The sequence below is a fragment of the Cibotium barometz genome, chromosome 15 (assembly GCF_041138505.1).
Source record: "Cibotium barometz isolate CiBa-2024 chromosome 15, ASM4113850v1, whole genome shotgun sequence".
In the NCBI taxonomy this organism is placed as follows: Eukaryota; Viridiplantae; Streptophyta; class Polypodiopsida; order Cyatheales; family Cibotiaceae; genus Cibotium; species Cibotium barometz.
In genome coordinates, this window is record NC_141060.1 from 40596466 (window position 1) to 40661608 (window position 65143).

At 41.7% G+C, this 65143-nt stretch overlaps 1 protein-coding gene and 1 pseudogene across 2 annotated transcripts; both read left to right on the plus strand.

Moving 5' to 3' along the window:
- Nucleotides 1–10570: 10570 nt before the first annotated feature.
- Nucleotides 10571–11585, plus strand: LOC147631302 (accumulation of dyads protein 2 pseudogene; annotated as a pseudogene).
- Nucleotides 11586–27867: 16282 nt separating this feature from the next.
- On the plus strand, nucleotides 27868–60325 carry LOC147631303 (phosphatase IMPL1, chloroplastic-like). 2 transcript variants are annotated; one of them, XM_086809683.1, is made up of 10 exons: nucleotides 27868–28250; nucleotides 28652–28719; nucleotides 28810–28943; nucleotides 36351–36439; nucleotides 36617–36674; nucleotides 36835–36887; nucleotides 36976–37074; nucleotides 37198–37311; nucleotides 37471–37572; nucleotides 59627–60325. In XM_086809683.1, exons 1-10 carry the CDS (start codon nucleotides 27918–27920, stop codon nucleotides 59723–59725), a joined length of 1149 nt encoding a protein of 382 aa, XP_086665809.1. In that variant the 5' UTR covers nucleotides 27868–27917; the 3' UTR covers nucleotides 59726–60325. The 2 variants fall into 2 exon arrangements, with proteins under 2 accessions (XP_086665809.1, XP_086665808.1); XM_086809682.1 differs by lacking the exon at nucleotides 59627–60325 and adding an exon at nucleotides 38204–38350 and having other exon boundaries at nucleotides 27870–28250.
- The last annotated feature ends 4818 nt before the right edge of the window (nucleotides 60326–65143 follow it).

Consider the following 65143-nt stretch of genomic DNA (forward strand, 5'->3'; position numbering starts at 1 on the left):
TTCCTCCACTAAGCATGAGCATACCCTTCCAAGTGCAAGGTAGCATAATAGATCTTGGTCCTTTCACTTGGAGGATTCATCTCAAAGTAGAGGTCCATCTTGTTTCACTCTTTGAAATCTTTGTTAGAGATAGCTTTGCCATTGAACTTGGTAAGCACGATTTTGTTTTTCACTCCTCTAAACTCTTCTCAATCCACATGTTGATCCCCATGAACATTTTCATCTTTGTTAGAGATAGCTTCTCAATCCACATGTTGATCCCCATGAACATTTTCATCTTTGTTAGAGATAGCTTCTCCATTGAACTTGGTAAGCACGAATTTGTCTTTCACTCCTCTAAACTCTTCTCGATCCACATGTTGATCCCCATGAACATTGTCATCTTCACATCTTCCGTAATGATCTTCACACCCATGAAACCTTAAAGTGAAAACTTGATGATGACCATGAACTTTGTTAGGTACACAAGCATCATTTTGAGAAGATTGGAATGCATGTCCTTTGCACTCTGCATCACTTGGTGTGGATGCATACATTGAATTGCGCATGGCTCTAAGGGAATAATAAAAGTTTGGATTGTCTCCTTGTTACCAAATGCGTCTTGACCCATGTCACTAAACATAATGCCTTTGGCTTGCCTTGAGACTTTGAGATTGTTTGATTGACTATGATGTCCATCCAAGTCATGAGATGTTCTTTCCACAAAGGAATTAGGAATTAGAGTAGATCCATGAATGGGTTGCCACACATGATCTTGATTGTTATATTGTTTTGACAACTCACTCTTCAAATCAGACCCTTTGATTTCTTCTACCATTGGCTTCATGATCATTCAACATATTAGCATCATCATTTGCACCATGTTACTATTCATAGCGGTTGTTGCATTTGCATTAGGCTCCCCACCATGATTCGGTGCATTAGCAACACTGGCATAGGTTGTACCACTTTGTATATGAGATGCCCTTTTATCCTCATTTTTGTGCTGACATAAACAAGGTCAACATCTCTTGCCAAAACCTTCTCTCTGACAAAATGGTAGTGGACCTCTATATGCTTCGTGCGAGCATGAAAAACTGGGTTCCTGGCCAACTGAATACTGCTAATGTTGTCACAGAAAATGACAACTTGTCTATCCACCATTGATAGACCCAAATCTGCAAGTAGCTTTCTCAACCAATCTACCTCACATGTTGCCATAGGAGCACCTCTGTACTCGGCCTCTGTACTGGATAGAAGCAACTGTAGGCTACTTCTTGCTGCTCCAAGTCACAGCTGCACTCCCCAAAGAAAACATGAGGCCACTAGTAGACCTTCTATCTGAGATACTACTAGCCCAATCAGCATTTGTGTACCCATGTACACATATCTTTGTCCCAGTTTCATAAAATAGTCCACAATGCAAAGTATACCTCACATACCTCAGTATGCATCTCAATGCATCCAAATGCGACTTCCGAGGAACCTGCATAAACTGACTCACCAACCCAACAACATAGCTCAAATCTAGTATGGTGATCATCATGTAGATCAAGCTTCCTACTATGCGCCTATACATAGTAGGATCCTCCAAAATCTCTCCTGAATTTGCACTCAACTTGCCATTCTGATCCAATGGCACTGAGATAAGCTTACAGCCTGTCATACCATACTTGGACAATATATCCAAGCAATACTATCTCTGCAGTAATCCAACATGTGGTGACCTAATCACCTCAATGCCCAAGAAATATCTGAGCTCCCCCACATCCTTCATCTCAAACTTCTATCTAAGCAAGATCTTTACATCAAAGATCTCTGCATCATGGTCCCCCATAATGATCAGGTCATCTACATAGATGACAACAAGCACAACCCCTCTATCACTATGTCTCACATATAGCAAGATATCTGCATTGGCTGCATCATGGTCCCTTGTAATGATCAGGACATCTACATAGATGACAACAAGCACAACCCCTCTATCACTATGTCTCACATACAGCGAGATATCTGCATTGGCTGCATGAAAGAATAGTGACAAGATATTCAGAAATCTTGTCAGACCATGCTCTTGGTGCTTGTTTTAAGCCGTACAAGGCTTTCTTCAACCTGCAAACATGCTCGGGGTGACTCACATCCTCATAACCAGGTGGCTACAACATATACACCTCTTCCTGCAAATCCCCATGTAAGAATGCATTCTTTACATCCATCTGATGTAAAGACCATTGCTTTGACGCAGCCACTGCAATCACAACTCTCACTGTTGCCATCTTGGCAACTGGGCTGAAAGTTTCCTTATAATCAATGCCATATGTCTGCGCATATCCTTCGGCTACCAATCTAGCCTTATGCTTCCATCACTATTATGTTTTACTTTGTACACCCACTTGCATCCAATGGCTTTCTTGCCTTCATGCAATTGCACTAAATCCCAAGTCTCATTTCCATATAGTGTATCCATCTCCTCATCCATAGCTTTCTCCCAACACACATTTCCAACAGCCTCATCAATGCATGTGGGCTCTACAACCTGTACAACTTTTACCATGTATGCATAGTGATGTGCCACATAACCATCATAGGTAAACCTCTGCACAGTCCCAATAACCCTTTCCCATCAAGAAATTTGTCAACCTGAATTTCCAAGCATGGAAGTTGTTCTTATCAAGCTTCTCAGGAACAATCTAGTTTATGCTATCATTTGACATCTTGCCAGACACACAAATTTACCAGAAATAGCACTCTGGTTTGTCCTGCATAAACTGCTGTATTTTCTACAGCGGTACTACTACACTCAAATGTCACAACCAGTGACCTCAATGTGCATTCATACACCCAATGGCAACTGTTGACCTCCTTGCAGCACACACAATGTCTGCACAACCAATCTGTCTTCCTGTAGTTCTTAAAAACAGAGTTCTGCATAGAATCGATGACTTACCCGCAGTGCTCAAAATCGCCTGCTTTCTGAAAAACGGAGGTCCTAACGCGCTCGAAACGCTTTTGTGGCCCAAAAAAATATTGTCTGATAGGGTGTAGTCGCCAACACAAATAGGGAAGAGTAGATGAAGCTCTTACCCTCATACCACTTCCTGTGCTTCTCTTGATTGTAGCTCAGCCCTTAGCATGAACCAGGCTCTAATACCATGAAAAGATGCAGGGGAGAAGAGAGCTTGAGCTCTTGCAATAAGCACACACACACTCACAAAACCCTAAAAAAGAACACACAAGGTGAGAGGCTGAAAATCTTCTTCTTCTTCACACACCACTCAACACACCCTATACAAAGATAAGAGTACACACCATATGAAAAGGTACTCAACCAAATATATACTAGGATTCTCTATAGTGTGAACCCAACTAAATGAGCTGGCGTTATAACTATGCCAGTCTCTAGAATGGCTGTACACAGCCCGTTATCCCACTGGCTGTATATCACCCATGATCTCACCAACCATGCCAGTGGTGTAAGTGTGGGGCCTATCCCCCAGGCGGGTCATTAGTGTCCACCGCCTCACTAGATGAGCTCGATATCTCAACCATGCCAGTGGTGTAAGTGTGGGGCCTATCCCCCAGGCGGGTCATTAGTGTCCACCGCCTCACTAGATGAGCTCAATATCTCAACAATCCTAAATCTCCATGAGAACTTGTAAGAAATCATTCATTAATGCCCCAATGAGGATAGCAACTCACCAATGGTACTTGGAAAGCTCTAATGCTTGAAGGAGGTGAAGATTCAAGCCTCTTATGAAAACCATGATGTCTCATTTGCAGTTTTGTAGCCCTCCATTCACCACCAAAATACAAGGTAAATCATCAAGAAATGCAAGAAAAACCTTCAAGCACTTGAGAGAAGCCATTGTAATCTTGCTTAAAGTAGTTAGGACATGGATTTGCTTCAAAAATATGCCATGAGGCTGTATTTTTGCTATTTATTTTTTAGGGTTTTATGAAGTGACTATGTTGCTAATCATCCAGTTAATCAAGCATTGGTTGCCCTAATTAGCATATGTGTGAAGATGGAGGCATAAGGTGATGGATTTCTAAGGTTTCTAAGCACAAAGAAGAAGGGCTAAAAATTCCACAAAAATGTGGGAAAAAATTTGGGGAAAAATGGATCAAGAGCAAGCTTTGATACCACTACAAGAGAGGGGCTACTCATGGCTTGGAGAAGGCATGGGTGTAGGTCACTATCCTTGAGAAAAGGCACGCCAAGAAAGCCATGGAAGCTTGAAAATTTGTAAGTGGGGGGGGGGGTTGCCGGGTGTTCTCCTTTTCGTTTCAAGATATTCTCATGTAAGATCTTTTCCCTCTTATGCATATGGGGGTGTAAGACCATTAAATGCTTCCCCCATGTGGTCCAATTTAACTAATCCAAATCAATCAACTTATTCATCATGATTAACATACTAAAATCTCACTTCCCTGGGTGTGGTCCCATCTTAGAATTGAACAATAGCACCACATCTCCTTCCTTAAAGATTTTGATTTTTGCGTTCCTATCCACCTGAATCTTCCTTCTCTTTTAAACCACTTCAACTGTCCATGCATTAAACAATCTCTTTTCATCCAACTTTAGGAGGTGCACTATCTTATGCTTCTCATATTCTTCTTTTAAACCACTGCAACTATCCATGCACTAAGCTTCCTTCTCTTTTAAACCACTTCAACTATCCATGTGCTAAACAATCTCTTTTCATCCAACTTTAGGAGGTGCTCTATCCTATGCTTCTCAGATTCTTCTGTAAATAACCTTTCCACTATAAATATTCTGACACTTGTTGGAACTAGCATGCACACGAAATGCCTCCAACCCATACACCATAGTCAGTGGTGTCAATTTTGTGGTGTCCTTGTAAGCTGTCCTTGTAAGCTGTCCTAAATGCCCACCACTAAAGGGTATCAATCTTGTGGTGTTCTTGTAAGCTATTCTAAATGCCCACAAAAGGGTGTCAGTCTTGTTTAGACTATGTGGCCCAAGTACTCAAATTTATCTTGAAAGAGACTACTCTTCTTAGGGTTGAGATAGAGTTGGTTTGATCTTCAATATTTTTTATGGAAAGACTAGTATATCATCAAAGAATATGACTAGGAAATGTTGATATTTGAGGAATATGCAATTCATCATATAACTAAAAGTTACAGGAACATTGATAAGTCCAAAGGGCAGTACCAAAAACTCATAAAATGACCAGGCTAAGTCCTAAACATAATCTTATACATATCCTCCTCATCCATTCCTACTTGATGGTAGTAAAACTTAAGGTCGATCTTGCTAAATATCCTAGCCCCCCTTAATTCATCCAATAAATCAATAACTTTGGGGATGGGGCACCTATTCTTTACCGTAATCTTGTTTAGGGCTCTACAGTCTATACACATACAGTAAGTACCACTCTTTTTGTTGGACCAAACATATGGGAGCACCATAAGGTGAGCTAATCAAAACTCTCTCTGAAAGTACTTCTATCTAATGCTGGATTTCTTTTTTCTCTAGCATACGGACTCTATAAAGTGCTTTGCAAGGTGGTGTATTACCTGGAAGAAATTTAATCTTGTGGTCTTTGGGTCTAGAATATCATAGTCTAGGAGGAAATTCCTCTAAGAAACAATCCTTAAACTCGGAGAGAGGAATGCTTGTTGTAAGAGATTGGTAGGTGTAGTTTCCATGACTGTAAACGAACAGCATATGAGTTTTCTCTCTCTTACATCAAGCTCTCTTAGAAAAAAATCCTTGAACTTAGAGAGGAATGCTTGTTGTGAGGGACTAGTAGGTGTAGTTTCCATGGTTTTAGCAAATAGCATATGTTTTCTCCCTCTTACGCAAAGTCTCTTAGACTTGGCATAGGGTAAAAGCAAAGGGCTAAGCTCTTATTTCATTTGACTCCCTAGACACAAACCCTTACCATCTTTGGTAATCAACATAGTATACGTATCACAGTAAATCTAAGGGTTATATTGATGTCTCCAAGGTATACCTAAAATGATGTCTACCCCCTACAAAGGTGCTACTAGGAAATCTGTTTTCTCCTTATAAGGTTTAATCCATAGACCTACATCTTTCACTACCTTAGTGTAATTATACTTTGTGCTAATGAAAGTAGTTTTAACCTTATAATGTGAGGGAACAAACTCTAGGTTAAGAAATCTCATAGTTCTTTTGAAAATAGAGTCATGTGTGCTAACATCATTATGCCAAGAGTAGTAACATCTTTTCCATTAATAGTTCCTTTCATTCTCAAGAGACAATGAGATTTTCTCTACCTTCATAGTCAAAATACTCATGATCATTGGTTATCCTATTACTTGAATGAGCGGCCCACCTCGTGGTTATGCTCTTGCTTCTTGAATGAGCGGCCTTCCTCCTTGTTGTTATACTCTGTCTTGAATGAGCCATCCTCCTAGTCATCCTTGATCATGTGCAGTAGTATCATTGCCATGTTTCTCTTCTTCTTATTTGGACAACCGTTGCAATATGACCTTCTTTGCTACACACGTAACATCAAATAATATAAGGCTTAGAGTCCCCTTTGTTAGGCTTGTTGGAAGTGTCAACCCTCTCGTGTTATTGTTACACCTGTAACATCAAATAACACGAGGCTTGGAGTCCCCTTTGTTAGGCTTGCTAGAAGTGCCAACCCTCTCACATTATTGTTGTTATTGCCCTTGGGTTTATCAAATTTCTTTACAAAGAAATTCGGATTTCTTTTGTTGAATTTCTTTAGAACAAATCTTGATTTCTAGGGTTTTTTCACTAGATGCTTGGAATTCTTTGCCTCTTTTAGAATTCCATCTTTCCTCTCATAATTCATGGCTAAGGAAATAAGGGAATATGGGTGAAATATATTTTCGGTTCTAATGTGGGTCTAAGTCCTACTATAAATTTTCTCTTTTGCTATTTATGTTTTCTCTTTTGATAATACAATTATAAATATCTTTATGCATTTTTTTTCCAATATGGACTAAGATTAATTTGGGATATAAATATTACGCTTTAACTTTATAAAATTCTTAGACATTTTCCTTTGGCATGTCCTACATAAGATAAGAAACTAGTCCTTCCACTTAAGCTCTAAGATGATGGCATCAAAAAGCAAATTGCATGAAATTAAAATCTAAAACAAGATTGACAAGCTAAGTAGGATTATGGTCAAGCCTGAACATTAATAAGAATATGTTATAGCCAAACGATAGATTACATAGGCATAGTGCACTTGAAAGAATAGATTTTTGAGATGCTCCTCATGATCATATTATCTACATTGAGGTAAAGAAACTTTAGACATTGCAGGCAAAAGAGTGTTTCCATCCATATTAATAAAAGTAAGAAAGTTAAGGCTTGTAAGGACAGTGACACTTTCTTGCTATTTCTTACACTTGAGTTTCCCTTAGAAGAATGCAACTCTTTCTTCTCCAAGTTGTGATTTCACACCTTTGCATGGATGCCTCATTATTTTCTCTCTTTTTCAAAAGCATTGCCCTAACTTGTAAACCCTTGTGTATCACATGGTCTCAAGAGATGGTTAAAGAATCACTTATTTGTGAATTTGAGCATTCTAAATATAATCTAGAGGGAATAAAGTGAAATAGGAATCTTTATCCAAGTATAAAATTAAACAACATTCTCACAATAACAAATAAATTAAATAGAAGAATATAATTCAAACATAGAGAAGGTGAACATGAACACTTGAAAAATAATTCACCACACAAGACACAAGCATTGGGTATAATCTCCCCCCCGACATGTGTGGCTCCTTCTCCCACATGCAGTATTTATGTCATATTTATATTTTTAGCCCTTAGAGTCAATAATAGCACCTTTTCCTCTTTTGGGCTTTTGCTTTACATATAAAAAAACCTTGTCCAAAAGTTTCTAAGGTTTATACATGATAAAACCTTTGCCCAATGATAAATACTAATGGGCCTTTACACATAACTACTTGTGCACACACACACATAAAATAATGTTATGTACATTCACACATAAAATCTATCCACATGATGGGCTACAAATGATTAATAAAATTCTAATACATAATTAGCACATGATCTTCATCTTCACACCACCACTCAATCCACCATCCATATGACACCTCAATTAGTACCCTCGCACATCTCATTCCATATACGACACCTCAATCGGTACCCTCATATAGTGCGACACCTCAATCAATACCCACGTACATCTTAGTACCTGTACTCGTAGACATAATCCATGTTAGTTAAATAATCAATTAAACACATTAATTAATCCCAACACCGTCATGAGAAATAGGCAATCATAATATCAAGTTATGTGTACCAACATACATGGTACACATGGGTGTCCCCAATATAAAATAAGAAATATAATTCCCAATACTCAAGAGTAGTTCTCATAACATAAAGCTAACCCATTTTAGATAAGAGTCACATTTTTTGTTCACTTTGATAATCACATTGTGCATGTAAATATTTTCATAATTATTGAAAGTTAAAACCCCTTCTTTTGAACTCATGTGATATCATACATATTCCTAAGTGAACCTCCTCAAGCCCCATGGTCATAGATTACCACATACAACTAGCAAATCGATGATTGAAATGGTTAGTTATCCACTCAACATGGAAACACAAATCCATTTTTTTGGTACATAATTTAGTACTTAAATGGTTATAATGGGCGTATTATTAGTCGTGTGGTCTTAATTCTAAGAATATTAGTGCATATGATTAAATAAAATTATGGAGTTATAATGCCTAGCATTTATATATGGAATTGTATCTCACAAGCTAGGGTCTTTAACATCAACTGCCCATGTTCCAATATATAATCTTCCTATATAACTAATCAATCATTGCATATACTCTTATTATATAGCCTACTGTAGGAAAAAATATAAGCTCTACAAATTTTATCTCCTTTATTAATGAGACATGTAAATGTTCTTGCCCACCCAGTGCAATGTAAACCTCAATACCACTACAAGGCAAGTGAGATGACTTACTTCCTCAAGTGAGATCACTCACCTCTTCCATTGGACATAGTGGGTTATTTTTTTCCCAATGCTAGTAGCTAAAGCGATAAAATATTATTCAAGGTATTTTCTATATTTATCATTGAAAATCAAGAACATTTTGGTCTCAAGCCATTGCTAAGCTATCGTAGCAAATCTTAAGTTAGCCTTATTTATAGTTGGTGACAAAGCTTATAAGGAAATATAATCCTTAATAGTTTTTATTTATTAGACCACAATGTTTGGATGATTTACTTTAATAATAATGAATGGCATCCATTCTTGCTATTAAAGCACATATTATAATGCTATTGAAAAATAAGCTTAGCTTCAATAATTAGTGAAGCAAACATTTAAATAACAATTTGAAAAATAAGCCTAGCCTCATTTGTAGCAAGTAATTGGAATAAAACTCAAATTATGGTCACTCAAGTCCTCATGCACCATCTTCCCTACTATAAAAATCATCTTCCTTTAGGAGCCACCTTCCCTACTATAAAAATCATCTTAACCAAGCCAATACTCTGTTTATTAGTGGATGTAGATCACAATAGATCAAGTGGCTATATAGTTACAAAAGAATCACATATTTAAGAATGCCTAAGATGTTTAACATTTTGACCTAAGAGTTGTTTTCATGCTATATGAAATTAGAACATAGCTATAGCTCATTCTTCATGAACACCATGAGAGTGCTTTAATATGTTATGGGAAAGTTTTGAAAAACTTCTCGAAGCTCCTTATTATAATATACAAATTTTGATACATTATCTTATGGAGATTAATTCTTCTCATGTGACATCATGCAAGAGGACTAAAAAAAAGAGCATCAACCAATAGTAGGCCATTAGTGTGCTCCACACTTGTTTTACTAAACTTGCATTGTTAGGTAATGATTATAAAGAGCATTGGTGTAAAATTTGTTATAACATTCAATACTCTATTGGCTAAATGCTATGAAATGAGGTGGATTGGTGCAATCCTTTTGGAGAACATGTGGGGCAAAAATTGTAGTATCACTTTAATACTTTATGAGGAATGCTATGAAATGAGGTGGAGTGGTGCAATTCTTTCGTCTCGGAGACCTTTTTCCCTTGTCTATCATAAGAATCCTTTGCCATTTACCTCCAAGAAAGATTTTAGCTATGGGAGGAAAGAATTTTCAATACTTTCTTACAAGAATCATTATTTAGCATTTGTTGTTGGTTGAAAAAAGACTCTTTTGGCTATAGGGAGAAATAAAGTGGACCTAACGACAAGAAAAGTTGTTGAGGTGCAGTGCATGAGGTTATGATAAGTTAAAAGGCATGTGAGGGGATGATACCTAAGAGTCTTTTATGGGGAGCATAGTAAGGAAGCATAGTAAGGCTATGTGTTGCCACTTTGAGGGCATTTAGGAGCTTTGGAAGCTCATCTAGGAGGGGGGCAAGGACAAAAAGAAAAGACAGAGAAAAAATGACTCTCTTTTGTGAAAACGTTAATACCAAGATATGAGAGGCCATGGGGTTGTATTTTCCAAGATAACAAGGCATATTATGGTACATTAAGTCTATATATCATAGTAGATCGATCCAACTCTTGGGCTCATACAACCTTCTTGACAATCTCCTAATCTCCTAGAGTAAGGCTTAACAATCTCCTAATCTCCTGGGGGAAGGCATGTTAGGTGAGTAAGGCTTGACATTTTGGCTAAGATTAGGGAAGAGGTGGTCATTGTCTTGCATTAATCGTGCTAGTTAGATTGATTAGTGGAGGTTGATTAGGGTTGTAAAGGCTTTGAAAGATGCCAATTGCGAATCCTAGTCCATTAGGGCTTGGGAGCTTTGCACTCACAACATTTGTGCTATCGTGTTACAATGCGGGTATATTTGGAGTGAGCACAACTGATCCGGTGAACGTGATAACGGGCCTGGCGCTATTCTATGGCGGGCTGGCGCAGATCCTCGCCGGAATGTGGGAGTTCGCCGTCGGGAACACGTTCGCGGCCACCGCATTCACGTCGTATGGGGCTTTCTGGCTCTCCTTTGCCACCATATTGATACCCAGCTTCGGCGTCGGCGCCGGCTATGGCCAAACGCCGCCATCCGTGCTCCTCCACGCGGCGGGAATCTATCTGCTCGCCTGGTCCATCTTCACCTTCTTCATGCTTCTGGCCTCCTTCAGAACAACCATCGGGCTTGTTCTGCTCTTCCTCATGCTCACCCTTACCTTCTGTTTGCTTACTGCGGCGGAGTTTGGCAGCCAGCTCGGGTCCTTCACCGGCGTCCATAGAGCCGCGGGCTTCTGCGGCATCGTCACCGCTGCCATCGCCTGGTATAACGCCCTCTCTGGCCTGCTCGATAGCCAACCTGATCCCCTCTTCACTCTCCCCGTTGGTAGAATCCGGCGCCGCTTCGTCACCGCTCCCGCGTCGTCTGCCACCTCTCCGCCACCCAAGAAGGGTGGGCGGTAATACCATAGGTTATCGTGCCACCTTATCCGAACAATAAAAAACGCACATACCTTCCATTTGTATCCTCTTATACATATTTATTATTTTATTTGAAATTATAACACGAACTACATAATAACCAAATGTCATTGCCCAATGGCACTTTGTAATCAGAGGAATAAGCAACCAACTCTCACTTTTAAATAAATTTCATATGCAGGAAAACTTATGATTACTACCCTTAATGTCTTTCTTTGTTGAGATAGCTAGCCGATTCCAACGGCTCTCTCTCTCTCTCTCTCTCTCTCTCTCTCTCTCTCTCTCTCTCTCTCTCTCTCTCTCTGGGCCCTTATAAAGGCCATGATCCACTCGAGTTCAAGTCCCACCGTTGGTCGTATATGCCCCCGTGCTGCATTCTACCGATGTTAATACCCCTCTCTCTCTCTCTCTCTCTCTCTCTCTCTCTCTCTCTCTCTCTCTCATGCCCTACTGAAAGTGCTAGCAGTTGGACAACGATCATCTTTTCTCAGCCCTTGAACCTCCCACAGAAATACTTTGTCAAAGTCCCTATCAGATCTCTCAAAAACATGTGTGATAACCTCTTCAGCTGACCTTTTCTAAAGGAGACTACATATACCTGCATGGAAGACTGCCCAACATCCACAAAAACTAGATCCCATATGCGAGGGTTATGGTCGTGACCTTATGCATCAAGCTAAGTGGGTGAAACACTATGTGACATTAAGCGAATGTAGACATCATTTCAATTTCCTTGATTAGAGAAAAACCTTAATTTCAATTTCTTTTCTTTCTAATGTTTCCTCTCAAAGGTAACCAAAAAAAAGCAATCAATTAATTAATCGAATTTTCTTTTTCACTCGTTGTAGACCCCTAATGTGATTTTTATTTATTACTCGGAGTTCTCATTATGTGATGATAATTTCTATATAAGGCAACACTATATTGGCTTTCACTACTTCATCTAGCAAATTCTTTAATGTTTCAACCAATTTAACAATATTAAAAAATACTAAGGACTTTGAAAATTTTGAACAAGTATTATTAAAAATGTCATTTAAATAATCCATGTACTTTTAGATTTATTAGATTTATTAATGTTGAAGCATTGTTTATCCTCCCAAATTTGTAACACAGAAATCAAAGAATAGAAGGATTTGAGAGGGACAAAGACATACTTATGAAAAAAAGATTTTAGATTTTTGTAAGGAGACTTTAATCCTAAAACTGAGCAAATGGGGAAGTCATAGACTTTGTTCATATATATACTTACTAAATGCTAGAGATAGTGGAATGGACCATTTCTAAGTTACGGTCGACCGAGTGTGAACACTATCCATTTGTAGTTAATTTTGATATTAAGCAATAAACAATCATTCCCCTGGTAATAGAATAAGTTGGCCACACCCAAACTCAAGTGTGAATAAGGGCTAGTTTTATATCTATATATATAAAGACATTATTTCATAATGACTAAACACAATCCCCCTTTCCACTAAACGAGTTCTCAAGTCTTCTACTTGCTTTTTTCTCTTTGTTGTGTGTAATAGAGAGAAAGAGTTAATCCCTCTTTCCACTAAATGAGTTCTCAAGTATTCTACTTGCTTTTTGCTCTTTGTCGTGTGTGATAGAGAGAAAGAGTTGAGAGTGGAGATTAGACTCCTTAGTTCATGTTCATGTCTACGATTGGTGTGAGAGAGAATAGATAGTGAGAGGTGTGTGAGTCTTTATAGGAAGGTGAAGCAACTTCCTTTTGTGAGACAGAGAGGAAAGGTTGAAGAAGAGGAGCTAGCAACCATCGGTTGCTAGCTTAGATGGATTTAAGAGACTCGATCTTAGAAGCAAGGTAGCAACCATCGGTTAAGCTTAGATGGATTTAAGAGACCCAATCTTAGAAGCAAGGTGAGTTCCCCATGATCATTGTTGCTTATTTGTGCTCTTGTATGTGAATGTGCGGGAGTTCTAGAGAGAGCTAAAAGGGGCCATAACATTTTTGGTACCAATCTTGCTTCCTCCACTGATTTTAGAGCCTCTGTTTCCTCGTGCAAGTATCTTTTCCCTTGGCTACTTTTTTCTGAGCGGTGTTATATAGGTTAACTTTGGATATGAAAAATACATATCTAACCCTCCAAATGTGTAAATTATCGTTTACTAGTTTTTCATGCCCACTAGTTTTTCACACATGAAAATCATTTTTTATGTTTGTGAAAAACGAATTGAAATTGCACCATGATTAAAGGGGTTGTTTTGCCAAATATATAAGTCCTTATCTAAAAGAATCTTTTCCTTATCTTTAAAAATCTAAGTTTTTCACGCCCATGAAAAAAAGGCTGGTTTTCATGTCCGTAAAAAATGATTTCTTCTTATTAAGGAAAGATTTATGACCTAAATCATCATTAAACATCAAAGGGCATCAACATAGACCTCTAAAATAAAATTTAAGAGTACATAGTTTTTCATCCCATGAAAGTCCTTTCCATGCCCGTGGAAAACCAAGTAGTTTTTTGTGTCGAACTCAAGACCAGGTCCATATTTGGATCATTGGAGTATAGTGCATACTCTCTACACTGAAAAAACACAAGTGAAAGACTAGATTTTCAAGCCCATGAAAAACCATGTATTTTTTCTTCACACCCATGAAAAGCTATCTATATGGAAACCAAAAAATTGATCAAAAATTAAACTATTATGGTGTAATTTAGCCTATCTAGATAAATTAGCATGCACTTAAAATTTGGGAGAGATTGGTGATAAACTCACTCCACCTAACGTCAGTTAGTTCTACTCATTTGGAAAGCACCCAATTAAGTGCTTTGGAGAGGACTAAAAGCTATAAAAACTAGTAGCAGAAATCCATGGAGAATTCTCCAAGAATTGAGGAGAAAATGGATGAGAGGATTGCATCTTCTCCCACAAAATACAATAGTCTTTTGGACTATAAATGACTATATGGGTAACAATCGGAAGTTGAACAAGAAGCTCAATCATCTAACTATAGTCAAGTAATGAGTAGGGGATGAATGAGTGTTGAGGGTAGGATAACATTTTACTGAAACAAAACTACCCCTGATAATATTTGTGTATAAGGACATAATCTTGCTAGTACCTCTGAATAACCACATTTCACTCCTCGCATTAGGAGAGATGATGTCAATGCTCTTAGATAAGCATTCTTTCCTACTACAAAGGAAAAGAAATCAAAGAAGCTCAACTATGAATACAGATGCTTACTCGAGAAAGCAAGGCTTGGATATGTGCAATGAGCTAATGCTAAGTAGAGAAATAATGAGAGAATACAAACTCTAGAACTAAGTTTTAGCTTAAGCTTCAATAAGATGCTACCCAAGCCCAAGATCTTTCCCAAGCCTTAGAGTGGGTATGCCACCTTTAGAGATAATTTTTGGGGAAGGCTCTAGAGAGGGTTGGGAGACTCAACTACGTAACTTAACATTATAGAGCCTAATCCTAACATGATGAAAGAATTGACTGACCAACTTTACACAAAGCAAGACATTAATAACCTATTGTCTGACCCATAGTTCCTGGCACATATGCAGACAGTGTTGTGACCTAATCATGCATGAGAACTCTAGTCAAGGAAGTCTAAGAACCAATAGAACACACCCCTATTATGCCCAATTAGGGCCTACACCTCCATATGTGCCTAACCCAGAAAGGGGTAGAGGACAAAGAAGGGGGGTGCTTATTCTGATAAAACTTGGTCAAAGACACAACACAATTGGTCTTCCTATACCAACCCAATCACAGCCACCCCAACTGATCTATTAAGAATGGCCACTGAAAAATAGGAATGAGGGTGGCTAGGGAATTGGGAAAATCTCATGCACTAAGGCCAACAAAGATAAAGCCACATCATATAACAAAGTTACTGGTGATGGAGACTCAAATTAATATATAGAAACCTTTGAGGCAACTTGTGAAATATGACCCACTTATGATCTAATAAAGATTCGTTCTTTTTCCCTACCATTAGATGAGAAGGCTCATCAATGGTATAGAACCTTGAACCTTGAGAATAATGCAAATTTCACTCGGCTTAAAAACATATTCGTGCATAAAGTGGTGAGTGGCATGGACCCATAATATTAAGCAACAAGAGCATGGGTTGATGTGAGAAATTATGCCCCTTGATTGAAACTTCTAAAATCTCAGTGTAAACTTTGGAAGAGGTTGATCAATGATGACCAATTATTGTCGTGTTTTCATGAGGGAGTACAAGGCCCAAAGATGTGTGATTATTTGCTCTTAGCCAGACCAATTTCTCTAGATGTATGTTGCAAAATGGCTATAGAATTATAAGATATAACATGTTGCAAAATGGCTATAGAATTATAAGATATAACATGTTGGATATACCACAACCAGATGATACAAAGTCTCCATTAATGGTTGCACCTTCTTGGAATTCGAGTCACGATGGCTTTAGGATACGAGAAAAATAAGTAAATAACATAATTGCATATGGACAACTAAGCATGACCATACTAGAAAAACTAAAGCTAAAAGAGGTAAGAGATTTGCCTCTACCCAAGAAGAGAGCGAATCTAATATTCAATATGTATACATGATCACACAAGTACTGAGTGCCTGCATGTAGACACAATCACACGAGCATTAAGTGGCCACATGTGCGACCTAGACAAATGATTTATTGCGCTCATTGTAGTGTTTAGGGAATCATGATACCACCATGGGTAGGCTCCCTTGACTATACAACCAATAGCTTAATTGCCTCCACACAAGGCAACCTTTGGTTTTACCATCACCATATGCTCATGCTTATTGGGCCTATACGGTTTACTGGCCCTATATAACAAAAAGTATAAAACTATCCAAGGCGTATGTGTAGAGTACCCAACATATCTATATCACCACTGGTCTTACCATCACAACCACCTCCACCTAAGCTAACATATCTATATCACCACTGGTCTTATCATCACAACCACCTCCACCTAAGCTAACATATCTATATCACCACTGGTCTTACCATTACAACCATCTCCACCTAAGCTAACACCGATCAATCAAGTTTTGATCAATAGGGTCCAATTCATTACCCCAGAAGAGAGTCTTACACTCTTGCATTGGGAATTAGCTATGCTTAGGCTACCCAAGAGGGGCTAGGAAGGCCCCAAGCCTTGCCCACCAGCCCTAGAAGGGCTCAACAAACTATCGACTAGCCCAAGAGGGCTTGGCCAGGCAACCGGCTAAGACCCATGGGCCAGCCCAGCCATGCATCCTTTCCCTAGAAGGATGGTTGGTTTTTAGCCTTCGGAATTCTCCCACATGCATAGTGGATGGTCAGATTGCGCTCCAAAAAGGAAGTGCATTTTCTCGCTCTATGGCGAGCTTCGACGAAGAGAGAGAATGATTAATCAACCCTAATTCAGAGATTAATCAACCCTAATTTTTACTAATCAGAGATTAATCAACCCTAATTCCAACCATTGGGCTCAATTGATGGTTGAATCTTGCCATTAGGGACCTAGCACCATAGCTCCCTCTATCACTTTATATTGTAAAAGCCCCTTGTTTATTTATCATTATGCTTAATCCACCATGTTAATCCTCTTTTGGGATCCACCTTAAATCCTTCAATGTGGGATCCCTACCCCCTCTGCGCATCGAACTTTGGGGTGCTAGCAACAACGGAAGTAGCAACCTTATGCACAGGGTAGAGCTTCCCACTCGGGGCCTCGCCCACGAATGTCTGGACAAGAGACTAATCCCTTGGTTTTTCCAAAACCGAACCCAAAAAAAACTTCCCTCGCCTAGAAAGCATAGGCGATTCCTCCAGGAAAAATCTTCTAGCGTAGTCAAGGGCCTTAACTGACTTTTGTATTCCGACCGAACCCATGGGTCACATGGCCAAATCAAAGGAGGAACTTGCACTTGGTTCATAGAAACCAATGCTTTTTCCCCCATCAAAGATGCATATCCGTTGATTCTTTTTCCATAGAACAAGGATTATCCTATGACTTACTTCAACTGTCGTAACTTGAACAGAATTGAATTTTAATTATAGGGATCCATCAGTCCAGCCTAAACCCATCCAATCCCATGGGTTAGCCAACCGCCCAACCACTGTATTGATAGGATCCATTGGAACATAGGTAAGAGAGAAGGGGATAGGGGATAGGGAAGAAGAGAAGGGGATGGGGATGGGGAAGGAGAGATGGAAGGAGTTAATATTGAAGGGGATGATGAAGCTCATGAAGGAGGGAGTGAAGAAGGTAATGAACAAGTAAGAAATTTCTCTCTCGAGATTGAGCTTATTTATTCTATCATATGATTGACCAATGTGCATTTAGGGTCATTGATTAAAATGTTAGCTTGTGTGGTAGGATCAATGAGTTTGAGTATGTTCCCAACACGTTTGGAGATAAGCTTTTTTAGATTAGGAAACTTGGGGAATTAGACCTTACTACTCTTGTTGTGGAATTTGATGAAGAAGATAAGAAATGGATCGAAGTTGAGTTAAGCAAGATAGTTGATGCAAGAGGAAAAAAGGGTTGGCACAAGATTCTAATTCAAATACTCACACAACTTGTTTTCAAGGTAATTTTCTACTCGTAACTTACATTTCTAAAAATGTTAGATTAAATATTTGTCTTCCATTTACAAAGTGAAAACATAAACTTACGTTAATTGTTCTTGTTTTATTATATTATGTTTTCTTTGAAAGGATGAAATGGAACAAAAAGTGGATGAAAAGACAAAGGGCATGGATGATGAGGCTAGACAAAAGGTCATAAGAGAGGTGGAGGTGTTGTATAGAGGAAAAGCATGGAAGTATGCGAGGCTTGTAGATCCTCGCAAATGGTGAGTGTTACTGGCATGCCGTCTTTTCTTTGCCTTGGTATGAGCCAAGCAAACACATTGCCACAGAGGAGAAATTGAACTTTATTGTTGCTTCCTGCATTAAAGATGAAGACAAATCCTTTCTTGTGGGGATGCTTGGCAATTCCCAATCTCTTATACGCACCTTGGAGTACTTACCTAATGACAAGAGGAAGATACGAGATTGGTTACACATGTTTGTTTATTGGCTTCAAATTTTCGAATTGGGGGTATCTTTGCTGCATGACATACGTAATGCAGATAGAGCGAGGCTTCCTAATAACAACAATGTGTACACAGAGTATGTCATGACCAATCGAAAGAAAGTACTTTAAAAGGGCTTTCAAGAATCATCAAGGAAGCATTGGATTCAACAATGACATCGAGCACCAGCCCAGTCTTCGCAAGCCCACACAACATGTTATTTACATGTGAATTGCTTCCTATATACTTCTTGACCTCTTCAGTTAATGACACCTATTGAAATCAGCTTATGTAATAAGCAGGTGGCTTCTTAAGCTTGTGAGTGTGGGTTCACTTGAGAGCATACCTTCTCCAGCAACTATATGGGCTTGCAATGATACACCATTATATATGTATGAAGACTTGCAATTGGGAAGAGTAAGTGTGTATTCTTTGAGTTCTTGTAATACCATAGTCAACAACTATAACTTATTCTTATTCCTGTTACACCTATACACAGGCTATTTCTAGTATTGAGAGAGATCATTGTCCATGGTGATTGGACATGGAAAAAATATAGCACCAGATGAAGAGATGGATCTATATCAACAACATAAGTCTGTATTACTTCTACGAGCACAGCCTAAGATTATAGATGAGGTAAGTGAGAATCGTTTGCCTTTCATGTGTTATAATATAATTACATGATGTAACATGTGTTTTGCATGTGTGTTATATGTTTTAAATACTCCCATTACATTCCATGCCCAATCTACTACATCGGCAGCCACATTACTCACGCCACCTGTGAACCTAGGAAGACAACTTGTAGAACAGGCCTTGCAGGCAAGCAAGAGGCAAGTAACACAAGCAGGGAGTAGTAGCATTAGTGGAGAGGAAACTAAGAACATTGGAGATCCACCAATAGACATTTTGAAACCAAAAGGTGAGTTGACTCTCCATACATATCACAATGAAGATCCCTACTTGACCTAGCCATGCTAATATTTAAAATTGTGATAGGAATTATAGTGCTCATAACAAATATATATTTTGAATACCATGCATTCAAGAAGACACTCAAAATGTATAAACAAAGACATGTAGAAAACAAGAAAAAATTACTCAATTCGCATTGCTAATTGAACACTAGCTATCATGTAAGTTCCTCTCCCATTATCCATGTGAAGCTCCTGTCTCCAGCTAACATGTAAGTTCCTCAGTAATATGTTTTTGAATTAATTCTTCCTCTATCTATGTGAAGTCTGTCTCTAATTTATTTCAAAAAACCTATGTAAATCGATCAATCTTTGTTTTTTTGAAGTCCTTGTGTGTGATTTAAATTTCGTGTGATTAGGTCTCTAGTTTGATTATAATTTAGTAGTGATCTATTGAAGCTGATCAATCTCTCTAGATTGAATCACATCAAAAAAGATAGGCTTGTAAGCTCACAAAATATTTATAATGAAAAACAAGTCAGAGAGTAAGCAACTTTAAGAAGCCCCCTCCTCAACGTCCATGGGGTGATCAAAAGCATAATAATTCCCATCCACCATGAATGGGATATTTTCTTGCATGCATCACAGTCTCGTGTTTGTAAACATGGAGTTTTATTTATGTGTCAAGAATATCATAATTGTTTGGTCACAATGTAAGCATGCAAATAGTATCATGGTCTTATGTGAAGCACCATGTGTACTTTGATATGGAATGGAAGGATTCTCATGTTCTTGACGAAGGGGTTTAATCTTGTGCATACTCATTAAAATACTCCTCAACTTGATTGCTACAACAACAACATCTTATCAATATCAAAATCATCATGATCTTACAAGAAATTATACCAAGGTTGGATATGAATGGTTACTATGGTTGTGTGTTACCCCCCAGACCCATTTTCCATCCAAAAACTCCAAGCTGTTCCACAAACTCTCTCCCTGTGAGAACCTCAGTTGTTTTATAGATGATATTCTTCAATAGATTCAACTTCTATAACAACACGGGTAGCTTCTAATGCTAGTAAATACACAATTACAGTTCGAAGTTTGTCCTCCTTGGTCCCCTTTCCCTTGAGAACAGTCACAAGTGCATTTCGATCAACACTCCCTCGCCCAAGCATATCATCCTCTAGGTTATAGTACCCATCTAAAGACCTTACCTTGATTTCCCCTAAGAGGGCAGTTGGAAATGTTTGTGTGCTTGTCTATCATCTTGTTCCTCTTAGCCAACTCTGGGAGAGAATTTACATCACTTCATGGTCGACACCTATCGTGCCTACCATTTATCCACAAGCTTGGTTCCATGGCTTACATGGCCATGGCGTTCAATTGCGTTGAGCGCAATTGAATGCCATAGCCATATAAGCCATGGAACTAAGCTTGGACATTGGGTTTGGACATGATAGCCAGCATGAGAAGGAGCTTTGTTTACCATATTGTGAGTCGACAAGCTTCGTAGCTATGAACATAGTAGAGTCGAGGAGCTTTGTTTACCATATTGTGAGTCGACGAGTTTTGTCCACCACAAGCTTGGTTCCATGACTTATCTAGCCATGGCGTTCAATTGCACGCACATGATTGAATGCCATGGAACAAAAATGTAAACTTGGGTGCACATATTAAACTCGGGCTGTATGTATATCGATAAATATACATAAATATATATATACACATATATTTATTCATGTAAATATATATATGTACTTATTTCTTGTTAAATAAAAAATATTTGAATAAGTCATAATCAAATATTTTTTAAATTTAAAGATTAGATTACTATTCTCATAGAATAGAATTTTTCATCATTATTGATAAATATTAGTTTTGAATTAAAATAGCAAAACTTATTTTGATATTTTTTTTAAAAGTGAATGTAAAATAGTAAACAAATCATTAATCTATTAATTTTGCAGGTCTACAAAGGTTTTCTTGGGAAATTTTGGAGAAACTTCTATTGAAGTTCCTTTCATGGATGGAAGGGCTGTGGCTTCACATAAAATGCTGCAATAAAAGCTTAATTGCAATCACGATGTGGTGTTAGAGGCATTGATTGAAATGGATGGAGTTTATCAAGTTCTTTGTCCAACCCCTATCTATAAAGGGATTGATAGTAAGAAACATTTCATACTTGAATGTAGTTTATCTTCCTACTTTTTAGCAAGAGTAGATCAAAGCAACCCAAAGTCTTCTAGGTCACACTGCAACACCAATGTAACATAACAAAGTGGGGGTTTCAACTCTCCAATATTAGTAGTACTCCCTTTTTCTTTCTATAATAAAATGAAACTTTTGACTTTTTGTGCCTTAGAAATTTTAATAGACTGATATTCTTTCACGGAGTAATTGATGAGGAAGTCAGACAAGAAGGATCATGCGATGAAAACAGTGTCTTGGATATTGAAGTAGAGACTATATTTCAAGAACCAGTGTTAGCATTCCAAATAATTTGGACTCTTCCTCGTACTGATCTCCTCAAAAGTTGGTGGAAGAATGTGAATACAAGGTTAAAGTGACTGATCTACCCAAGCTTTGTGTTGGGAATTCTATTTATGAATTGATAAAAATGGAAAAGGGATGGAGGGCATGGAACATAAGTACGATGTAAATGCATGGACAAAACCACAAACAGAAACCAGATCTAACAAAACCTTTAATCTAAGAAAAAGCTTTTGTGGTGGAACCTATCAGTGTATGAATGAAAGATGTTTGTTCCTTGCCCGTTCAAAGGTTCCAAATAGACTTTATTGGAAAGGGCAATTATTGAAGTCTCCTCCAAAGGGCTCTTTGGCAATGGGTAGTTTTGGGAACTTAGAGTGATTCTTTTGTAAGCATGTTCCTATGTGTGTGGGGATATGCTCAATGTGTGTATACTACTTTATGCCCACAAAGACTCTTCCCACAGCAAATTGTTCATACAGCGGGAGATGCATACACATGAGGTACCAAAGAGGATGTGTAGAGTAGCTTTGAGAAACACAAAAGACCTTGTTGATCGAGTAGTTAGCATGGACCACAATGCAGGTCCGAGAAAGATTCAGATGATTATTGTTAGGGAATTAATTTTGAAAGCATTTCCAGATGAAGATAGAAATGTGGGAGAACACATGTCTGAGAAAGAGTTTTTTGAGATGGCACAAGAGTTCCAAGGATTGTTGAAGCTTACCACATAAGTGATTCCTAGTACTTTTATGTATTGTAGTTGGAAATTTAGTAAGTGATTCCTAGTACTTTTATGTATTGTAGTTGGAAATTTAGTAAGTGATTCCTCGTACTTTTATGTATTGTAGTTGGAAATTTCAAAACACTGTGTTTATGGATATATTTGTTGTGCAGGCTAAAGCAAATGGTCATGCATAGTCAAAAGACTTATCGATCATGAGGTGAAGGGATAGAAGCAATCTTCGAACTGAAGAGAAAAAGTCATTTTGCATTCTTCCACTACAGTTGTTTCCCCTTACAAGCTCAAAATTCGGATGAGAGATGTTTTATATTTAAGATGTCAACAATAGGACCAGGCTCAAGGATGGACATTGTGGATTAAATGGATGCTGATAGTGATGGTGATTTGCGACACTCTTGGTTTTTCTTTAATCATGTTCATAGAATTGAGGGATGGCATGATGGCCGCACATGTGTATGACCCCTTGTGAGTAGTTTCATTTTTAGCAGCCTTCACCGATTAATAGTTTCCTCACACACTTCTCTCATATTTGAATTTTGTTTTTAGTGTCCAAATAGTTCCCTTGGACACTTCTCTCATATTTTAATTTTATTTTCAGTATCCAAGAGTTGTTAATAATTGCCACATGTGAGTTCAAGGAAGAAGATAAAGAGGCACAGGTCTTATTCTGGGAGAATCTAAATTTGGTTATGGATTGAGCAACGAGGGAAGCTAACAATTTTTTGTGGATTTATGGGCTGATTAGGCAGGAGCCAATTGGAATGCTATTCGTAGGGTTTATAACAATAGCGAAAAGATGGGTTGGAAAACAACGCTCCTGCCTTTTTCATTGGAGAGATAGGCTTAATGTTCATACCAATAAATAAAATTTCTCATAGTATAGAGAGGTGTACATTGCAATGTGTGAAAAATGGAGGACATTCCAGACAAAAGATGATGCTCTTGTACAGTTTAGAAAAATTTGTGCTTGGTGGGCAATAGGTAAAGCTGCAGATAAGAGCATTGCAAAACTTGATAGCTGGCTTAGTTGGTGGCATTTTAGAGTAGTACACTAGGGACACTTTCTTGTACATGTGCATAAAAGCTCTTTGTTGTTTGTAAGATATATGTTTTCTTCTTAAAATGAGATCATGTCAAGACCTAAGAATCATGTGTGTGTGCACGGTGGGGATCCCAAAATCAATGCATTGGTGCCCAACCAAGACTAATCTATCGGAATCAAAACATGGGAGTTGGCTAGTAGGAGAGGGTTATAAGCACAAAATTAGCCTCTATGATGCTTGTGTCACAAATATGATAAATGCAATCTTTCAATGCACTCGACAACATACATTAGTAGTGCACCTAATCTTCAAATACTAATAGATAGAACTTTGTCAAAGCAAAAGACCAGCCCATCTCCTAGAGCCACTTCATGAATAGTTGGTGATGTAGTGACGGGAACTCCAATGTTTACAGATAGGATAAAATTCAAGGGGGATAAGAAGACTATTCGAGCAAAGAGACCTCTTCACCAAGGAGAAGAGGAAAATGCTGCTAATTATAGTCATAGACCATAATTTATCTCTGTGATAGTAAACCGGGTAGACTATGTAAGGGCAAATGATGCAACAATAGACTTGGAGCATGATACATACAAACAACTAGTAGAAATGGAAAAAGAAATTCATGATACAAGTGGGCTATTAGGAGAGTTCCAAAGACAAGCAAGGTAAATCGCTCCTTGTTTTTCAAGTGACTGTCAGTTGTCACACGGACAAAAGACAAGATGTGCTATTTTTGCAATATTGATGTGAGACATACATGGAAGATTCAAATACTAGTTTTACATCCACCCCCTAGTGTTCCTGATGATGAATGGCCCATTGCAAAGGGAACCTCCTTGAAAATTGGGGAAGCACAAAAGCTTATTTGTGCAAGTTTTGATATTGGTATTTCACTTGAGGATCTCCCAACATCCACAACTTCACACGGTGACAGTGACCTTCTTGGGGAAAAAAGTCATAAGTTTTCCTATAGAAGAGGTATATCTAAAACTACATTTGAACAGATTCAGCAAGCATTGGACATGAAAGCAGAGATTGTTGGTGGAGTCAAATACAAGGTTGGTGTTAAATAAATGTTCAATGTGAAAGCAAAGGATGTTGATGAGCAAGGGATGCCACCATTTGAAGTGATAATATAGAAGCAACCCTCTTGTTCATATGTGGTGCATTTATGGAAAGGGTAAACAACAAGAAGACATATCTTGCTTGCAAGCATATATATTTTGTGTTTTTGATGGTGCTTGGGCAAGATGTGAATAACAGTATGCACATCCATCAAGAAAAAATAGTTCAACATGTTTTGAAGGACATGCTCACAAAAGCTGTAAGGAGCTACTCTTCCACTTCACGTTAGGCCAGAGTTCCTTTGCCTCCTTTTATGTTGTACTCCTTTTTGGTAGACCAGGAATACCTAGTATAGCACTATTTTGTGATGGTAGATATACCAGCATAGGCATCTCTGTGTGGTAGAAATTTCAACTTTTTGAAGTTATCATGAAATGCCATGTGTCTCAGATTCTCCTAAAAATTAGCACTATAATGTTACTTGTTCTTGCCTTAGTATTACCACTGGTATATTTTTAATGTTGTATTATTTGTGAATTTCTTCTAAATTCATGATCAACTTGTTATCTGATGTTAGTAAATATAGGTAGTTTAGTATTCCTTTATGATTAATTACTACATTTATACATATTCATACATCTTTTGGTTCTCTTGCTCGCTCACAGACTGGTAAATTATCAATAACCCAATTGACTTGCTAACTTGTGCTCACTCCACAGACACACCCTTGCAGACCCTACTAAACCATCTATAAAAAAAAATCATTTTTTTGTAATATTAGGAATAAGAACTACATTTACCAGGCACTTCTTTTTGCATCCTACATAGACAATGACACTTTACCAGCATGCATAATGGGGCATGTAGTATCATCACCTGTTTTCACATTTTCCATTTTTTAAATATCTCTAAACCACTCACTATGCTTGGTCATGTGGTTAGAGGTGCCAAAATCCAGATACCAAATATTTCTCGATTCTAACACATCTCGTGTCATGAAACTAAACGTGTGCTACATTGCTAACTTCTATCATTACTCTCTTATTTACGTGATGATGCAGAGTTGCCTTGTTACAACTTTTCCCTTTTGATATTATTCTACTTTTTATAGCATTCCTTCACAATGTATCTTAGTTTACTGACAGTAATAGTACTCCATGCTATTTGTGTTTTGATTTCTGGACAAGCTGCCAGACATCTTTACCTCAACCATATGTGAACCAATCATATAAACATATATCCACCAACACTTATAACACTTAGATTCTCTATATAGACTATCTTGTAACCAAGTTTATGTTGTAACTTTTCACTGAACCAGAAATTGGGTATACACAGTCAAAATCGATACTTTGACATAATGCCGGTGCTACACCGAAAACTTATAGAGCTAAAAGCAAGGCCCAAAATGGACCCAAAATGCAAAAAACTTATGGTTAATCAAGTTAATTAAACACGATAGGGTCTTGTTCCTTCACCAAGAAGGATGCCTTAATTTAAGACAATGACTTCCATGTCTGTATGTAGCTCTCATAGCTACCTAAAAGTGTTGCTCCAAAATCAAAAGGGGAAAAGAGATGGAATTACACTTACCCCTGTACCACTTCCTTAGCTTACCCCTTGCTTGCCTCTTAAGCTCTTCACATAAACTGGTGCTCTAATACTATGGGAGGAATACAAGGAAGAGGGAGAGCTTGAGCTCCTTACACACACGAGTACACAAGTACACAAGAGAGATGGATGTCTGAATTCTCTTCTATTCTCTTCTTCTCTACAACCATAACATAAAGAGACGAGCATACATACTATAAGGGAAAGTATTCTCCTATTATAACTTTACAAAGGTTAATCCATAATGTGAACCCGATTACATGAGTGAGCGCTATAGTTATGGAATAACTCTAATATACCAAAGCGGCTCTCACACAAAAACCACTAACAGCATATCACCTATAATCTTACCAACCATATAATTTCATAAGTGTGAAAGCTATCACCAGGGGCAAGTCATTAATGTCTACAACACTAGTTGCACTCAATATCTTAACATAAAGTTACAATTGGTTATGCACCATTTTGGTTAGCACATGAGTAGGCGTAGTGATATCGATGGAAACTTGAGAATTGTAGTTAGTGAATGTCTAGTTAAAAATGCAATGGCTAGAAAGATTAATTGACTTAGAGAATCTGGATGAAACTAGATTAGTAGCATCATAGGGGTTCCTTAGAAAAAATGGTTTCACTAAAATGTCAAGAAGAAGGAACTTAAGGAAGGGGATTTAGCCCTTATGTTCGGGGTTGGTTCCAACAACAATAAGAAGAAGTTGAAATTTTGGGTTATGGGACCATTTGGTTATAGATTGAGTTGTGAATCACTCCACAAGGCTCGGTGAGAATGGAGACCCTTGATGGTGTCAAAATGGAATGATACATCAATGAAAGTAAGCTAAAAAGGAATATCTCTATCTCTATCTCTCTCATCTCTTAAAGTGTGAAGTGATAAAGTGGATTGCTAAAGACTCACGAAACTCAGGATACAGAAGGCGGTATGAGACTTCCCCAAGGAGGATAAGTCAAAAACTAAATCAGAACTCTTCAATTTAAAGACTAAACCATCTCAACAAAATGGGTCAAGAAACCTCTTCTTCAATCTCAAGTGCACTAAGGAGAAAAGAAGGTGTGGATACCAAAACAAGAAATCATCACACAGAACAAGGTTAGTACCACACATGGTAAACCTCAATACTGACACCCCACAACTGAACACTGAAAACAAAGCTCTTTGAAGTGTTAGTGAGACAGTTGCTAATGGGAATGGAGATATAAAATCGTCATATTGGGAACCCCTAGAAGAATTTATCAGAATGGACTGTTTAAAAGGCCTCTTTGCACTGGAGAAAGGTGGCACCTTGAACCACTTGCATTTTTAAATGTTCTAAAGTTCAGAGGTAAGGTTTCTAACCTTACCAAGTCTAAGTTTTGTAACCTTATAAAATCTAAAGTTGGTATCCTTATAAAATCTAAAGTTGGTAGCCTTAGACTTTAGTTCGAGTGAATAAGCACCATAAAAAAAATTAATTAATGGGTTCGAGTGAATACGGCACATAAAAAAAAATTTAACGTGCTTTGCAGGACCTTACAAAATGTATGATGAATTACGATCATGGAAGAGGCATCTATAGAAGAGTGGACGACGCCGAGGTGAGAGGAAAGGAGCACAACATGGCCATCGTGGCTATGGCGATGGCGTCCTCATTCCTGCATAGGTCTATCTGGTCCCCTTCCTACCACCCTCGCTTCTTTTCCCCTTCTTCTCCATCTCCATCTCGCCTCTCTCTGCATCTTATGTCGCCCCGCTCTGCCATCGCCGGAACTCACTACTCCCGCATCGCAGCAGACCCCGCACGTCTTCCTCTCTCTCGCGAATCCATCGACAGCCTGCAAGATGTCTTACAATCTGCTGCAAAGCGAGGAGCCGACGTAATTCTCGTTCATCTAGGGTTCCATGATTTTGGCAGATGACAATGAGGTTTGGAATTAAATGATCCGCAACTAGGGATATTTAGCAGAAGAGGATTTAATTAGCAGGTGCAGAAAAATAGGATTAAAGTTAAACCTTTTTGAAAGGAAGATTAGTGTAAATTACGAATGTATGCTTACATGCATACATGTGTGTGTGTATACGTATGCATGCATGCATGCACACACGGGGTGTATTATGTATGTGTGTTTCATTATTCTGTTGTTCTTAATACATTCATTCAGGGTTTAATCACTTAATTAGGAGAGGGATTAGTGTAAATATTGTCTTAGCTTATTTACTCCATCTTAGGTAGAGTCATTAGTTTGATAATGTAACAGCTTATCCTGTTATTATGTAGGTCGTGATGGCAGCTGTAGACAAGCAGCGGAACATTGACTATAAAGGAAAAACTGACCTTGTGACCGAGTAAGGGAGAAACTTAAATTTTTATAATCTTGATTAAGCCCTGCACTTAATCTTGATTGCTTTATTTTAATCGTCCCCTTTGTTGTACAGCACAGATAAGCGATGTGAGCTAGCCATTTTGGAAATAGTAAATGCAAAATGTCCAGACCACTTAATATTAGGGGAAGAGGGTGGTGTTAGTGGTGATCCGTCTTCGCCATTTCTATGGTGCATTGACCCTCTTGGTAATTCTTTGTGATCTCTTTCCCTTTTGTCGATGTTGGATCAAAGTTACAGTTTGCCGCCATGTGCAATTCCATGGATTACATTTTCTTATTTGACTATGAATGGCTTTGGCATCATTAATGTGCTTTTAGTATGAGCTTTCAATGTGGAGAAGTGTTAGAAACTTATTATGACAAAGATTTGCCCACTATATTATAAAGGAAGGAAATAACCTTTCTCTTATCTAGAATGGATTTGTAAAGCCTCGGATGCATCAGCAAATGATTAACAAAGGTATTAGTCCTGGACTGGCAGAGCAAGAGACTAGATACCGACTATCTTACATAGAAAGCTTAGGAACTCCCACCTTCAATTGGTGAGCAATGGTCCAAATTCAAAGATGTCAAGATACAATGATGCAAAGCTAAGATGATTGACCATTTGAAAAAGTAGGCATTTAACACATTCTCCACTCATGGGATCAATCCCCCTTGTTCTTGAAAGTTTTAGTTCAAAAATTTTGTCATTTCATACATTAAGTGCTGATGACATGAGTGGGCCCTGCCCCTTGGGGATGTTGTAGCATGCAGTCTTTGCTATGCAGGATCGAGTTGATGGTTTGAATGCTTTGTGAGTGGACTCTTGTGAAGTTAACATTATGCTTTTGTTCTTCATTTGGGAGTTAATCAGTTAGGTGAATTGGTTTAGGCCCTAGGGTGAGGGTTCACTCATGACTAACAGAATTCAGGACTTGTCAATGTGCGTTTGTGTGTGGACTTTGTGCATTTGCATGTGCTTGAGGCTTGAGCATGTTCCTGTCTACATGTTCACTTGTCTACATGTTCACTTCTGTGTGTGTCCCTGTAATTGAAATTTTTGAGCCTGATGAGTAGCCTTTAAAAGTTGTTCTCATGCATGTCAAATCCCCACGGATCTCCTCGTGATCGTTCTTGGTACGAGACTCGAATCCTGCAAACAAACGAATAAACAACAAGGGGGTGCAGGCCTGACTCACCTCCCAACCATGACAGCCGTGGGCAAGCCCCCAGTCTTGGCTGTCCCCACCGAGCCACGAGCTGAGCTAACTAGGTTGAAACATGACGTACCGACCAATCTCCTCCTCGCGACGTCCCATACCGCCACGAAGCTGCCCTAGATTGCTGTCGGCCTCTGTTGCGTAAAGCAGGTGCACGTCTGCACTAGATCCAGGCTCCAAGACCATAGAGCTCTCACAAACTCGCGAGACTCTCTATATCTCAATAACTAACCTTGGCCACCCTTTTATAGGCTCTTGGCCGGTCATCGGGCGTCCACACTTAGGCGCCTGCCCGTCCATACTTGGGTGCCCGCTCGTTAGTATATCCCTAACTCAGCTCGTCAATCAGCCTGCCTAGCTCCAAGCTTCCCCAAGCTTCGAAACTAGTCTTGCATGCGTGTAGCACACGGTAGATACACACTGTGTACATGATATACTCCCCTTCCTCTAAGAGCTCACTCCTGAGCTCACTAAAAAGCCAGGGTAATCTCTCTGAAGAGCAGTCAATGTCTCCCATGTAGCGTCCTTCTCAACACGATCCTTCCACTTGATCTTGTATTCCGTGATAAGCGTATTACGCAATCTTCTTTCACGAAATCCAAGAATCTTTTCAGGTTCGTGCGGAACAAATGTCATGTCCTCGACATCTATGATTTCTTGAGGAGTAACTAACTGATCTGCTCCGTCCAGTACTTCCTTAAGTCTACTGACATGAAATACAGGATGAACTTTCACATGAGAAGGCAAATCCAATTCATATGCAACTGAACCAATCTGTTGTGTAATACGAAATGGTCCACAGTATCTAGGGGATAATTTCGGAGATTGACCTGTCCGTAAAGTCTCAGAATCTTTCGGAACTTGCAAATACACCATCGTTCCTTCAGAGAACTCTCTAGGTGAACGATGTCTATTAGAATAAAATCTGTCTCGGTCTTGAGCACTTCTAATAGATTCCTTCGCAACTTGTAACATTTCCTGCATATCTTGCAAAAAATTACGTGCTGCATCATGCTGAAGTCCTGAGAATCCTACTGTAACAGGTGATCTAGGTTGAAAACCATACATAAGCATGAAAGGACTAAAACCTGTACTCGTATGCTTAGTACTGTTATATGCAAATTCTAACATAGGAAGATAATCCTCCCATGAACTTTGTCTTTTGGATACATATACTCGAAGCATATCCTCCGAAATCTGATTCACTCTCTTAGTCTGGCCATCAGATTGAGGATGATCAGAGGAACTCAAATTCAAAGTTGTTTCCAACTCCTCAAAAACAAGTTTCCAAAAGTCACTCGTAAACTTAGAGTCCCTATCACTGACTATGTCCTGCGGTAACCCGTACAGTCTAAACAATTGCTCGATAAACTGTCGTGCTAATTGCGTAGCTGTAATAGTCTTTCGGGTCGGTAAAAATCTAGTCATTTTTGTCAAGCGATCTACCACAACCCAAATAGAATCGTGGCCTTGATATGTTCTTGGCAATCCGGTAATAAAATCTATGGAAATACTTTCCAATTTATTACCTGGGATTTGCAAAGAATGCAACAACCCAGCTTGTCTAAAGCGTTCAGCTTTATTTGCGTGACAAATTTGACACTTGAGAACATAATCTTCTACATACCCTTTCATCTTTGGCCAATAAAAAGTGTGTTTCACTAATGATAATGTCCTGTGTACCCCAGGGTGTCCAGTAGAAGGGGCGTCGTGACACTCCTTAAGAATCTTGGACCTAATGTCCGGGATATGTGGTACACAAATTTTGTCATTACGGAATAGTAAACCATTCCGAATCATCCACTGGTCTTCTGCAGCCTGAATGGTAGACTGCTCAGTCATGGAGTCTTGGTCAATCAATGAGCTCCCGTCCTGGATCTTTTGCCAAAATGGACCAAAATAACTATCAGTCCTGCAAAGCCCTCTCAATGACTAAAATAAGTCAGTAGAAATCTCGGTGAACGACAAAGTATTCACCTCTCTAATTCGACTAAGCGTATATGCAATACTATTCATGGACCCTTTCCGATAACGGATCTCAAAATCAAAATCTTTCATTAACTCCGCCCAACAAGCTTTCCTTCCTCTCAAATCATCCGCATCACACACATACTTGATTGACTGATGATCAGTCAATACCACAAACTTGGAGCCATATAAATAATGTCTCCAAACCTTAAGAGCATGAATCACAGCATAAAGCTCCTTCTCAAGGGTTGGCCAACGAGATTGAGTGTCGTCTAGCTTTTTACTTTCAAAAGCAACCGGTCTACCATCTTGAAATAGAGTAGCCCCGATAGCATAGTCACTGGCATCAGTTTCAAGAACATAAGGCCGACTAGGATCAGGTAATGCTAAGATAGGTGCTTCCTTGACTTTATCCTTCAAAAGTCTGAAGGCCATATCCAAATCGTTAGTCCAAGTGATAGGCTAATTTGACTTACGTCCACGACCTTTCAATAAGTTGGTCATCGGTAGTGTGAGCTGAGAATACTCCCGTACAGATTTCCGAAGAAAAACTACAAAATCGAGAAAAGAACAAAGTTGTTTCACTGTTCGCTGTATAGGCCAGTCCAGAACCTTCTGAACTCAGTCATAGTCAATGCTCAATCCATCTCTAGTGATCTTGTGTTCCAAGTAAATGATGTCGGTCATAAAGAACTCACATTTACTTAACTTAGCATATAGTCGATTTTGTCTTAAAATAGATAAGACAATCGTGAGGTGTTTGACATGATCCTCAAGAGTACGACTATATATCAAAATATCATCTAGGAACACTGCCACAAATTTTCCCAAATGTTCACGAAAAAGACCGTTCATCATTTGCTGGAAAGTGGCTGGAGCATTGGTTAACCCAAAAGGTAATACGAGAAACTCGTAATGGCCATACCTAGTTCAAAAGGCGGTTCTTTCGACATGCCTTTCATGAATACGTATCTGGTGATAGCCAGTGTGTAAATCTATCTTCATGAAATATTTCGCTCCTGCTAACCGGTCAATCAAGTCATCTGATCTAGGGAGAGGATAACGGTTCTTAATGGTCAGCTTGTTCAATCTCTTGTAATCTATACACATTCTCCAAGTATTGTCCTTCTTTCTCCTAAGCAACACAGGTGCACCCCAAGGTGATTTACTTGGACGGATCTGGCCAATCCTCAAATAATCTTCGAGTTGTTTAGCCAACTCATCTTCCTCAGCTTGGCTCATCTTGTAAGGTGGAATACTGACAGGATGAGCACCAGGGATCAAGTCAATACGATGATCTACTGCCCGTTCAGGTGGTAAACCCGATGGCAGTTCCTTAGGAAATACATCTTGAAATGAATCAAGTATCTTTTGTAATTCTTTGCTTTCAAACACACTTAATTCATTGACATCCATGGAAGGTATGAGAAATGAAGAAAGTGGGATCAATACACAATGGAAAGCGGTATACAAAGAAGAATCCATTATATTTCCAAAATCAATTGTATTTACAAGAGGTCCCTGAGAGGGATGAATACAATCACCTAAAATACTATACTTGGTGTCCCTATGCTGAAAAGCAAAAATATGACTAGACCAATCTATCTGGATTTGAAGAGTCTTAAACCACTCAATCCCTAATAACAAGTCTACATTTTCTAGATGCATTACATAGCATTCCAGAGTATCTTTGTAGTCCTGAATTTGGATTGGAAGCATCTCCACCTTTCGATCCCATACTTGCCTTCCCGCAGGTAGGCGTACCTCATAGGTATGATCGTTGGGTGTCGTATCAAGACTCAATTTCTGCACAAGTTTGTAGTTGTTGGCTTAGGATTGAGTTCCTTCCACCAAAGCAAAGCTTTGCCGGACAAGAAACTTGCTGCTAACTGGATCTTCTTTCCATCATCATATGGATGAAACTGAAAGTGAACTTGCCACTTATATAGCCAAGTGTCCACGATCTCCTTGGTGCGTTGCTTTTGCTCGCCCCCGAACGGTTCCGGAGTAATGTTGGGGCCCAAAGCAGAAGCCAAGGTATCCATACCTGATAGAGCTGAGAGGGTAGTGGTCAAGAGAACGATGGAGTTCTGCAAAGCTTGCATCTGGGCTGCGATTTGTGCCTAACGTTCCGACGAAGAAGCTTCGAGAGCTACTTTGAACTCTTGGAAATCTGATTTTGACACAAAATCGTTAAAAAGATCGGCATCGGTATCTTCCGTAGCCGGCAAGCCTTCGCGTTCCACAAGGGGCTCCAACTCTGATTCTTGGGTCGACATCGTGAAGAGGGTAAGCGGAGAGAAAATTCGATCTTTGCACAATAAAAGTGCGAGTGAACTTGAGAGCTTGAGAGCTTGAAAACTTGAGAGGTGTGTGGCAAGAAGCCCACTTAAGGGGGTATATAAAGCTTTTCCCAAAAGCTAAAAATCCCCAAAAGCTATCCTTAGCTTTTGCTTTTGTGTTTTTAAAAATAAAAATAAAAATTATATATATATATATATATATATATATATATATATATATATATATATATATATATATTCTATTTTCTTAAAAAAACACACACACACGTTTAAAGCATAAGTTTTAAAACCCCTCTTATTAGGTTTAGCCAAAAAAAACGACAAGGTAGCATAGTTTTTTTTTTCTTCTATTTTTTTTAAAAGAAAACTTAAAAAAACCTTACTGACGGCTTGCTTTTCGAATTTCTGTTGCGCCCACTTGTCCGCCACACATGCGCTGCGTGTACCTGCCTGCGTATGCCTGTGCGCGAGTCTGGTTGCTACCTGGCGGTGCTGCCTGCGCATAACGTGTACTACACGCCTGCGCGCACGGACAAGAGCGCTGCCTGCTTGCCTGTGTACCACCCGTCGAGTGCCCACGTCAGCCACCTGTAGCGTTTCTGCGCAGGGAATCTGTGGACTGTTCGTGTACGCCTGCGATCAGCTGGCTCGTGTACGCCTGCAAAAATCAGCTGCCCGCCAGCTAGCTGTCTTGCACACGACTGTATGCCTGCAATCAGCTAGCTCGTGTACGCCTGCAATCAGCTGGCTGGGCGCTGCCGCCAGCGCACCTGTCTTGCACACGACTGTATGCCTGCGTATCAACCGGCCTGCTCACACTTGGCTGAGCGAAAGCAGTCGCCTGACTACGTATCGATGCTTGCAAACAGCCGCCCTGCGTATATCTACGTGTGATGAGATTCTTCACACATAGAACAACGCAATAAGCATACAAGCGCAATTTCTCTTTCTCTCTCTCTCTCTCTCTCGTTCAATCCAAAAGCAAACGTGCTTTTTCTGTTTTCTCTCTACGTTCATGCGACTGCACAATGAAACTCTCCTCTTCTTTGCAAAGCAACGACCCTACCATCTACCTTTCCCATCAACATGGGTTTCTTTGATGAAAAAAAACACATACTGAATCTGCACAGAAAAAACAGCAAGCTTTTTTAACACATACCTTTCTTCGACCTCATCTTCTCTACCTACCGACTTGCTCGTTCATGAGGTATGCTCTGATACCACTATCAAATCCCCACGGATCTCCTCGTGATCGTTCTTGGTACGAGACTCGAATCCTGCAAACAAACGAATAAACAACAAGGGGGTGCAGGCCTGACTCACCTCCCAACCATGATAGCCGTGGGCAAGCCCACCGTCTTGGTTGTCCCCACCGGGCCACGAGCTGAGCTAACTAGGTTGACGTACTGACCAATCTCCTCCTCGCGACGTCCCATACCGCCACGAAGCTGCCCTCGCGGGCCTGGAGATTACTGCCGGCCTCGGCTGCGTAAAGCGGGTGCACGTCTGCACTAGATCCAAGCTCCAAGACCATAGAACTCTCACAAACTCGCGAGACTCTCTATATCTCAATAACTAACCTTGGCCACCCTTTTATAGGCTCTTGGCCGGTCATCGGGTGTCCACACTTGGACGCCCGCCCGTCCATACTTGGATGCCCGCCTGTTAGTATATCCCTAACTCAGCCCGTCAATCAGCCTGCCTAGCTCCAAGCTTCCCCAAGCCTCGAAACTAGTCTTGCGTGCGTGTAGCACACGGTAGACACACACTGTGCACATGACAATGCATGGATGCCTTTTTTTCACACCTGGATAGCCACTTGGTGCCGCCAAAGAAGACTCCATGTTCTGAGGAAATCTTTGAGCAACTGTGGATTCATAGTTCAACTGAATTTTCTGTACTCAATTGTTTTATAGTTTTTCAAACGCAAGTAGGAGGCTCCCACAATAAGTAGCGTCGGCTTTGCTTCCTTTTGCCCCCAGTATTTCAACCCCCAATATTTCAATGCAAAAAAATGTTCACTCTTTGCTGCCAAATGTAGCTTTTGTTTTGGTCTCTCATTACAAATAGATGCACTTAAAATTATTCCAGTCCTGTTGTTCTATGCTTTGTTCTTGCAGATGGAACTACAAATTTTGCACATGGTTATCCGTCCTTTGGAGTATCAATTGCAATTCTTTACAGAGGAAAGCCTCTTGCAGCTAGTGTGGTATGTTCTTGATTTCAATTATTTGGGTTGTAATAAGGCGTAATGAAACACACTTGTGTAAAAAGACAGTCTTCTATACCAATTGAAAAGATTGAATGCCAATCTTGTTTGTTTCACTACAATCGGCTCTTCTATAGAGATGCTTTGAGAATTAGCTGACAGCATAATACTGGCCAGGTTGAATTTTCAGGAGGACCTTACTGTTGGGTGACAAGAACTTTTACTGCATCTGCAGGCAACACTACAACTGCCTATTAGTCAGTCCTGAGCTTAATGGTCTTCTTTTGTGCCTATTAGTTACATACTTTGCATTTGTGGCTGTCCGTTTCTTCTTCTTAAACATGATTTGTTCAAGGAGGAGTTTTTTTTTGAGAAGTGCTGTCTGTTTTTAGCAGGGGGTGGAGCTTTCTGCAATGGAGAGAGAATAATTGTTAGTGCTGCTGACGAGGTTTGGCTGCCTCACAAAATAGTCATCTTAAAGTAACTGCATTCTTTGCCATTACCTTATGCAACTTGCTTTCACCTTTTCAAAACAGGTGGAGAAGTCACTATTTGTGACAGGTTTTGGTTATGAGCATGATGAGGCTTGGGCCACGAACATTGCCTTATTTAAAGTGTTTACTGACATAAGTCGAGTATGGGCCTTAACACTCTGCAACACACCCATGGTTTTTTCATTTACTTGCTGTTCCGTAATGACCCTATCTATGTTTATCATTTAATACCATTTTATGAACCAATCTATCTTTGCGGTCCAGGGTGTGAGGCGCCTGGGTGCTGCCTCAGTTGACATGTGCCATGTTGCTCTTGGCATTGTGGAAGCTTACTGGGAGTATCGTCTCAAGCCCTGGGACATGGCTGCTGGCGCACTGGTATTTTTGCTTCTTTTGCCATACCAAATTACATACGCATGTTATGATAAGTTTTGTTCTATTAAGCACAGTATTTTATCTGGAGTTTGTCATCGTATTCAGCTCAAGAGAGGTTCTTGTTTTTGTTCCTAAGCTGCAGTGTTCTTACTCTCCATGCAGATAGTTGAAGAGGCAGGGGGAAAAGTTACATGCATGGACGGAGGGGACTTCTGTGTGTTTGATAGATCAGTTTTGGTGTCAAATGGTCACCTCCACGACAAGGTAACATTTTTATATATTTCACCCCCTTTTTTTGGACTCGTGATAGTTTAAAATCATATTACTCAGCCTCTGTCACTATCTATGTTTTTACCAGGCCAGCCTACTAGCATGGTATGAACATGACTTGAGTGAATACCTTAATTGAACTTTTGTAAACTTTGGTATAGCCAGTTGAAAAGTTTGCTCTAGCATCAAAGATTGCAGAGTATTCATACAGTTCTGAGTGCAAAGGCAGAAACACGTTTTTGGAGAAATTGGTTCCCAGTATATGTGAGTCTGCTGTTGGTGATGGAGTTCTTGCCTCTTAATTGAAGAAGAATTCAGAAATTTGCATTGACTGGCCTTGAAGTGTCCTTTTTGTAGAGTTTGATTTTTATGCAAAACCATGGTTTATTGTTATGCATGACCAATGGCTATACCAACAATGACCACTTTCATCCGGCCTTGCCTTAGGCATTGAATGCTCTCATGTGGGATACTAGTAGCTCAAACCTTGCCCAATGTCTCCACATCCCTAGTAGATGCAGGGGGCATTCTCTGTGTGTGTGTGTGTGTTTTTTTCCGGCTGGCCTTAGGCTCAAGATCCTCCTGTAATTATTGTTTTTCACTGCTTATATGCACTGGCCTGTAGGTGCTTTTTTTCATGCCCTGAGGTGATGCCGCTGATGAAGCACTTTGTAGGGTTTTGAACCCAGGAGCTCTTGGTCCTAGACAAGCACCTTTACCACTTGAGCTATGACCTCACTAGCAGCGAACTTTCTCTCTTACTTGGTTTAGGTGTCACATGCGAAAGCTCTATGTACCTTCTTTCAGCCGTAAAAGTATGCTGAATAGGAACCTTGATGCAAGACACCAACAAAGATAGAGAGAGGAGATTGGGTAAGTCTTTTTTATTCGTTATATATGGGCAACCGTTGGGCACTTGCTACAGCAATTGGGCATGTATTTGAGCCATTGGGCACTTGCTATTGCCTTGGGATATTGTATCTTAGCCATATGATGGGTTTATGGACAGCTTTATGGGCCTATGATTTAGCCATATGGGCTTATGGACAGCTCTATTGAAGTATGATTCAGCCATATGGGTCTACCGACAGCTATGTGGGCTATTGAATAAGCTATGTTGGATGGTATCCATATGGAATATACAAATTCTTGGCATTTTCATCGAGCTTTTTGATGACAGCCTGTGTATATGAATTTCATGGTTGTATGTGGATAAATTTGGAGTATGTGCTCCCCAAAGCTTGTACATGATATTTTTCTCCTTGGGTAATAAAAGACTCCGAGGGGGGGGGGGGGGGGGGGGGGTTGGCTCATTCCGCCCTCTATGTCGTGTCAGATGTGCACATCTCTCTTTTATAGTTTGTGTGGAATTAAGTGGCATATGTTTGCCAGTTTAAGTGTTTAATTGCATTAATGGTCAAGTCATTTGATAAACCCCTTCTGCCACACTTGGAGTTACAGAAAATACATCTCTTTCTTGCTGAAAATTATAACATAATGATCAAATACTGTTGCCTTCAAGATTTCTTCGCGATGGGAGTCTTCAAAATAGTCCCCAATAGCCGGTAAACTTCATGGGCAGCTTGAGAGAGAGAGAGAGAGAGAGAGAGAGAGAGAGAGAACAGAAACGTCTATGAAGTCCAACACTAAGGAAAGCATACGAATGGCTACCCTTGGGTACATATGCTCCTAGTTGCCAAATAGAAATGTTGTCGGCTAGCTGTACTCGATTGCCATGTCATCAGTGCCTGACCGTGCACGTCACATCCCTATCTGGCTCTGCCTTGCATACTTGTAGGTGTGTCACACCAGTAGTCCACACAGATGCATTATCGTGCTCTTCTTCTTGACCAAGAGGACGAGGAGCTTGGATGGACCAAGCCTTTGGCCAACATTTTCTCCAGCTTGCTGCTTGAGCTTTGTTATCTCGGGATGACTCATCCAATAGGGGCAAAGAGATGGGGGATCTACACTAGGAATGAGGTCAATGTGGTGGTCCTCGGGCTGTAACGGAGGTAACTCGTGGGGAAAATCTGCACTGAATAAGTGTCAATGCTCATCCAAAATGCAGTGTCTTATGTGCTGCCAAATCCTCCAAGTTGTATGGTTTAATAGCTCAGACATATACCATACATGTATGACCACCCTTGCGTACCACGTAGTTCATCTGAAGGACGGATATAACTGCAACAAGGCTTATGGAGACAGTAAGGAATCCCCAATCACCTCTAAGGAGTGGCCAGAAGTATCCAAGAAAGTCAACTTGTGCTCCTTGTGGTAGACCACGCCCGCATGATCATACAACCATGGGGGGCCTAGAATAATATCCCTTGATTCAAAGGTGCCACCTTGAATGTGTGACGTTTAGAAAACTCTACAAAAGCCAAGAGGGCATCCTCGAAGGTCTCCGCAATCTACAATTGGTTTGATTTCTTTCGCTTGCCTCTCATGGCGATGGCTAGGAATACACCATTGGTATCCACCATCGTAGGAAACTTCAACCTCTCAACCACACGGTCTCTAATGATGTCCTTTGAGGCTCCTCCATCGATGAGTATGGACACCGGATGTCCATAAAGCATCCCTCCGCACATCACCGTATTATGCTTGTCAAGGCCACTGAGATCCTCCTAGACTATGTCACCAACCTGGACATTTCCCAGTCTGAAAGGGGTATGGTGGACTCCAGGATGTTTAAATATTTGGAAAGTACAAGCTTTGGGAATGGGGGATTATCCTAGAATACAAAGGACCACACTCCTAAAATTTAGGAGAGTTGCTATTTTTGGCCCGACTCCGATAGAAATTCTGTTCGCGTCATTACATCTGGAATTGAGCAGATACCAAGAGTTGGCAAAGTGCCTATGACAGAATGTCTACGAGTTGGGATATTTTTAGAGGTAAAGATTATGGAAAGACCCATGTCTTAGATTGGGACATGTGGCAAGAAAGTGGACCAAAGTGAGACAAGTGGCCTGACACTTGTTAGAAAGTGGATCAAAGTGAGACAAGTGGCCTCACACTTGTCACTTCAGCTATTGTGTGGCTCTCCACTTGTCATTGTAGCCTTCTCTTGCCATTTTAGCTCATGGGAGGCCCAAATCTATAAATTGGAGCCCCCTCTCCTCATTAATAGAGGCTCTCTTGCTGCACACTAGCCTCTACCACCGTTGAAGGCTTTCCTAATGATGGCTACTCTCTTTCTCTCTCTCTTGAAGGCTGCCCATGAAGAATACCGGCTGTTGGGGACTGTTTTGGAGGCTTCCATCGTGAAGAAATACTGAAGGCAAGGGTATTCAATCATTTATTATGATTTCTAGCCATTGTACTTCTTGTACCAGCATTTGTACTTGTTGTACCTGCTGTACCAGCCACCGCACCGTCTGTACCAGCTATTGTTCTATCTGTACCAGCCCTTGTACCGGCTGTACCAGCCATTGTACCTACTATACTAGCCACTGTACCTATTGTTCCGGCTGAATGGAGAGCTGAACCTATTGTACCAGCTCTATTGCATGAAGACCCGTGGTTTTTGGGGAAGAATCAATACCCACACGGAGGTATATGGATTATGTTGTTGGCTCGGCATTTCTACAGCCTATCTTCCGGCTTGGTTGCCTCGTGTTGGGTTGTGTTATGGCATTTGTATATGGATAATCCGGCATCTCCCATGGGGAGAGTAAGGCCCTCAAAGCTTGTACATGATATTATTCTCCTTGGGTAATAAAATACTCCAAGGGAGGGGTCGGCCCATTCCGGCCTCTATACGGTGTCACATGTGCAAGCTCCATTTTCAGCATTTGTGGATGTTTTGTCCAGCTTTTATGTTTTATGCAAAGTGATGATGGTTATGTGTTAAGGTTGTGGCCATGTTTAAATGTTTTAATATGCATTGATGGTATCAACAAGTGTGTCAAAGGCCCTAGTCCCCCGGGCACCCGCCGCGAGTTTCAGACTAGGTCGGGTGAAGAGTAGTTGTGGTACTGGTGGGAGTTGGAGGGAGAGTAGATGGTGTAGGTGTCGTAGATATGATTGTTAGAAGTCATCTCCTGTCTTTGTTTAGACACCAAGGCCTCTGTTGTGGGTGTGCCCGCCCTTTGTAGGTGCTTTATCATTTTTCCTCACTCCCCGTATTTTTTTCCCATTTTTTCTATGGCATGGGAGGCAGTCTTGTAGTGGCAGGAGACCTTGATCTTGGCCAAGTGCATCTGTGTTTACACTGGAGGTGGCCGACTGTTTTGCACAAGTCGTGGACCTTCTTGATGCTGGCCGACACTGCTACTGGCCGACTGTACACTTCAGCAGGTTGTGGAGTATGTGGTCTTGTCGGGTGCCCTACAGCAGCCGACTGCTGTTTGGGGGCCATATAAAATGGCCCCTCAGCCCCTTGTCGGGATCTTCTTTGTGTATATAGAGCAGAGTTACACGCCTCTATCTCTCTCTCTCTCTCTTGTGCTGTTGTTTTCTGCATTGCGTTTGCTCTCGTGTTCCCAGATCTGGTCATCATCTCTGCTGCGCATTCTGACATGGTATCAGAGCCATAGGCTCTTGATAGTTCTTGGGATTTGTGTTGTTGATTGGTGGGCTGTTGTGTTGCTGTTTGGTGGACTGTTAGGGATTGTTCGGGAAGAGGAGAAGCAAGAGAACGGCAGGCTGATTTGCTGGACAACCACTTGCAGGCGTAAGTTCTTCTTTGTTCCCACCCACCCACCCTTTTTCAGAGTACATCCCCACAATGGCAGATCTGTATGAGATGGCCGAGAGACATGTGAAGATCCTTACACTCCCCACGTTCCCGGTAGATCGTCAACTGGACAGGAACAACTACGACATATGGAAGGTTATGATGGAATCTGTTCTGGAGTCTTACGACCTCACTGATTTCATCGTTGTTGGGGTTCCACGGCCGGAAGTAGAGGAAGGGGAGTTACCGTCGATCTGAAAGGACCGGGAGGCACACAGGCACAGATTTGGGATCGTGTCAACGCCAGGATCCGTTCATTTATCTTCCTCAACTGCACACCGCAGGTAATCAATCATGTAAAGCGTATGAAGCTCTAGAGGTATATGGTAGCATTTGGCTTTTCTTTACAACAAGGTATCGCCCATGAAGAGGATTTCCTTGGAAGTACAGATGCGGGTTATGAGCCCTGCAAAGTCGTTGACGATGCGGGAGCATATTATCAAGCTGCAGGCTCTTCAGTAAGAAGTTCTTCAAGCTGGGAAGGAGATATCGTTAGAGGACATGGCCATAACGTTGCTGTCGCATTTGCCCTCTCAGTACTCAGCATTTTACTCGTCTTTGATTACCAGTGGCAGGCTCAGCACCATCACGTGGGAGGAGCTTGTGCCCATGGTCTTGGACCAAGAGGAACGTTTCACGAACCCTTCTCAGGGTGGAGGTTCGGAGGCCTTAACTGGCCAACGGTCGAAAGGCCGTAACCTGGCAAAGGGAAGGCTTCATCGGAGAAGTCTTATGAGAAGAAGTCCGTCGCTGACGGCGAGAAACTAAAGGTAGAGAGAACCTGTAATGATTGTGGCGAGAAAGGCCACTATTGGAGGCAGTGTCCCAAGCGGAAGACCGAGAAGGGTGAAGATTCCTCAGCAGCAATCATGAAGACTCCGGCTTTTGTGCACCTGGAGGTGATGGACACTGATGTTTCATTTTCTTTAGGCAGGGAGGAGGTTGGAGGATTCTCCGCAACGGATACTTGGGAGTGGATTCTAGACAGTGGTGCTTCTAGGCACATGACTCCTTCCCGCTCATATTTACAGTATCTCTGCAATTATTCTGGGTGCAGATGACTCTTTGGGAGGCAGGATTGCGTATCCTGTGGTTTTTGCGGCATGCGAAGGATCATGGACTCTTTTACACAGGAGGGGGGTTGATGGATGGAGTCCGACTCCACGGTTGGAGTGACTTAGATTGGGGAGGAGATCCAGACAGCAATCATCTTTTGCCTTGTCGTTAACAGAGGCAGAGTACCGGGCTACTTGTGGTGCTGCTTGTGAGGTGGTAAGGTTGCACAGGTTGCATTGCAAGATTGGGCTTCCATTGGAGGAACCCATGGTCATCCAGAGGCACTTTGTTCGTGAACAGATCGTCGCTGATGACATCTTGCTAGAGTTCTATTCGACGGAGGACAGTACGGTGGACCTCTTCATGAAGTCGCTATCTCAGGATTTGCTCAGGCGGCACCCCAGCTCCTTGTGGTTGGTTTCACAGCCAGGAGCTGAGAGGGGGTGTTAGAAGTCATCTCCTGTCTTTGTTTAGACACCAGGGCCTTTGTTGTGGGTATGCTCGCCCTTTGTAGGTGTTTTATCATTTTTCCTCACTCCCCGTATTTTTTCCCCATTTTTCCTATTTTTTTTGTGGCATGGGAGGCAGTCTTGTAGTGGCAGGAGGACCTTGATCTTGGCCGATTGCATCTGTGTTTACACTGGAGGTGGCCGACTGTTTTGCACAGCTGTTGTTTTCTGCATTGCGTTTGCTCGTGTTCCCATATCTGGTCATCATCTCGGTTGCGCATTCTGACAATGACTGAGCAGACGAATTGGCCTTCTTCTTGGACTTCTCCTTGCCCTTGCCATTCAGCTTCCTCGTGTTCTTTGGACAGTCCCTTCCAATATGCTCGATGAAATACAATAATAGCACTATCTAGTAGCCATCTTGGCGCAGTGCTCTTCAGAGGTGAGGCAAGTCACCGAGACTCCCCCACTTGCTTTGTCCTTATCATCCTTCGCCTTGGACTTGGCATCCTTTTCTTCACCTTTCTACTGCCCTTGCTGTTGAGTCCCAGACTTGGAACCTGCTCGCGTCTCGCGAGGGTTGTAGCAAGACAAACCACATTTGAAAGATCACAGGGCCGATGTGCATGAACATGTGTGTGCAAAGACGGTTTCAATGTTAGCTTTGATAGAAGCAAAGCTGTAAACCCTCACTCACTCAATGTTCACAGATTAAAGAGAACATCAGGAAGAGAGAGGGTGTAGAAGGCTAGTTCACTTGGAGCAATAGCTCAAGGTACAATGAAGTATAAAAATGAACAGCAACCCTAAACTGAGGATGAGATTGTTTATATACTAGCTAACCCTAAGGTGTTGGTTCACACCTAGATGGCCATGGGAAAAAACTCAGTGGGATAAAAGTGTTCATGGCATGAGTGCATGACCTCACGGTGAAGTACCACCAAATATCTAACATACAATAGATCAAATTAATCTCTTCTGCATGGAGTCTCTCTCTCTCACATAGTGATAATGCACTTCAATGTGCTTAGTCTTGGCATAAAATACAGGATACTTAGTGTTGCATGTGCGGAAGCCTTGCTGTATTGATCCACAGCCCTAAGCTTGATTAAGAACAAGATGTTGAATAAACATGATTAAGAGAGAGGAGAGAGAAGAAGAGAGATTGGTGTCAGGGTTTTCTTTGTATTGTATGGTACAAAAAGGTGGCTTTAATGCTTGTGGTCAGCCTCGGAGGGTTGACCTCTGGCCCCTTTACATGACTTCTGATGATGCTAGACTTTCTACAATGATGAAGGAACTGATTGAATGACTTGAGTAATGACTTCATGCTTATATACTTGATTGGAGTGCTGGTCGGCGAGCTCTTGGATAAGAAAATTATTGTTTTTCTTCTATAAATGTTGTGCTAACCTCATGCCTTGCTGTCACAAACGGGCACGTGTATACGGAACCAATTCACTACCAAAACAGCATACACACTTCAACCATTCCTGGCATATACATGATTACCATCATTGTGAAACATTACATGAGCATATACATCCTGCAAACATAAACCAACTTGCACATGACATAGCACTAGGGGCTGAAGTTGCCCCCCCCCCCCCCCCCCCCCCACCCCCGAGGTATCTTTATTACCAACAGAAGTATTTATATGTACAAGATGCGGGTGCCCGGAGAGTACACACTCATCCAATCGACACCAGATTTATCCAACTGTGAAAAACATAGGTAAACACATTACCTGCAACTCCTCGGTCACCAACCAAGGTTGAGTGGTCACCAACCACTCCTGTTGCAACACCCTCGGTCACCAACCAAGGTTGAGCGATCACCAACCGCTCTTGTAGAAATACCCTCGGTCACCAACCAGGGTAGAGTGATCACCAACCACTCCTTTACTTTGATAGAGCGGTCACCAACCCTCTAACAAAGTGCTGTCCCAAACCTGCAAAACAGTGACCAGCCATGGTTTTGGCTCATTGGCCACCCACAGGTTCCACTAGATCACATCCCCAGGCTTGGTACTTGTCTAGGGACATGTTTGCTCAAGTTTCGTCGCGAGAAACCTCCTGCAAACCTGTAAAAACTGCCAATAATGGCCCTTACAACAGTCGGCCAGCTCCTGTTGAGGCTCTGTCCACTTCGTCCAAGCCCTGTTCTCAGCAGAGCAGCACAAAAACAGTCCCAACAGCCATGCGCCAGCTTTTGGAAACAAATCTAACAGCCTCTAGCCCTGTAGATGCAGTCGGCCAGCCCTGGTAGAGAGAGAGAGAGAGAGAGAGAGAGAGAGAGAAAGAAAGATTTTATTAACGTCTTCCAAAAGACCGAACTCGGCCTATGAGACAAATTGGAGTACCTGTATGGGGTATCCTCTGTCATCCCAACAAAATGAAAAAGTACTGAACAAAAAAGCTGAATCTGGGTGTGCAATAAGTACAATGAGTGGTGAAGGGGATGGAGCTCTACTACTAGGAGAATGCAAAGCTATATGCATGGAGTATACAATCATGATATGCAACCTAGCTAGCTCCATCCTGTACCATACTGGGGGTATAAAATGGTATACATCAGTGAAGGGGGTGTCCACAGCTCCCTGAAGAACATGCCTAGGTGTGCTCTGAAGCGAGCCAGTCGCTCCGCACCCTCTCTGTGAAACTGAGCTCTGATCTCTGTCATCTCTCTCTGGTATAGGCGTGGTGTCCGAAAGCCAGGTGTCCTCTGTCTCTTGCGGGCTCTAAGTGTCTCTACGCTCTCTAGAGAGTAATTCCCTGCCGTGTAGGGGCTGGGAGGGGGATGGATCTCTGAAAAAATGTAGTAATCTGTGTCTGTCGCCCCCCCCTGGAGCTGTCTGAGCCTGTAATAATGTCTCTCTGTGGCGCTGTATGTCTAGAATGAATCTCCCCAGTATGTGCTGGTCTGCTGCCTCAAAGATCTGGCGTAGGGAATGTGGCTCTTTGAATAAAATGGGATATCTCTCTCTGATGGCTGTATATGCTCTGCATCTGCATACATAATGCTCCTCACTCTCCACCTCCTCTCTGCACAATCTGCATAACCCTCTCCTCTCGGGGGATCCATGCTGCTCTGCCAGTCTCAATCTCCAATCGGTGTGATGAAACTCTAAGCTGACCAATAGCCACTCGGGAGCCGTGTGGTAAAAAGCCCTCCATGTATCTAGGCCTCTCTATAAATCCATCATCAGTGATACTCATGAAGTGATCTCTGTAGTATAGCATCTTTGGTGGAAGAGGCTGTGTAGGCGATATCCATGTCTCTCGTGTATAGAGCTGCCATAGATCCTGTCTCAGTACTCTGTTCCTCTCACTATGAGAGAGACGGATATGTGCTGCATCCCTGTCATACTGGAATGGTGGTAGATGATCCATGTCTAGGCCATGCTGTGAGAACCAATGTGTGACCTGTGCATACCATGATCCTTTGTCTCCTGCCTCAGCCAGTTGTCTAGATGCCTCAAAAGCTCTGTATGACAATCTGTCCTGTGGCATCTCTCTGAATCTGTCTAGCAGGCATATAGTCTGAAATATGGCCTCTACCATCATAGGAGGCGCAGCAAACTCTGCTCGGATAATGTCATGAGGTACTGACGGTTTGTTGCGTATCATGCGTGCCATCATGAGGGTGTGTGGTCTCTCTATCTGTGTCCACCAATGGGTAGCAAGGCTTGGCGCCCATACCGCTGCTCCATACATCAATGCTGGTGTGACTAATGTGTCAAATAGCCACCCCTTTGCGGGGCTCCTGAAAATGTGCCTGGTGGCATTGTCTCTCTAGCATAGCCAATGCTGCATATCCCCGTGTCAATCTAGCTTTGGCTGCTGAACCCATGGTGAAGCGTGTGGCTGCTGCTGCAGAAAAGGTAACCCCTAGGTACACGTATGATGTCACCACCTCCACTTGGCGTCCTGCGAGAGTGAATGTCAGCTGACTCCTGCCCTGTCTCGATGTATGAAAGACCATAACCTTGGTTTTCCAAGGCTCACAGTAAGACCCCTCTGTGTGTAGAAATCATCGAGTGCATGTAGATGCTGCTGTAGACCACCTGGAGACTCAGACACTAATACAATATCATCAGCATAGAGCGTAATATGTACTGAGGTACCTGCTAAATCAACTCCATCTCCGCCTGCCCGTGTAATGAAGTCAGCCACCTCATCAATGTATAACCCAAATAGCGGGGGGAAAGTGGGCATCCTTGCTTCACACCAATGGTGCTAGCAACAGTCTCGGACATACCTCGTGGACATACCTCGTGGACATCTGACTCACCCAAAAACCTGCTCATATAATGCATAGATGCCCCATGTCATATCTGCTGGTATGCCAAGAGACTGCAGGCGCTGAAAGAGCCTCTCTCGTGATACTGTGAAATGCCTTGCGGAAATCCACAAAGCAGCAATAGAGCTTTCTCTTCCTCACTCTGGCGTGATCAATCATACATCTCAAAGTGAATACATGGTGAGTGATAGAGAAAGCTCTCCTGAAGCCTGCCTGCCGTGATGAGCGTAAACCTGCTCGCTCAGCATATAAGCTAAGCTCTTGCTCCAGCACTGCACCATAGAGTTTGGCCAGCACATGGCCAACCATAACCGTCCTGTAGTTGCTCGGATCGAGCATATCCCCTGTTTTGTGAATCGGCACAATGGTGTGCATCGTCCACTCCGCAGGCAAACCCTCTGCTAGTGCCCTGTTAAACAGGTGTGCAAGAAAAGGAGCCAAAGAATCTACTCATATATGAGATGCTCACCCTGTAGGTCCATATGATCGGCGGCCCGTCCATGCTGTAGGTGGCGGATAGCTTCCTGTACCATCGAGTGGGTAAAGAAGCTAGCTGTGGTAGGTCGAGGCTCCTGTGGCTGAGGTATAGGTGGCTGCTGTGGGGCGTGGTATAGACCCTCTGCATATGTGTGCCATGTCTGTGGGTCTGCAATAGGTGTCGATGTCCGGGGCTCTCTGAAGTGCCGCCATGAGACAGGGCTATCTCTACTCATGAAGAAATGAAAGATCTCTAGCTCGTGTATCTCTGCGAAGGCTCGCCTTTTGCGGCGAGTAAGTCTCATCATCTCTCTCCTCGACTCCTACTCTGTGATGGCTCCCAAGGCTCTCTGTATGCGGAGCCGTGAGTATAGGGCTCTGCACTCATCATCATACCATCTGTCCTGGGGCATAGTCCCAGGTCTCGCAGGCTCTCCTAAGTGTACACGATGTGGGAAGCTCTGTAATGCAGCCGTGTGTAGGAGTGATGCCAGCTGGGCTGTAATGGTATCCATAGGTGCAAGGGGATCCATGAGTAGGAGCCCATCCTCTACTCTGCCAGTGTATATGTCTGCCATGTCGTGTGAAGTAGATGGTAGTGTGTGGCGTCGGTATGTGGGGGGCTGGTGATACTGGTGATACTGGTGATCCGGCTAGTGAAAATGCCAAGTATGTATGATCTGCCCCAATAGGACGAGGTGGAATGGAGAATGAGGTGACAAGCTGTGATGCCTCCAAAGACCCCATAATGTAGTCTACCACCGTGCCTCCGGTCCGTGTATGACCCCCATGTGGGAAGCATGTCAACCCTCCTGATCCTGGCCACTGTAGCATCCCGTTATAAATAACGAGACGATGCCTGGCTCCCAACTCTAGTAAGTGGTCCCCATAATGTCCTGTGTCCGGTCCAGTGTCCTCTGATGCTCGACTATGTCATCATAGTCATACACCTCACACTGTCTGCTCTGTGTGTGGGCATTGAAGTCGCCCGTAAGAAATACTTCCCCTAGTGTAGAATAATGCATAATCTCCTCTGACAGACAAGTGTATGGCAAGGCTCCTGTCTCCTCCTCCTGTGGCATGTCCTCTGTAATGACATAGGAGAGAGAGAGAGAGAGAGAGAGAGAGAGAGAGAAATAGCAGCCAGCCAACCCTGGGACTCTTGCCCTTGGCATGTACTCCACCTGTAGCTCATGCAAATGAGTAAACTTGCTATTTTTTCCTGTCCAAACAACTCCTAACAGTCCACGTTTTTCAAATGAGTGCTCTACGAGTCAGGGCTTGCCCACTTTGGCCCTCCCTCACCTAGAATAGCAACTCGTAGAGCTATTTGGGAGTGCCCGGGTGCCCATCTCTCATAATTGGCCTTGGTTCATTAAAAATAGTACAGCCTGATGTGAACTCACTTGTAAAATTATAAGTGTGTTCGCCCACACTTTAAGTGAATGTGAACCCTGCACCCAATAAACTTTAGTAACATGAAATAATGAATAAATTGGGTTAAGTGTGCACACTTACCACTTGCAAAACACATAAGGAAACCATGAGTCCCAAACAGGTGTGCACACGCGTATCCACAAGTTGTCCAGGCATCCCCGGTGCCCGTGGACATTCACAGGCAAAATACCAAGCAATGTCCGCATGTGCAACTCACATACATATGCTGGTGCACAAACATAGTGGATGAACTTACATCTTGTACATCCAACTAGCCTGTTCACAGGCGTCGTCCATATAGGACAAAAAGTACTCACCAGGGTAACCACCCTTCCATGAGTCCAGAGTCACTCACCAAGGTTACCACCCTTCATGAGTTCATAAATCATGCCAGGAACTCACACCAGGATACCAATCCTTCCATGGAGCCCTTCCACATGTATTCAATCATGACATCATTCCAGACGTCTGCCAGAGAAGTGGTGACACTTGCCCAGGTTGCTGGCCGACCTTTGATGCCTAGCCAACTAGCTATTTGGATACTCCAGATGGTAGCCGACTGCATTTCTAGTTGTTGACTGGGCATCCAAGTTCTCCATGATGATATTGGTGCTGGTGCTAGTGTTGGTGTTGTTGATGCTATTGATCTGATGCTGATGCTGATGGTAATGCTGCTACTAATGATGATGCCCATAATGCTGTTCTAATCAAGGATTGATGAGTTCATGATGTTGAGGTTTAGTCATGGCATCGGCGTGCATGTGACACTTAGCAACTGCCATTATGCTTTGACTGTCAGTGAGAATAGGAGTAGGGGTGTCTTAAGAGAGAGAAAGATCTTTCATCAATCTTCCTAGCCATACACATTCAACTGTCGCAGTGAATGTCGCTTTGTATTCAGCTTCATAGGACGAGGTTGCCATAGTTGGTTGTTTCTTGCTTAGCCAAGACATGCATGAATTGCCAAGAAAGAAACAAATTTCGAATGTGGACTATTGTATCGTAATCACCTGCCCAATCAAAATCACTGAAGGCTTGCAATTGTAAATCACCTCCCTTAGAATAGAACAATCCAAGATCTTGAGTGCCTTGCAAGTATCGAAAGATATGTTTAACTGCTTGCCAATGCTTAGTACCTGGGCAATGCATAAACTTTGAAAGTTGTGACACATCATATTGGATGTATGGCCGTGAGTTGCACAAATAGATCAGGCATCCAACAGCTCAATCATAAGTGGTTATGTCAAATGATTCAACGGTATTCTGCAAACTAAGTTTTACACGTTCCATTGGTGTAGGAATTGGTTTGCAACTTTCCATGTTGAACCTCTGGAGTAGTGTCTTGATGTACTTTGACTGCTTAATGACTATACCATCATCTTGCCATATAAACTGCATCCCAAATAGTAGTTCAAAGGACCAAGACATGACATCTCAAAATTTGAGGCAAGATCAGCTTTGAAGGCTGTAATGATGATGAGAACTGGCTGAGAACACTCATAACATAGAAGATATCTGGACCGGTGTTGGCAAGGTAAAGTAATGAGCCAACAATCTGCCAGTACTCTGTGTGGAATCCACCAAGGGTGTATCATCCTCCTTGGATAACTTGGCATTGGGATCCATGGGACGAGAGAGGTGTACAGTTTGACAACCCATAAAGTGAGAGCAACTTCTTCACATACTTCTGCTGAGAAATGAAGATACAATCATCTTTTTGCCAAACCTCCAATCCAAGAAAATAATGAAGAAGGCCAAGATCAATCATCTCAAATGTCTCTAAAAGCTTGGACTGAACTTGTGTGACCAACTCAATATCTGAGCCAGAAAGGATAAGGTCATCAATATACAAAACAGTGACACAAATATCTCCATAAGAAAGAAGCACATAGAGATTACTGTCTGCGTATGTCCTCTCAAAGCCAAGAGATAGCAAGAAGGCATCAATCTTCTGATACCAGGCACGGGGTGCCTGTTTGAGACCATAAAGAGCCTTTTTTAGAAGATACACATGGGTGTCTTGTCCTGAACCACAAAACCAGGAGGCTACTCAACATAAACTTCCTCCTCTAAATCTCCATTCAAAAAAGCGGATTTGACATCCATCTGGAACACGGGCCATTTGAAGTGTGCAACCAGAGCCAAAACAATCCTGATGGTGGTATACTTGGCTGCAGATCACCTGCCCTCTGAGTGTATTCTCGAGCAACAAGGCGGGCTTTGTACTTGTCCAAAGTACCATCTGCATGAAACTTGACTTTGAAAATCCATTTCACACCAATCACACGACGATGTAAAGGCCATGGGACCAAAGACCAAGTGTGATTCCTCTCAATAGAGGACATCTCTGCTTCCATGGCTTACGGCTGTGAAAGGGCTCCTCTGGACTTTCAGGCTCATCGATCTCTTGGAGAGAACTCGAGAGCATAATTCATTGTGTGATGAGATGTGGAAGCCCGAGATGAATGACGAGGTCCAAGGATGGTGGGTAGAGATCTGGTTATGGAGCTGTGCATTAGAGAGATCAGAATCTCTAAAGAGTTGCTGAACCCATCGAGGTAGGCCATCCTTCCTCTCTCAAATCGTAAAGAAGAAGATCGAGCTGCAGTAGAGGACTCACCCAATGTTGCTAGGAGAGGTGATGAAGCAAGCATTGGTGGGGGTAATCCCAGAGTCAAAGCAGGACTCGTAGAGGGACTGGGAGTTGTAGAAGCTGATGCAACAGAAATTGGTGGCTGTAAAGTTGCAACTGGCACCGGAGTTGCAACAAGAGGAGGAGGAGGAGGAGCAGGAGCTGGACATGGAAGAGGTATAAGATCACTAACATCTGTCGGGAATATATCATCCAAAAAATTTGGAGATGCATCGGGTGGAGAGGAGTCGATGCCAAACAAGCTCTCATCAAACCGAGCATCACGAGAAATGATAATGTCATCAACCTCCGAAACCCAGAAGTGGTACCCTATGGATCTTTAGACTGTAGCCTGTGAAGATCATCCTCTTTGACTTCGGTGCGAGTGTGGTCCTCATCATGTAATGTGGCAGAGGAACCCAAAGAAACATTACTAACGTTGGTGACAAGGAAGCAAGGAGTTGTTGTCGATGTGAACTGAAGAAGAAAGAGAGTCTGGTAGTCCTCCAAGATATGGGCTTGATTGGTCATGTGGGCAGAAGCACCACTATCACCAACCCATTCCATCGCTTCAAGTGTGTCACTAACCTCTTCTGGAGAAGTCATCTCTGATCATTAGGAGTGAATCCTGCGACGAAGTGGATGAATCTGTGACTGCCATGTATGCTACTTGGGCAGATCTCTCCTCTGAAACTTTGACCTTACCCTTGTCTTTGGTGTTGTCCTTGTCAGATGTTTTGGAAGCGTCCTAGGCTTTATACTTGGCTTTGGCTACTCGAGAGTTATCGCAAGTCGAGCAAAGTAACGAGCCTCAGTATGACCTGTCCTGCCACAATAATCACATTCATTGCTTTTGTCCTTGGACTTGTTTGAATCTTGTTTACCCTTGCCTCGCCTTTGTTTTTGTTGTTGTTGTTGGAGTTTCGTTTTCCGCCTTTGCCTTAGCTCTTGTCAGAGGCAACAAGAGTAGACTCCGGCTTGCCTTTTCTGCAAAGCATGCACTTGTCGTGGAGATAACTCACGACTTCCTCAAAAGGGGGAAGAGGATCACGGAAGTAAATATGATCCCTAAAAGAATCAAAGGAAGCAGGCAATTACCAAGAAGCTTACTTGGCTTTGGCTACTCGAGAGTTATCGCGAGACGAGCAAAGCAACGAGGCTCAGTATGACTTATCATGCCACAGTAATCACATTCATTGCTTTTGTCCTTGGACTTCTTTGAATCCTGTTTACCCTTGCCTCGCCTTTGTTTTTGTTGTTGTTGTTGGTGTTTCCTTTTCTGCCTTTGCCTTTGCTCTTGTCAGAGGCAACAAAAGTAGATTCTGACTTGCCTTTTCCACGAAGCATGCACTTGTAGTGGAGATAACTCACGACTTCCTCAAAAGGGGGAAGAGGATCACAGAAGTAAATATGATCCCTAAAAGAATCAAAGGAAGCAAGCAATTACCAAGAAGCTTATGGAAAGGATTGTTGATGTGCTCCCATACATAGCTTGATACGGGTGAACTCTCCAATCTTCTCAACCAAGTTATCTGACTCATTGATTGTAATCTTCTCTAGATCTGACTCCAGTTTGGTAATCTTCACTGTCGAAACTCTCCTATACCTCCTTTGGATCTCCGTCCACATCTGATGAGCATTACTCCGGGTAGAGACAACTTGTGCCTGTATAGACGGAGTCATGTAGTGGATGATGGTAAGACGGACCCGAGCATCCAATATGCTTCTCAAAGTAGGGTCCACCAAGTGAGGTGTGGAGATGGACATCCACACATCGGCTCCTTCTAGCAATAACTGAGTGTAGAAAGACCAAGTATGATAGTTGGTTGTTGTAAGCTTCATGGAGGCACTGACTCGGGGAGGATTGTAGGATGGTATATGGGTAGGGGTGGGAGCAAGAACTGGAAGAGAGAAACTAAGAGAAGAAAGATTGGGAAGAGGAACCACCTGTGGAGCGGGAGCAGGGGATCCAGGCTGTGAAGGTGTTGGAGTATCAACTGGAGAAGGGGCAATAGTAGAGAAATCTCTTGAAGCCATGTCCTTTGACAAGAAACCTTATCTGAAGCAAGAGAGCTGTAAAAAAACAGCAAATAGCCTCCTCTCAAGCTGTGCACAGCAAGAGGAGAGAAAGAAGAAAGGGAGGGAGGGTGGGCAACAAAAAGAGAGAGCAAATCTCTCAGGAACCCTGTCGTAAGCACCTAGAAGAGGTGTCATGTGCACAGTGTGTATCTACCGTGTGCTACACGCACGCAAGACTAATTTTGAGGCTTGGGGAAGCTTGGAACTAGGCAGGCAGATTGACGAGCTGAGTCAGGGATATACTAACGGGCGGGCATCCAAGTATGGATGGGCGGGCGCCCAAGTGTGGACGCCCGATGACCGGCCAAGAGCCGATAAAAGGGTGGCTAAGGTTAGTTATTGGATATAGAGAGTCTCGCGAGTTTGTGAGAGCTCTATGGTCTTGGAGCCTGGATCTAGTGCAGACGTGCACCTGCTTTACGCAGCCGAGGCCAACAGCAGTCTCGAGGCCCGCGAGGGCAGCTTCGTGGCGGTATGGGACATTGCGAGGAGATTGGTCGGTACGTCAACCTAGTTAAGCTCAGCTCATGGCTCGGTGGGGACAGCCGAGACTGTGCACTACCATGTGCTACACGCACGCAAGACTAGTTTCGAGGCTTGGGGAAGCTTGGAACTAGGCAGGCAGATTGACGAGCTGAGCTAACTAGGTTGACGTACCGACCAATCTCCTCCTCGCAACGTCCCATACCGCCACGAAGCTGCCCTCGTGGACCTCGAGACTGCTGTCGGCCTCGGCTGCGTAAAGCAAGTGCACGTCTGCACTAGATCCAAGCTCCAAGACCATAGAGCTCTCACAAACTCGCGAGACTCTCTATATCCAATAACTAACCTTGGCCACCCTTTTATAGGCTCTTGGCCGGTCATCGGGCGTCCACACTTGGACGCCCGTCCGTCCATACTTGGGTGCCCGCCCGTTAGTATATCTCTAACTCAGCTCGTCAATCTGCTTGCCTAGTTCCAAGCTTTCCCAAGCCTCGAAACTAGTCTTGCGTGCGTGTAGCACACGGTAGATACACATTGTGCACATGACACAAGCATAAGCTTGGGGAAGCTTGGAACTAGGCAGGCAGATTGACGAGTTGAGTTAGGGATATACTAATGGGCGGGCACCCAAGTATGGACGTGCGGGCGCCCAAGTGTGGACGCCCGATGACCGGCCAAGAGCCTATAACCAAGGTTAGTTATTGGATATAGAGTCTCTCGCGAGTTTGTGAGCTCTATGGTCTTGGAGCCTAGATCTAGTGCAGACGTGCTACTGCTTTACGCAGCCGAGGCCGACAACAGTCTCGAGGCTCGCGAGGGCAGCTTCGTGGCGGTATGGGACGTCGCGAGGAGGAGATTGGTCGGTACGTCAACCTAGTTAGCTCAGCTCGTGGCTCGGTGGGGACAGCCAAGACTGTGGGCTCGTCCACGGCTGTCATGGTTGGGAGGTGAGTCAGGTCTGCACCCCCTTGTTGTTTGTTTGTTCGTTTGTTTGCAGGATTCGAGTCTCGAACCAAGATCGATCACGAGGAGATCCGTGGGGATTTGACAGAAGATCCAGGACGGGAGCTCATTGATTGACCAAGACTCGATGACTGAGCAGTCTACTATTCAGGCTGCAGGAGGCCAGTGGATGATTCGGAATGGTTTACTATTCCATAATGACAAAATTTGTGTACCACAGATCTCGGACATTAGGTCCAAGATTCTTAAGGAGTGTCACGACGTCCCTTCTGCTGGACACCCTGGGGTACACAAGACACTATCGTTCGTGAAACACACTTTTTATTGGCCGAAGATGAAAGAGTATGTAGAAGATTATGTTCTCAAGTGTCAGATTTGTCAGGCAAATAAAGCTGAACGCTTTAGACAGGCTGGGTTGTTGCATCCTTTGCAAATCCCAGGTAATAAATGGGAAAGTATTTCCATGGATTTTATTACCGGATTGCCAAGAACACATCAAGGCCACGATTCTATTTGGGTTGTGGTAGATCGCTTGACAAAAATGGCTAGATTTTTACCGACCCGGAAGACTATTATAGCTACGCAATTAGCACGGCAGTTTATCGAGCAATTGTTTAGATTGTACGGGTTACAGCAAGACATAGTCAGTGATAGGGACTCTAAGTTTACGAGTGATTTTTGAAAACTTGTTTTTGAGAAGTTGGAAACAACTTTGAATTTGAGTTCCTCTGATCATCCTCAATCTGATAGCCAGACTGAAAGAGTGAATCAGATTTTGGAGGATATGCTCCGAGCATATGTATCCAAAAGACAGAGCTCATGGGAGGATTATCTTCCTATGTTAGAATTTGCATATAACAGTACTAAGCATACGAGTACAGGGTTTAGTCCTTTCATGCTTATGTATGGTTTTCAACCTAGATCACCTGTTACAGTAGGATTCTCAGGACTTCAGCATGATGCAGCACATAATTTTTTGCACGATATGCAGGAAATATTACAAGTTGCGAAGGAATCTATTAGAAGTGCTCAAGACCGAGACAGGTTTTATTCTAATAGACATCGTTCACCCAGAGAGTTCTCTGAAGGAACGATGATGTATTTGCGAGTTCCGAAAGATTCCGAGACTTTACGGACAGGTGGATCTCCGAAATTATCCCCTAGATACCGTGGACCATTTCGTGTTACACGACGGATTGGTTCAGTTGCATATGAATTGGATTTGCCTTCTCATGTGAAAGTTCATCCTGTATTTCATGTCAGTAGACTTAAGGAAGTACTGGGTGGAGCAGATCAGTTAGTTACTCCTCAAGAAATTATAGATGTCGAGGACATGACATTTGTTCCGCGAGAACCTGAAAAGATTCTTGGATTTCGTGAAAGAAGATTGCGTAATACGCTTATCACAGAATACAAGATCAAAGTGGAAGGATCGTGTTGAGGAGGACGCTACATGGGAGACATTGACTACTCTTCAGAGAGCTTACCCTGGCTTTTTAGTGAGCTCAGGAGTGAGCTCTTAGAGGAAGGGGAGTATGTCATGTGCACAATGTGTATCTACCGTGTGCTACACGCACGCAAGACTAGTTTCGAGGCTTGGGGAAGCTTGGAACTAGGCAGGCAGATTGACGAGCTGAGTTAGGGATATACTAACGGGCGGGCACCCAAGTATGGACGCCCAATGACTGGCCAAGAGCCTATAAAAGGGTGGCCAAGGTTAGTTATTGGATATAGAGAGTCTCGCGAGTTTGTGAGAGCTCTATGGTCTTGGAGCTTGGATCTAGTGCAGACGTGCACCTGCTTTACGCAGCCGAGGCCGACAGCAGTCTCGAGGCCCGCGAGGGCAGCTTCGTGGCGGTATGGGACGTCGCGAGGAGGAGATTGGTCGGTACGTCAACCTAGTTAGCTAAGCTCGTGGCTCGGTGGGGACAACCAAGACTCTGGGCTCGCCCACGGCTGTCATGGTTGGGAGGTGAGTCAGGCATGCACCCCCTTGTTGTTTGCTCGTTTGTTTGCAGGATTCGAGTCTCAAACCAAGATCAATCACGAGGAGATCCGTGGGGATTTGACAAGAGGGCTTCAGCCTCCAATAGAAAAAACGCAGCAGTCCTAGGCTATAGATGCAGAAAACGCAGCACTTTCTTGCTTGTAGGTCAGTGTTGGGCTCTGATACCATGAAAGAAAGAGAAAACACAGGTTGTGGGCACAAGAAAAAACTGTAGAAAGCTGTAGACAGTTGATTATTGCTGAAAATGAGCACGAGGGGAGCCCGTAGGTGCTTACAAGCATAAGAGACTGTTGCAACAGCCAATGGCCTCCAGCAAATATGCAAGAATAAGATGGGAAATGATGAGAAGGGTGTGAATGGAGTTGATAGTTGTCTTGTGGGTTGACTACCATGAGTGTATAACAGGCACGTACTTAAAAGGTGAATTTGGGCATGTTCTTGGATTCATCTAGGTATATATATGTCCCATATGATCTAGTCGGCCAGCTATAGTATGTCGACAGCAGTCGTGAGGCATAAATATGCCATAAATAGCCTTAAAAAAATCATAAAAATGGTAGAAAAATCCTATATGATGTCTGCTAGTTATACAATGCAAGGCCTCATAGAAATGACCAATACAAGCATGCTAGGGTACATGTAGACCATCTTGAGATGATATATATTCCAACAGGCATATGTAACAATGTGGCCACTTTGCGCATTCTCCAAATTTTTGACCAAACTTCTTTGAGAAGTTATGTGCTTAGAAGCACCTAAGTCAAGAAACCAACTCTCAATGAGAGTTGCACTGAGACATGCAGCTTGTTCAGGATTATAACTGCTAATAGCCATAAGTGAGAAGTCTTGATGGACAACAACATTAGGTGAGTCCTCTTTCTTCGAACTCTTGCAGAACTGTTGGAACCCTTATTGGATTCCCTCTTCTTCTTTTCTTTGTTTTGAAGTTCAAAACAATTATCAATTGCATGGTCGGACTTATTGCAATACCGTCAAGTAACCTTCTTTGGTTGTTCGGAATCACCCTTAGCCTCAGAAGTTTTATGGTCTTTTGCTGAAATTTATTGCCCTTATCCTTGGTTGCTAAAGCTTGATCACTGCTAGAACTCTCCAAAACATTATTTTTGGGTTGGTCCTCTTGCAATAGTAAGCTTACTAGCTCTTGATAGGTAAGCACTGAGCATATCACATGTAGTAGGTTATAAAGTCATAAATTCATACAAAGAATGGAGCTCTGTGGCTTAGTCAAGGCTAATTGCAGTTGCATGGAAATACAACTGTGGCTTAGTCAAGGCTAATTGCAGTTGCATGGAAATGCGTTCAGAAAGCTGTTGTATGTGGGCATGTATCCCATGGTTTCTAGTATGTGAAACTTTTCTAAGGTTGACCATGACAGAGGGTTTATCGTTTTTGTTCAGGTCCTAGACATAATTGCTCCACCAAGCAAAAAGCTGATCGAAAATGGCTTCGATTTTTCTCGATGGTTCAAGCCTGAGGGGTATGTGTCAGATTTGTGAGTATTCCAGCTGGAAAGGATTGAGTGGAACCACTTGCTGTTGTGAGCATCCAGAACGCACGCCAGATACTCCTGCTATGTTTCTCATGTAAACAATGCACTTTGGACGTTCAACAAAACAGTAATTCTAGACTCCTAGTATAACATCTAACCCTGTAAGAGAATATTTTGGTGTGGCCTCATTTCAAATTCCTTTCCCTCGACTGTCTTGAAGATTCTTTACAAACTCTTTCTTTGGAGTTTAATCAAGGTCAATTGAGGGCATTTTGTGCAGAATGTTGGGGTCAATTGAGGACACATCTTAAATGAGCTCAACTGGGAGTTCTAGATTGGCAGTCAAGAGATGTGCATGTGGGCTGTTTCTAAAGCAGGGAAAGCATTTCTTTTGTTTTGTGTATTTGAAGCCTTATGCAGTGGTATGGTTTTGTGAAATTGAAGTGAATGTACACATGTACGTGGGTTTGTACAAGCAAGGCATACAGAGAACATTCTGTTTTGCAATTACTATCTGTTATTTTCCAAGGACTGCTCTTGGCCAACTTATTGATCAGAATAAAGAGGATAAATAGCTTAATATATAGAGTATGGATATGGATCTTCAGATTGTTGCCAGAGATGCAATTCTGGACTTCACTTGGCTTCGATGCAATTGTCATGTCATGTATTCTCTAGTGCTGCCCTGATGTGCTATACCGGGTAAGGGCAATAGGACGACAAAGGTTTAATATTATGAACCCTTTACAACATGAGGAAGTCTGAGCATTTGTAAGACTCGTCGGGTAGATAGAGCTCGACCATGGGGATGATCATCTGAAGGTGAAAGCCACTGGAGCTTTGGAAAGCTGCAGATGAAAGATGGCATTTTGAGTATCTTGGTTGTGCATTTGTAGAGGAGATTAATTCTGAGCATTGGGTAGGTCAGAGGGTTGACTTTATAATGTAAGCCATTTGGGCATTTCTCTATAGATTTCGATAATTTGTTTTTAAATCTTTAATTATCGACATAACTATCGTTGTCATACGCACCTGAACATAATCAAATTAAGTAACCCCTCTTAAGAATCTCTTGGAGCAGTTCCATCTTTGGACATAACCCCTGAAAATTTCTAAATTTCTCAAAAAAATGCTTGTGTTTGTACCTTGTAAAATTCTGAAATATTGCTTGTGCGTCACACTTCTTTAGATGGCATTTAGATTACGGAGCTACCTGTAGAATTGGAGTTTTAAACCTTTCTTATGATGGTGATAAATCTAACATGGACTCCATGAAGGGAGCATACAAAATACAAACTCACTCATAAGCTATATATTTTAAGTGCGCGCTTTGACTTTTTGACAGGTAGCTTATGGTGTTGATTATTTGCTTTGCTTAAAGGTGTGTCGTATATATATTTTTATAGTAGTGCTAAGGATAACAAATTAGGATAACTCAAAGTAAATTTAATTACAATGGCTAATATTTTTGTATTTGCTAGTTGGCTAACTTATTTCATGGCCATTGGAGAACTTTGCCTTTTATTTTATGGTATTATTTTAAGCATGTTCATTGCACCCTTCTAAGTTGAAAAGCTTATTAGGATCTATTTGTACCATCCTCGAAGCAACATATTCTTTATTTCTTGTTCTCTCGGCTAAGTGACATAAAAAATATATATATAAGTGAGGAGTGAGTTCACCACAAGGAATTTTGGATTTAGTGAATTTTTAAAAACAAATAAACACCTTGAAATTGCATTCCCAAGTTAATCATCCTTATCTAGCAACCATCAACATAGCAACATGTTCTTTATTTTTGTTCTCTCGACTAAGCGATACTAAAGATATATCTAAATGAGTGAGGAGTGATTCCATCACAAGGAACTTTGGTTTTTCATAATTTTTCAAAAATATAGTAAACATCTTGAAAATGCATTCCCAAGTTAATTATCCATGTCTAGCAACCATCATCATAGCAAGTTATTCTTTGTTTTTTTGTTTTGTCGACTAAACAATACTAAAGATATATATTAATAAGTGAGGGGTGACCACCAGAAGGAACTTTGGATTCATAGAATTTTAGAAAATATAGTAAATACCTTGAAATTGCATTCCCAAGTTAAACATCCTCCTCTACCAAATAAATAACAACAAAATTGTTGTATAGGGATTTCACCACTTAGTTGAGACATTACCACTAAGGTAATTACAAAATTCGTATACAAGGATTGAATTGCGTAGTTGAGATGCTTGATTTTAGCTCCTGTACCACTATTAATGCCCTTCACGTAGGTCCTTTTCTGGTAAACACTCGTGGAAGTGTGTGTATCTAACTTAGGCACGGGAGGGGGTATCCTGCAGGCCTAGTACAACCTTCATGATCAACGTCACCTTCAATTTGGAGGTAAACATCCACAAGAACTTGCCATGGAAGTGGGAAATTTTTCAAAGTAAGCTTGTCTTAATGTTGAATTGCCATGGAAGTGGGAAATTTTCTCAAAGTAAGCTTGTCTTAATGTTGAATTGGCTATGTAGAGAATGCTAGAGAAACAGTTAGTTATCAATAACTACACTAACTAGTTTAGTAACTTATAGGTCCAATTATCCCCCATTCTTAGATCATACTTGTCACATCATGGTCATGGGTTGTCATAATTTAGAGCTGAGGCATTCAATTTCTAGGAATTTCTCTACGTTAGCATTTCATGCATGCCTTTGAATTGTTGTTGTACAATTTGTCACACATGCAACACTTAAGGAGTCGACATCACTTTTGGTAGTTTTGGCTCTTTCCAAGAAGGATGTGTGAGAGCTAGGGCTAATTGGTGTAGCCTGATGAGTCTCAAGTTGAGAGCCCGGGTTCAAACCCCAACCTAGATTAAAGAAGTCCTTCAATACCCATCCCTCACAAAAATAAGAAGAAAAGAAAGCTTGCATGTTAGACCTACATGGACTTCCCACTACCATGATGGAAGTGAAAGGCTATTAGTTTGCATGTTCCTTGTTGGAAAAGGGATTTTCATCATGAGACAAAAAGAAAAGGCCTCCCAATGGCATTCCCTCCTCAATTTTCCTTTATTAAACATATATTATAACTCTTATTACAATTTGACTATGAAATTAACATTAAGATACACACTCCCCTCCTATTTTAACACTGTTGTAATTAAACACCTAGTTGAATATAACTTTAACATGAATACTTTGGATAATCATGCATGTGGTTTCATGTGTACATTTAGAATATACAGTATACAGGAGATGCAAAGATTTGAGAGTACATTAATGTGTTTATTGAGGCAAGATGTAGATAGCTTGGGCAATGTTGATAAAATAAGGGGTTGGTCTCTAACTACATTACTTTTGGAATTCACACAAGTCTTGTAGATGGGGGACTTTAAAAGTGTTGGAAGAACAAGGCTATGTATTGCACCACAAAGTCTTGTAGATTGGGGGACTTTAAAAGTGCTGGAAGAACAAGGCTATATATTGCACCACCCTGTAAAGCTAGCGCATGTGGGCATGTACTCTCTCTTGCATTTTAAAAAAATGTGCTTGAGTAGCTCTCTCTTGGTTTCGTGGGTGTTTTGATCTTTCACATGCTGGGAATGCATGCATCAATATTCTTATTCGATCAATAATAATAGAAATTTTATTGGCATAGACTCCTAGGACATGAACATATTAATCTTGGCATAAATGTTAATCATTATAAATCCTTCATAATTATTATCTTTTCCACTACACCTGTACTTGTGTGCATGTATTTGTGAGTGCAAAAAGAAGACCATACACAAGGTATGGTGAGGAGGTGGCACAAGTCTTCCATTGAAATTATAATCGTGAGGGAACATGCCATTCCCTCATTTAGATAAAGCTCTTCCACCACTGGAAGTGGAGCAAAGAAATTGAGCCATATAGTAAATAACAATATACTTATGTTCCCCTTGCTCACTATCACTATTCTCTACTCGCCATGTTATAGAGTTGTTCAAATATATGCTTAATATGTTTTTATTATTGAGCCTGCATATATAAATTGGGATATTGATTAGCATGTTATGCATGGACATAATTTTGTCCAATATTATATTAAAAACATCACAAAATTATACCAAATACAAGGCTTAGTCCAGTGAGGATTGTTGGTCGCTTGGGGAGGCACTGGTTCATTGACCCTTCTCCTTATATAGTGACTCATGGCTCTTGGTGTTTGTGGCTATATGGTGGCAGTCCTATCAGATATATTCAGTGGGATTGAGGAGAGTGGGAGTGGATTGATGCCTTCGATCCTTTGAAAAGCCTTCCTTTTTTCAGTTTCACTGTTCGGAATGCCAGGTTTCTCCTCACTCGACAGATGCATAGGATCCCTACTCTCAGGCCTCATTGGGAGAGCTATGATATTTCTCCAGTGATACAGCGTAGATATTGGCATAGACTTTGGCACTCATACAGAAGGAGCCAGATCTCTCATTTCTTTTGGTTATTCTTACATGGTAGTCTCCCCACCAATCAGTGGAGATCAGTTTTTGGTGTAGCACCTTCCTGTCGTCCTAGATGTGCGGCAAATTCTGAGTCCGTACAACATTGTCTATGGGGATGCAGCATTGCACAATAGATTTGGGGTCCTGTAGCGCCCAACTTATGGGCAAATTGAGTGGCCGAGCCATGCATGTGATTTGGGGGGCAGTTGCTTGGCTCTCCCAGTCCGGTCCTCCGTAACTTTTTTATGAGGGCAGTGGTACAGATTCTGTTTTTTTCATTCGTAGAGGTATTGCCCAGCATGGTTTATTACAAGATGTTCCTCACTCTAATTATACACCCCCTAGACAGAGGATTAACACAAGTTGGGAGATTATTGCCAGTATTACAACATGGCAGATCTGGAGAGCTAGATGCATGGAGGCTATTGAGGTTGTCCAGATTTTGGGTCTCAGTGCATTAGTACTATATGGGGTGATATCATCCACACTCTTATGGCTACTTGGGCTTGCATTCAGGGGCCCTCTCGTTTTGCGCAGGCAAAGTGTGTGATATTTATGTGGGAATGGGACCATGGCATCTTCTTCTCCTCTAGTACCACAGGTCTTACATGGCATCATGATGCTCCTCAAGGGTTGAAATCACCTTACATATTGGGGTGATTCTATTCTCTTCCGGCTTATAGCTGTGATTGTTGTATGTTTTTCTCATACTTAATAGAAAAACATCACAAAATTTCACAATTTCAAACTCATTATCTAAACCCTGCTATAATCATAATTCTATATGAAAATAGGCTCCACAAAAAACGTGTGTCAAAAATAGAAAACCGGGGGTTCAATAGTTAAGTGTTAGATGATGGTTGTTGTGGATGTCTGAGATACCACTGTTCCATGCTGGTAGTTGGTATTGTGGGTGATACCACATTAATACTCACCGGATAGATTTATTGGTATATAAA

Excerpts from the sequence above, each read along its gene's own strand:
- LOC147631303 (XM_086809683.1), top strand. The coding sequence starts at position 27,918 with ATGATGAATTACGATCATGGAAGAGGCATCTATAGAAGAGTGGACGAC. Across the intron at positions 36,675-36,834 it reads AACTTTTACTGCATCTGCAG|GGGGTGGAGCTTTCTGCAAT; the intron begins GCAACACTACAA and ends TGTTTTTAGCAG. Across the intron at positions 37,573-59,626 it reads ATGGTCACCTCCACGACAAG|GTCCTAGACATAATTGCTCC; the intron begins GTAACATTTTTA and ends GTTTTTGTTCAG.